General features: G+C 40.3%; 1 protein-coding gene and 1 long non-coding RNA gene across 2 annotated transcripts; both read right to left on the bottom strand.

Annotated features, from left to right (window-relative positions):
- Positions 1-12,250: 12,250 nt before the first annotated feature.
- On the bottom strand, positions 12,251-16,519 carry LOC307124001. Its single transcript, XR_013816232.1, has 4 exons — positions 15,208-16,519; positions 14,616-14,932; positions 14,363-14,393; positions 12,251-14,267 (listed from the first exon to the last, which is right to left on the bottom strand). It is a non-coding gene; the product is annotated as an uncharacterized lncRNA (long non-coding RNA).
- Positions 16,520-40,648: 24,129 nt separating this feature from the next.
- LOC307124067 (uncharacterized protein) lies at positions 40,649-52,219 on the bottom strand. Its single transcript, XM_079813059.1, has 3 exons — positions 52,140-52,219; positions 51,512-51,722; positions 40,649-42,170 (listed from the first exon to the last, which is right to left on the bottom strand). Exons 2-3 carry the CDS (start codon positions 51,669-51,671, stop codon positions 40,795-40,797), a joined length of 1,536 nt encoding a protein of 511 aa, XP_079669185.1. The 5' UTR covers positions 51,672-51,722; positions 52,140-52,219; the 3' UTR covers positions 40,649-40,794.
- Positions 52,220-72,089: the final 19,870 nt, after the last annotated feature.

Raw genomic sequence — 72,089 nt, 5'->3', positions numbered from 1 at the left:
CCAACATTAAATCTTGTTTGGATGTGACAGGGACTGATGAACACACACGCAGCCTTATCCAGTGGAGCGTGGCTAATGAAGCCCTCTTCACTGGAAAGAGAAATGCTGCAATAAAAGGCTTCGAGTAAGTATACCATAGAAAATAATTGAGTTTATTTCAGCACTTGAGTTATTGCAGCATTTTTTGATTCTTGATCTCTCATCACTTGTTGCAGAGCTTTTGTGGTGGAGCAGGGCCTGCAGGGCAAAGTAGTGGCCACATTTGTAAAAAAAAAGAAAAAAAAGAAGGGAAAACCTAAAACAGAAATATAAAGTATAATGTTTTTGTTACTACTAATGCAACATTTAATGACTATTGAAATTGTGTAATTAAAATGAGTGACTTTGTATTGTGTTTGAACATTTCTGCAGGATCTGAAATGTCCACAGACAGGGCTGAGCACTGAGGATGGGGAGCCCACAGCAGCTCCTGGAAGTGCTACAGTGCCATGGATGAGGCTATTGGGGGCAGACCCTCCATCACTCCTCCTGCCCTAATTGCCTCATCTGGCCCGGATGTTGCTGTGGCCTCTTCATCCTCGGTGAGCCCTGAGCCAGTGAGGGGGGGAAAGAGAAAAAGTTTTGAGGAGCTAATCCGGGAGATGGAGGAGAGGGAGTCTGCGCGAGAGCGAGAAGCAAGAGCGAGGGAGGAAAGACGATGGCGGGAAATGGAGGAGAAGGAGGATCGCAGAGAGCAAGAAAGACAAGAGCGAGAGGACCGACGGGAGCAAGAAGCCAGAGAAACTGAAGAAAGAAGGCATCGGGAAGCAGTTGAGAGAGAGGAAAGGAGAGAGAGAGAGAGACCAGGGAAAGGGATAAACAATATCTTGCCCTTCTTGATTTAATTGAAAAAAAATAAATGTTTTCTTTTTAATACATTTTTTTTATTTTATGTAAAGCATCCTCAAATCAATCACACACATATCTGTAGAAAACAAGCATTCATACTCCAAACAGCTTTTTTTAGTGTATAATGTATTTATACTTTTTTATAGTCAACATATCATTATAATAATTAAATATTTCAGAACAAACATTTTATTTGTATGTATTCACAGTAAATTCAAGACATTTGAAATATTTGCTGATATTTTCTTGAGGTTGATATACGTTAATATAATTCGTTATCTGATCATGACTGTTGTAAGACACCAAACACTTCAAACATAAGCAGAGCATTATTCTTTTCTATTATCTCACTACTAAATGTATATAGAATGCAAACACTGCTCAGGGATACCCAAGTCTGATCCTAAAATAACTTGATGACATGTTCAGGTGTGTTTGATTACTACAGGTGCAGGCAATCGTCTCTCCTCTCTCTCTGTTGCTTCTTGCCCTCTCTCCCTCTCCTCCATCTCCAGGATTAGGTCCTTCAGCTTTCTCAGATGCAATGCTGATGTTTTCCAGCTGCTGTTTGAGAGCTGCCGGTTTAACACTGTGATACACGACCTAGAACAACAGTTGCAAAACGCCTGCTCTCATCATGTGTTCATAACGGATTCCAAACCGTTTTCACACTTGAAAGTTACAAGGATAGATCACCCAAAAATGAAAATCATTTTTTATTTACCATAATTGACCCACCTTCAAGTCATCCTGAGTGTATATTACATTCTTCTTTCAACCAAACCCAATCAGAGTTATATGAAAAAAAAATCCAAGCTTTAGAATTGGAGTGAATGGTGAACCTGATTTTGAAGGCCAATAAAGTGCATCTATCCATCATAAAAGTCATCCAAATGGCTCCGGGGGGTTAATAAAGGCCCCTGGCTCAGAAACGATAATAAAAGAAAATGCATGCATATATAGAGGAAAGAATATTTATTGACACTTTCCACCTTATAAAAAAAAAAAACACAAAAGCTATAATAAAATAACACATTGCTTTGGATAAAAGTATTAACCTGTTAAATGTTTTACAGGTAGTCGTGCTCATGGAGAGCTAGAACACAAATGTTAGGAACAGATACAGCAGCAGCCAGATTGTCCCGCACATGTTCTCCTGATCTTGTTTCGGGGTTCTGGGCTTCTGAGGGGGCATCATCATTATTCTCCCCAACCTCTGGCTCAACGATGTCCCCATTCTGAAGAGCAATATTGTGGAGAACAGCGCAGCATGCAATGACCTCTGGCACGAAGGTAGGGCTCACTTCCATGGCCTTAAAGAAAACTGAGCGCCAGCGCGTTTTCATCATCCCGAAAGCTATCTCAACGATATTCCGGCCACGGGAGTGCTTGCTGTTAAAGCGAGTGTGTACAGGGTTCTGCACAGGCTCTCTGTACGGGGTGATGAGGCAGATGGGTGCACTCAGGCAAGGATAGCCACCATCCCCAAGGATGCACTTGCCTGCTGGGGATAAAGGATGCCAGTGTAGACTGGGCTGTTCCTCAGCACTCTGGCATCGTGCACAGACCCAGGATATCCCACAAAGATGTCGATAAATTTCCCCTGATGGTCAGTGATGGCCTGTAGCTGGATGGAGTAAAACAGCTTCCTGTTCAAATAACATTGTGCGGTAGTTGCTGTTGGTTTAACACGGATATGACAGCCGTCAATTGCGCCAACTGCTGAGCTGAAAGCTGGTGACCCAGCCAGCTGGGCAAAACCTTCTCCTACCGCCACCAGGTCATCTCCGGTTGGGAATGCAATCACCCTCCACAAAATTCCGACGATTGCTTTGCTCACTCTGTGCACAAAGTCATGCACAGAGGACTTGTGGATATCAAAGGTCCGAGACACCACCCTGAAGGATGCTGCATGACCAAGCCAGAAGAGGAACACCAGCACCTCAATGTCCCTTTCCCACCCATGGTCGGAATCCAGCCTAATTGCAGCCGTTAGGAGCATGATGGACTGGCGAGAAAGACGGAGGTCATCACGGAGGTCAACTGCCTTATCAAAATACAGCTGCAGGATTGGCACAGCGTGGTTCAGGTGGCAGTAAGACGATGTGGGGGTCGCCATCTGTTGATGTGTACATAGTTTGTTAGAACAGTACATTTGTGCAGTGCAAGTTGATTCATCTTATGTTTGTTTAATTAATACTTGTATATAAATGTATTTATTCATTGGAATGTTTTCTTTTATTATTATTTTCATTTTATTCATATTTTTTGTCAGCAAAACAAAAGTCATCTTTATTCATCTTTTCTTGAAAACATTTTTATTTAACTTATACATTTACTCACATTGCCTATAGTTGAATATTACAAATTCAATAAATTACCATGATGACATATCTGTCTGTGTAATGAATGTTTAAAACATACATATATACACCTATATATACATACATACATATATATTACAATTAAGTATATATTATTGTGCGCCCCCCCTTACACACACATATAATATATATACACACATACACAGTAGATAGATAGATAGATAGATAGATAGATAGATAGATAGATAGATAGATAGATAGATAGATAGATAGATAGATAGATAGATAGATAGATGATAGATAGATACTTTTTACTTACGTTTTCTGAATATAAAATCAACAAACGTCTCCAAAGGCGTGCTTTTCGAGCAGCAGCCCTAAGCCTCCTTTGTGCTGACATTTGGAATGATAGATGAAACATGATAGATGAAAACGCGGTGATCAATTCAGCAGGTAAGTCTCTCATGTAATTGATGCAGGTGTTTGTGCGAATCTAGCTTGGCCTCTTTAAATCTTTGCACTTGTGATAACGTCGTAGGTCACATAATAACGTCAACATGGCGCATAAAGTGCGGATCGCATTCATACTTAACGGGATCAGGCTATATAGTTAAGTAAGTACTTATTGAAATTGAGTACCTACTCAAGAGAGTGTGCGGTTTCGAACGCAGCCCAGGTGTAGTTGAGAGGCATGTATAAGAAGGCTGGTTAATGAGTGCAGCAGGTGGAAACGATGAGCTCCGTAATCAGTGACCACGCCTCCAACACAACCGCACAAACACAGAGAGAAGAAGACAGTGAATTGATGAACCGTGACATCGAGTTAGCTGTGAGAGCTGTGCCCCGCCACAATCTCTTGATTCTTTGGTTGTGTGTGCTCTGGTGAATCCCCAGAAGACATTCATAAATAGGCAGACTGCATTATTCTCCCCTCCATTATCACAGTGGACTCTTGAAGGTAAACCATATTGGCCAATAGCTTCTACAAAACTGTGGAAAACTGTGTCACTGCAATTGTTGGAAGAAGCCTTTAAGAACACAACAAGCCTGCTATACCCTTCAATCCCACCTTGTATGACAATCCTCCACCTAAAAAAAAAAAAAGGTGAGGTACACTGAAAACTGATCAAATTACGTAACATTTATTCTGGTAGTCATCTCTAAAGATCTAAAGCCAAGTATGCAGAAGGTGATGGAAATGAATGCTACTGAATTTACAGGTGAAACGCGAAAAATTAATCTGCAAAAGTTAATCTATTTCAGTTGTCAATAATAACAATAATATTGTGCCTGCTACATTTCAATGAAACCTGAGTGAAAGAATGCTAATGAACAAAAACACTTTTTTTATGTTTTAGCAGTATGCCACAGTCTATTTTTTACATAAAAGAAATATAATAGCTTATGATTACCATCCAAATGCCATAAGGAATTTGGCCTGGCAACCTGATGGACTCTTCTGTCCAGTCGGCGTGTGGTGACTCTCTGGGCTGCTCCCACTGGATTAGTCCTAATTAAACTTTGACGGACTCTGTGCCGCTGCACTACAATACCCTGACCAGCCAGACGTGCCCAGACTGATTCTGCTCCAAGTTCATCATTTCCTCCAACTACTTCTCTGACTCTGTTATCAAGGTCAGAGTCAGACAGATCAGTGTATCTGTCTCTAAGTGAAATACTGAATTCCCTGTTGATAGAAGAGAGCAAATGTGAGACTCCTGGATTCAAACCCAAGATAATTGTGTTGCCCTGTACTCAAATTCTCTTCACACTGACAAAGGGATAACATGCAGAGAGCCGGGACCTTATTGCTGTGAGGTGGCAGCACTACTCACAGAGCCATCGTGCCACCACTTGTTGTAATTTCTGTACAATCTAAATGCATAAGGAGACTGCATGAACAACTAAGAAAAATAACCTCACCTGACACACACAAAAATGCAAATAACACTCAATCACAATTACCTGCTGCCACAAGTGCATGTAAGCATAATAAATATAAATAGTGCTTTTGTCAGGTTTGTTTATACTTACCATAAAGTTAACACTTTTTTTTATTTTTTATTATTATTTGTATTGTTATTCTTACCTGTTTGGTACCATTAACCTTTTTGAGTTAATTAAATTGAATGATTAAAAAATAAAAATGTTACATGATCTCCTACTTTGTCTTTTCCTTATTGCATGGTCAGATTTGTCTAAGCATGTTTTGGCATTTTTGTATAGTCTAAAACAACACAGATGCTTTTTATTTTTTTATTACAACTTTAACTTGTGATAAAATGTAAAACTAATGAGGTTAAATTTGTTAAAACATTGGTTTATAGAGTTCAGCCTTTATGCAGCTATGCAGCCATTGGGTACTATTGCTATCTAGTGGCTATTGATATTTTATCTTTATTTAAATTTTATACCAACATAGGTCACCAAAGTCATCACATTTTTAGGTTTTGGCTGTCTGAACATACTGGAATATTTTTTTTTACTGAAGTTAAATTAATTTTAAAAATACATAAATTAAATATATAAAATAGATATATTTTACATAAAATATGGTACTTTTTAGTGGTAAATAAATTCAAAAATACAACAAAACAAAAAAAACTGCATAAATTGATAGTTGTTATATTATTGAAGATATTGATATAACATTTATTTGAAAAAAAAATTGAGGTCACACCTCAGACCCCCGTGCCCAAAAGTGTCCACGAAGGACCAAATAAGGGCTGTAACATGAAGGTCTTTTGAGGGTTAAACAAAACGCGTGACTTTTGACCGTGTCAACATGCACTATTTGTCTGCGTAAACGTGACAACACGCACAGCAGCCAATGAAATTGTTCTATTTGAGACTATATTTGCATATGCGACGCAATGGTACGTATGGCTCTGGTTGGTATATACGTATACAAACATCAGATGTCATGTTTATTCATGAAGGATGTCGTAATGGTATGCTGGTATGCACGTATGCAAACATCAGACGTTATAATTGTTCACGAGGGATAATGCATTGGTAAATTTTGTGTGATGTCAACCTTATGTCATGATTTGTCATGCCCTTTTAAGTTGTCCTACATTCTTTCTCCGATACAAAAGTCAACAGCTGAAACCACCATGGCTCTTTGACATTTTTTAGCAAACTGCCAAAGAACATTTTCCGACTGTGTGCAGCTGGTTTCGTCTAACCACACTGATGAAGATTTAAATCTTGTGATAGTACGGTATGTCCAAAAAGCATTACATTTATGAGAAAGATGGCTGACTTAAGATGGCTGACATTGACCATATAATGATTTCAAGTTTATGCAACTTGAAATCATTATATGGTATGGAAAGATGTCCTCTCTTATACCAGTGGATGTTTAATAGATAGGCCAGTTAGATGCCACCCTGGACACCCCTCTGGCTCCACCACTGCGTTTGACCAATGGCAGACCTAGGAAGGACCAGCTTCTCTATTATGTCAAAGCAGACAGTGAATGTATCACCCACGTCATTTAGTGTCTCATAAAACTGACGGGCTCTGCGACGGTGAAGTGTGTAAAGAAGAATCTTATTCCGCTTCTCTTCTGCGGTCAGGTCAGGACACACGAAGAGCACATATCTTTGGCAGGATGACCAAAAGCCAGGTTGAAGTCATACACAAAGATGCTCCAGTATAGTGAGTAGGAAACGTGTTGATGATTCTGCTCAATAAACATTTGATGCATTTTTGCCACACTCAAGTCAGTCGGCAGGAACTTTCTCCCAGGTGCACCTGGGACAAAGTAGCATAATGAAACTAATGAGAAGCAGAAGGAGCGGCTCATTTCTCGAAGTAGTGATGAGAGAACCGGAGCTTTTCGACACTCCGAGTCAATTAAACCGATTGATTCACAACAAATGATTCAGTGATTCGAAACGCTCTGTTCCTATTTCTATCTCAATCTTGATTTATACAAATCATTAAATAATGAATCTGACTAATATAACAAGGGTCTGTATAATTTGCATTAATTTATTAATTTGTAATGTTAGTTTTTGTATAATCAGGTAAGTTAGGTCCATTAACTATCACTCATTGAATTCATGACAATAAAATATTCTTTAATCGAAATATGACACTTAAATTTTAGACATCAGTAATACTCAAAAGTTGAACATCAGAATTAAACTGACCAACTTAAAAATGTATTTTTTTTCTTTGGTGAGAGGCAGCGTCGTCAACCTGAGATGCAGCGTTGTCAATCTGAGAGGCAGCGTAGTCAATCTGAGAGGCAGCAGCTTCAACCTGAGAGGCAGCGTCGTCAATCTGAGAGGCAGCAGCTTCAACCTGAGAGGCAGCGTAGTCAATCTGAGAGGCAGCAGCTTCAACCTGAGAGGCAGCGTCGTCAATCTGAGAGGCAGCGTAGTCAATCTGAGAGGTAGCAGCTTCAACCTGAGAGGCAGCGTCGTCAATCTGAGAGGCAGCAGCTTCAACCTGAGAGGCAGCGTAGTCAATCTGAGAGGCAGCAGCTTCAACCTGAGAGGCAGCGTCGTCAATCTGAGAGGCAGCGTAGTCAATCTGAGAGGTAGCAGCTTCAACCTGAGAGGCAGCGTCGTCAATCTGAGAGGCAGCGTCGTCAATCTGAGAGGCAGCAGCTTCAACCTGAGAGGCAGCGTCGTCAACCTGAGAGGCAGCAGCTTAAACCTGAGAGGCAGCGTCGTCAATCTGAGATGCGGCGTCAATCTGAGTGGCGGCAGTGACAACCAGAGAGGCAGCAGCGTCAACCAGAGAGACAGCAGTGTCAACCAGAGAGGTGGCTTTGTAAAATAGAGAGGCAGCGTCAACCAGAGAGCAGGCAGCTTCAACCAGAGACGGCAGCTTCATCCTGAGAGGCAGCCTCCATCTCAGAGTCAGTGTCCATCTCAGAGTCAGTGTCCATCTCAGAGTCAGTGTCGTCAATCTCAGAGGCAGTGTCCATCTCAGAGGCAGTGTCCATCTCAGAGTCAGTGTCCATCTCAGAGGCAGTGTCCATCTCAGAGTCAGTGTCCATCTCAGAGTCAGTGTCGTCAATCTCAGAGTCAGTGTCCATCTCAGAGTCAGTGTCCATCTCAGAGTCAGTGTCCATCTCAGAGTCAGTGTCCATCTCAGAGTCAGTGTCGTCAATCTCAGAGGCAGTGTCCATCTCAGAGTCAGTGTCCATCTCAGAGGCAGTGTCCATCTCAGAGGCAGTGTCGTCAACCATGGAGGCAGCGTTGTCAATCTCAGAGGCAGCGTCGTCAACCATGGAGGCAGCGTCGTCAACCTGAGAGGCAGCGTCATCATTCTGAGAGGCAGCGTCGTCAACCTGAGAGGCAGCGTCAACCAGAGAGCCGCAAGCGTCAACCAGAGAGCCGGCAGCGTTAACCAGAGAACCAGTAGCGTTAAATAGAGAGGCATCATCACCCTGAGCAGCAGCTTCAACCAGAGAGTGGGTAGCTTCAACCAGAGAGGCAGCAGCTTCAGCCAGAGAGTGGACAGCGTTAAATAGAGAGATAGCGTCACCATGAGCGGCAGCTTCAACCAGAGAGTGGGTAGCTTCATCCAGAGAGTGGACAGCGTTAAATAGAGAGCTAGCGTCACCCTGAGCGGCAGCTTCAACCAGAGAGTGGGTAGCTTCAGTCAGAGAGGTAGCAGCTTCAGCCAGAGAGGCAGAAGCTTCAGCCAGAGAGGGGGAGTCGTCAACCAGAGAGGCAGCGTCGTCAACCAGAGAGGCAGCGTCGTCAACCTGAGAGGCAGCGTCGTTAACCTGAGAGGCGGCGTCGTCAACCTGAGAGGCGGCGCCGTCAACCTGAGAGGCGGCGTCGTCAACCAGAGAGGCGGCGTCGTCAACCTGAGAGGCGGCGTCGTTAACCTGAGAGGCGGCGTCGTCAACCTGAGAGGCGGCGCCGTCAACCTGAGAGGCGGCGCCGTCAACCTGAGAGGCAGCGCCGTCAACCTGAGAGGCGGCGTCGTCAACCAGAGAGGCAGCTTCAATCTGAGAGGCAGCATCGTCAATCAGAGAGGCAGCATTGTCAACCAGAGAGGCGGCAGTGTTAAATAGAGAAGCAGCTTCATCCTGAGAGGCAGCATCAATCCCGGAGGCAGTGTCGTCAACCTGAGGGCCAGCGTCAATCCGAAAGTCAGTGGTAGGCTCAGACACTGTAGCAAAAGAAGAAAGCAGAAACTATTATACTTTTAAATTTACTTAATTTTTATCAGTACAGTATAATGGTTACTGATGATTAAAGATGTTCATATTTTTTGGATAGCACTTTTGGGAAAATGTAATTCAGCTATCTTTAAATCCTCTTTGGTGTAAATTTGCTGTAAAGGCTGCAACTCCAGTCCAGCAGGTGGTGCTGATACCAGCGCAACAGTCATTGACCGCAAGATGAGTGTGGAGGAAAAAATTCTAAAAACATTTTGCTAAAAACATCTGTCGCTGCGTCCCAATTCGCATACTATCTGTCCTAAATAGTATTTGAAAAAAGAATTAGTATGTCCCAAATCGTAGTATGCTGAAAAGAGTATTCCAAAGATTCCCGGATGGTCTACTATTTCCGGACAGAATCCGAAGTGCAGATCGATGCGCACTCTAACGGCTGATATTGCCCACAACCCATTGCAAGATGGATGAGGATTCGATTAGAACTACAAACGCGGATAAAAAGTGTTAAAAAACTACAAACATGACGGTTACGCGAGTCCGATGGTTAAGTAGAGAGGATAAGATAAAGGGGTTTGAGTGAGCAATTATCAGTATTTAACCTGATAAAAAGATATTTATTCAATGTTAGCAACATTATATTTCACCTGCAGCAGCATTGGGAACTTTTGTAATGATACGTTTGGCCATTAACTTTGCAAACACATGAGAGGAGTCTCTGCATTAAAGACCCACGAATGGCAGATCAACGTGCGACTACATTTCTCTCCAAAAGGGTAGGAAATTAAATTGAATGTGGAGGATTTTAACTGTGTGATGATTGACAGGGCAGTTTAAACGGTGACGGGACGCACCTGCAAGTCCGTTAAAGATGACGAAGTAGTATGTCCCAAAGCTTGCATACTCTTCTGCTACACACTCAAAAGTATGTACTTTTTCTTCACAAAAAGAGTAGGCGAATTAGGACGCAGCACGAGATTGTTATGTTTCAACAGAAAATTGTAAGGATCATATATGCTGCAAAAAAACATATACAAATTGTTCAATATTAACATATTTTCAATCATACATGTCCTACACTGTGAAAAAAAAAACGTTTTATCGCGCGTTCAAAACGCTCAATTAGCGTCATTCGCGCCGCCTCATTTGAGCGAATCGCGCCGCAGAATGCCATTTCGCGTCTCTGCATTGACTTAACATGTAAATCACTCGCGCGTATCGCGTCCGGTGTGAATGCACCATAAGTGGTAACGTTACACATAATAAAGCTGCGCATGTGCTAAATTTAAACAATTAAAATATAAATTATGTACAATATAAATATCAGAATATAATAATAAAAAGTACTGTATAAGAATTGATTGTTATACTGGAAAACATTATATTGAAAAGTGTTTCTAATATTCTGTCCGTATTCATGTATGTAAATGGAGTGGTCAAGATTTTAGAAACACCTCTTACTATAATATAATGCAGTCCTGAGTTCTGCACCACTGCACACTAGGGTAAACGTAGGCTACCTATTAAGCTCAAGTAATGTTACCCATTAAGCACACTATTATCTTTGAGTTCAGATTATAAAAATAAATAAATAATAATCATCCTACTTGATGTCTTAACCAATTGATCAGACCATTGCACACTGATATATGTGTATTCATGTGTTCACACTGCCTACAGATGAAGTGTATCACCTCTCAAAGCTGGGCTCGCCCTGAACAAAGCATCGTCCTCCTCATCGAGAATGGCTTCAAGACCTAGAGCAGCAAATACAACAAAACATTTAAAATGTGCACACATCAAAGCACATTTGATGGAGATAATTTACTGCATAAATAAGAATTTACTTGATTTACTTGAATACATGGACAGATGGAACAATGACAATGTGCTTACCTTGATGTTTTGCAGAATGCCACTCCAGTCGTCTCTTCGTCGTCTTCTTGGTCATTTGTTCTTGTTCCGACTGCATTATATTAGGTGGATGTTTGTTCACCTTGCTAAAGCAGTATCGCATCAGCACCAGACTAATAGTGAACAGCATGGCTTACTGATTAAGAGCCAGCTCAATCTTCTGGACAACAGTTGAAGTTTAGTTTTGTAGACAATCTTGCAAATTGAATATATCGACTGAAATCAACCGAGCAGAGTGAAACTTATTGGTGAATATTATTGTAACGCAGAACGAATCTTGAAATCAAGCAAACGGACTGTAGTATTGGGTAAAGCAGTAGCGAGTAATGCGGAGACGAGCAGAGCGAGTGTTATAGAGATACTGAACATTCTAATGTTCTGTGATGTCACAGTGATGGCATTCTGTGAAGCTGTGCTGCCGCCCACATTCTGTAACTCAGAGTTAAAGCAGAGACTTCTGGCCCATCTAGGCCTTTGTTTTCTCTAATTCTCTCCTTTAAAGGGATCCCTTGGTGTTAAGACTTGTATGGCTTAATAAAACATAAATGATGTCTCATACTGAAATATAGAAAACCCATGAAAGATCCACATTATTTAAAAAATCCATTACATATTTGGACAATGGGCGGCGCCATTTTGTTTGCGTTCTGTGTTGATGACGTAGAATGGTTGCACTCGGCAATCAACTGGTGCTACCCGTAGATATTTCTACCACAACACAACTCAAAAAATGTTTCAGAGTTAAACAAATCCAAATAACTGCTTTGTAATTGCATTTAAAACACACCCTCTCTCACACACACCAACAGATCAGCGCACGTGCTCACACACACACACACACACACACACACACACACACACACACACACACACACACACACACACACACACACACACACACACACACACACACACACACACACACACACACACACACACACACACACCTATACATGTATGTACAATTCTTTATGAGGTCACTGACAGCTTTTATTACCCTTTTTATTTCTCAAACGTTCACAATGCGACTGGTAGGACTTACAACAGTTCACATTATTTTAAATGATGTGATTACTCAACACCTTATGTATTGTAGTTTTACATATATTTAAAACATTTACTTGATTATATTGTCACGTTTGTCAATCATTATGTAAAAAAGCTTTGTATAAAGTTGTCTAACAGGTTGCTAATTAGAAATCAATTTGCTGTATGCCAAGGCACTACACAAGGCATGTGTAGGCAAAATATGTGATCAATTAATTAGTGTGGATGATTGATATGCTTTAATAGCCCAACACTAACAGAACAACATTATGTTTTGTTCATTATTAACATTATTCATAGATAAGACAGTATAAGACAGGTGTAAAGAGTACCTGAAAGCCATACTTGAGTAAAAGTACAGATACCTTACTGTAAAAATTACTCCACTACAAGTTTTCAAGTCACCAATTTAAATACGACTTGAGTAAAAGTCTTAAAGTATCCCATTTCAAAAGTACTTAAGTATTTGACTCGTACTGAATGTTGGCTCAAAGATGCACTAGTCCTCAACACAAAGATATATTGTAGGTCAGTGAAAAACAAGAAAGTTTATTTATGATGTTTTACTTCCTAATATAGAAAAGAAATTGAACACCTCAATATTTCGACATGGCGTAACAAAAACACAGATAAAACAAGTCTGTCCAAGTCAAACTCAAGTGCTCAAAAAAGCAACAGGTAAAACATTTTCAAAAAAGGTATTTTCAGTAAAATGGACAAACAAAAACAAAACAAAAAAGTCAAATCGGAGCTGACTTTGATATAATGTACCTCTCATGTGGCGTTCACACTGGACGCAATTCGCGCTAACCGCGCGAAAGTGGACGCTTGAACATTTTGAGTTTACTCGCTTCATTCGCGCGTGACAACTACACAACAGACGCGAATTTGCGTCATGGGAGGGGCTTCTATATGAGCCTAGATGAGCCACCTCGTCTCGGTCACTTTACGTCTTTTTTGTAAAAAATACTGCTATTAATGTGTGACAAAACGTAGTTTAAAGACTTTGTCAGGCGATAATATAGTTGTTTAACGTTCAAATCTGTGGTTAATTTATAAAAAGAGTGCCTATTTGAGCATTTTATCTGGCGTTTTTGGAGTTGTGAGATCCAGGGGATCAGCGGCGCTCAGCCCTCGTTTACCCGGCGAGACCCGCCTTTCCTCGGCTAGTCCTTCTCACATTTGCCGCTGGCTCTGGCTCTTTTTTCTGCTCCAGTCTCGTTGTGAAATGGCTGACATAGATTTTGTTGAGAGGGTGGCTGACTGTCCGACCTCCTCACTCACTTTCTTCCAAGCAAGATCCTTTTAATTCCTGTTCCTGTAGTGATAGGATGATGTATCATACAGCTCCGGGTATCCACATACGGCCACGATTATCTTGTCCTCCATTGTTGTTCGGATTTCTGCCTCCGCTTGTAAATGCGTCACTACTAGAGCAAGCTCGTGATTGGTTAACGCGGCGCGAAATATCCGCCAGAGTTCAGATTTTTCAACTTGAGCGATTCGCGCGAATCACAAATTCAAAACGCTCAATTCGCGTCATTCGCGCCGCCTCAATCGCGCAAATTTCGCTGCCTCATTCGCGCCGCAGAATGCCATTTCGCGTCTCTGCATTGACTTAACATGTAAATCACTCACGCGAATCGCGTCCGGTGTGAACGCACCTTCAGTCTCAGAGAGGGGCAATCTTTTTATTCAACTTTAACAAAAGTTGGTTCTTAAACTTTGGAATTTATTCTAGATCTTTTTGGACTGAAAATGAGGCCAGTTTTCAGGACACCCATGTCATCACCAGCACATGTCAGATAGCCATCAAGCACTGCTGGGCCTTGTTGTGCCTGGGATGACTTCAATGGCTTGAAGAAATCCTCTTCCTCTGAAGAAGTGGCATCACTTGTAAGCTGAGCGGGTCTCCTCCATATTTCCCTTTATGAAGTCAAGACCTACAATATAATACACATTTAGTAATGTTTCTGCAACAATTTAATTCAAAAGCATTTTTAGTGCTTTTAAAATTATAAAGCTTATATGTACTTACCCAGTTTAAAATATATCTCAGCATTCCACAGCTAAAAAAAACAACAACAACAACAACAACAACACTTTACTGATAAAAGTAAATAGAATATTCTCAAATGTCCCAAAAATGATATGCAATACTAGAACACCCATTATTCCATCTAAATATTTAAGTAAGTTCTAAAATCAGTTTGCGATCAATTAAAAAAACAAATCTGCACTAATTAGCATGTCACTGCTCTTCATTTAGTTTTATATGCCTGTCAACGAACCGAGTTTGAGGATGGCAGCATCAGTTGTCCAATAAGTTTTAAACTTTGGAAGCAGGATTGCAGCCGCAATCAGCTCAGGATCATTGAGCATGTCACCAAAGCGCTTGTTCACACCTGCAAGGATTGCATCTACTAGGCTCTTGCACAGTTTCATGGATATCTTGGCTCGTTTTAGTTTGGAAACCATGATGTTGAGTGTTGGTACAAGCCAGCCCATGTGCACATTGGTTTCTCCCTGCAAGATATTAATCACTTTGGCAACAGGGGCGATAATGGTGACATATTCCCCAAGAAAGGCATTTTCTGCAGGAGTAAACCTATAAAAGAAAAACCTTGTTTAGAGTAGCTGATTACTGCAAAATATAAATGCTACTCAATCATTATAGACATGCATCATCATAGGACAGTGGAACATTTTGCAATGGTTTGAAGTGATTTGCTGTATCCCATTTTTGAATTAACATTAAGAAAATATCCATTATTTCATTTGACAACTCAGGATGCCTTGATGGCATACAAATATTCACTTTTGCTGGTGGAAAAAGGCATAAAGTCTCTGAAAGAAAAGTCATTACATTATAACATTACTCACATGGGGATTTTGAATTCAGCACAGAGATTCCGGAAAGCACCATCTCCCTTTTCCTACATGATTTTTAGGATCCTCTCCACTGAAAGAAACAAAGAGTTCCATCGTGTGGCATTTGGATGAATTAACTGCAAACTACATTCCTCTTCCATCATCTCTGCAGCTTTGTTGGAACGGCCACTCTTGTTCCACAAGGCCCAACATTTGGAGAAGGATGATCTTGATAATCTTTTGTACGTTTCATCGGTTTGAGCAGCGTCAACATCCATGGTGGAAACCAGGTTCAGAAGATGGCAAGCACAACGCTGGTCTTTGAAATTGAAAAGAAATTCAAGAACATCCATAGCAAGAATTTCAGTAACCTCAATTCAATTCAATTCAATATTCAATCTGCTCACATTTCTCCTCATCTTGAGTGTCAGATTCATCCTCATCCTCTGATGTGGTTGCTGTTGCACTTTCTGCATTGTTGCCATGCATGTTCTCACCTCCATAGACACAAAATGCTTTCAAAAAATTTGATCCATTGTCTGTTGTTATACAGACAACTTTTTCATGGATCTCAAATTCAGAGTGTATGTCATGTATCGCAGCTTCAAGTACATCAAACGTGTGAGACCCCTGTAACTGTCCACAGGCAAGTGATGCAGAGCATCGATGTAGATGGTCTGGGTCAATCCAGTGCGCCGTCATACCTATAAAGCTGTGACGTCTTGAACTCCAGCAATCGGTGGTTGTACAGATGTATTCCACCTATGGCGGCATTTTAATGCCATTAATAACCGAGGGCACAACTGATGCTTGCTCGCGCAGTAAATCACCCCAGCGAGAGAATAACAGATCTACACGCGAGGAAACGGCAGCCCGCGAGCTCCTTTAAACCCACGTCAACCCACGTTAAACCCGCGCGTCATCATTCCCCACACTCGCGCTCGAGCTGCTATTTTGCTCGCGCAAAAACTTTTTGATTTTTGTCAGTCGTGGGGCGGGACTTTACTTATTTCATTGTAACCTGAAATGTCATTGGTCAATCACATTTTTCCGGAAGTCAGTTGTGAATGGACGCCTTTTGTAAAACAATGCAAAAGACATGGCTTCATAGACGAACCAGATGCAAGAGAGTAAAACTTTATTTACTGACTGATTGCATTATTAATATAATATGTCCTTAACAGATACTATATTATCTTTATTTATTATTTTTATGGAGCTGTAGCTACTGGGGAAAATGAGAATATATATTGCTGTAGTTCACCGCTACATTACCACTGTACTTCCACTAAATCTATGTCGTTTACCCAGCCACAATTATATCACTTCAGAAATGTGAAAAGTGTCCATTAAATAGTTGTAACTATGATTCTAAATTCAAAATTGCTTCATGTGTGGCTTTGGATGAAAGATAAATCACTTGTTCAAATCAGTAAGCAAGAGTTGGCGTGTGCTTTTGTTATCATTCTTTGTCAGTTTTGAGTGGTTAATATAGTTTCCATTAAATAAAGTATAAAAGGGTTTCAGCACTTTACCCCATTGAAAGGTTGCAGTTACAGTTACAGTACAAAGCATGAATGATCATACCCCTTTTTTATTTATAATAATAAGAAAAATTATTTAAAAAAATAAGAATCATATTTACAGCTATTTAATAACTTTCCACATTTCTGAAGTTCTCAGAACTAGTAAATAACGGACCCCGGTGCAGCCACAAATATCATAACTATCTATAATAGGCCTACTGTAATTAAGACATATATTCAACAAATATTGTATTAAAGAGGTTCTTCACCGGTTCTTTGACTAAGGTGCTATATAGCACCGCTACCATATACAGAACATGTTAAGATATGGTGCTATATAGCACCAAAAATGGTTCCTCTATGATTACGACGAAGAACCACTTTTGGTGCTTTATAGCACCATATCTTAACATGTTCTGTATATGGTAGCGGTGCTATATAGCACCTTAGTCAAAGAACCGGTGAAGAACCGCTGAAGAACCACTGAAGAACCACTGAAGCACCAAAATTGGTGCTATAAAGCACTTAAAAGGTTCCCCTATGATTACGAGCCAAGAACCATTTTTTTGGTGCCATATAGAACCTTTTTTTTTTTTTTTTGAGTGTAAGGCTGAAACTACAGCGTCTTTCTGTTTTTAATACATTTGTTGAATATATGTCTTAATTACAGTAGGCCTATTATAGTTATGATATTTGTGGCTGCACAAAACTGCTTCGCGTCCGGTGTGTGACCCCCTTTAAAGGAGCAGTACCTAATTCTACTCGTTACAAGCCCTTACTGGAACTTTGTACTCTCGTTGCTTGTTGTGTGTGTCGGTGAGTTGCACGGTGGACCAATCCAGTAGTGGTTTTACTACTTAAACAATTATTTTAATTCAGTGTATATAATTATATTATAGATATATTATAGAGTGTAGAGTAAAAACATGCTGATCACATTTAAGATTTTTCTTTTATTTATATTGTCAATGTCTTTTATTTATAAGGTTTGGCATGCTGACCAGAAAGATTTTTATTCTATTTTTGTTTATTGACAAACATTATCTTTAAAGCACTTGAACTTTTCATTTGCAGTCAGCAGAGCCAAATGTTATATCATTACAGTTCTAGATTTTACAATAGATATTTATTTTATATATTATATTTATATTAATAATATTCTACTCTACTGTTTGGGAAGTGTTTGTCATGTTTTGACAATAAAGGATAGTTAACCCACTATTAACTGTCTGTTTTCTACATCTTTCACTCAGGAGACTTTAAAGAAACTTTAAAGAAATAAAGATTTGACATTTATCGATATCGGCTGATATGGAAAAGTATATTGTGATAATTTTTTGGGGCCATATCGCCCAGCCCTACACTGAGGGCACACGTAAGGCTTCTCTCCAGTGTGAACTCTCATGTGCCTGTTAAGGATTCCTTTTCGGTTGAAACTCTTTCCACACTGAGGGCAGGTGGAGAGTTTCTCTCCAGTGTGAACTCTCATGTGACGATCAAGACTTCCTTTATGGTTGAAACTCATTCCACACTGTTGGCAGGTGAACGGTTTCTCTCCAGTGTGAATTCTTAAGTGGTCTTGAAATTTTCCATTATGTTTGAAACTCTTTTCACAATGAGGGCACGTGTAGGGTTTCTCTCCAGTGTGCGTTCTCATGTTGTCTGTAAGATTTCCTTGTTGATTGAAACTCTTTCTGCCCTGAAAGCGGGTAAAATAACTCAGTTTCTTTCTTTTCTGCTTTTTCTCTGCTCTTTTTTAAAGTCTTTTCAGTCTGTGAGCAACTAAAAAAATTTTCTTCAGTTATGAAATCATGATCATTCTCATATTGATCTTTTTCTTCCATTTCCTTTAGTACTTCACACTCCTCTTTCAACTGCATCAGGTCTAAGGAATAAAAAAATACAAAAATTAACCAATAGCACAACACAACAGCCATCAAAACCATTTACACATGTAAAGCATTAACCCCTAGAGGTCTGGCATGGCACTTTTTTCTTATCAGTGCAAAATAGACTCAAAATACTTTTTCATACAGGCAAGTATTATATACATCATTATAATCTGTTAAGTTTCTACTTCTATTTTTGTACTCTTCCGTGTGGTGTATAGGTTGTAGACCCTGGTTTAGGTTATTTAAGAAATGTACTTTCGCCAAGGGCTGTGACGGTATGGGAATTTTTCTTACCGCGGTGAAGACGCAACTAATCTAGCGGTTTGTCGGTTAACCGCACGTGAATTTTCATGTTTCGTGACAGGAAAACCAACATGTTCACTTTGTTTGGTTTCTGCAAGGATCTTAACGGAGTGAAAATGTTGCTTGCAGCACTGAATTTAATTCTAATTATTAACATAATAAACATATTAACAACAATAATATGAAATAAAATGTATTTATATAACTGTTGTTTTTTCTATATCTTTTGAGTTTAATAGGAAGTATGGAACAGCTTTTGTCATTGTTTGCAACCCATTTATTGTAGAATAAATTATTCAAAGTTTCAACTAGTTGCGTTTGGACGAGTGCGTTTATATACCTGGAAAACAATGTCTAAAGAAATAAGAATCGATGTTTAGAACTAAGCAATGTTAGGCAATGTTGAGCTCGGCTTGTTCTTTCTGCAGCTTTCTCTTCTTTAATAAGAGCGGCGCTCATTTGTAGTGATTTCTCCTCGAGAGGCGGCGCGAGCATCAACAGCGCAACCTTGTTACCGTCAGTTCATTATACAGTATATATTATTATCCACTATCGATCGCCAATTACACTAAATGAATGCAGGATTATTGTTGCATTTTGGTGATTCCCTAGTTATGTTTTGACGTTTTAATCAGCTTGTCCGGTCGGGCAAGTAAAATTCTCTTTCACTTGCACCTTCAAAAAAATCCACTTGTCCCGGACAAGCATTAATGTCGAGCCCTGCGAACGTTGTTTTAGCGACATATACCGGTAGCATGCAGTATACCGCCCAGCACTATTATGCAGCTCATTATATGGCTCTGTCTTCCCAGTTGTGAATCACAGCATTATTCATGATCGTTCACGCCTCTTCGCATATGGGCTTTGTAAACAAGAAGTTTCTTACAAAATTGAAATCAATATATTTTGTTATATCAATATATATATTATATCAATATAGTTTTATGAGAATGGGTAGGTACAATGGGCCTCATTCATGAAACTTTCGTAAATATATTGCCAAATTCTGAGTAATTTGGGCATAAAATGGACCGTTATGAAAACCCTCCTCAAGATTCACAAACGGATATATAATTCATATACCGTGGATTCAGTAGTTAAACGGGTGTATATTAATGAATTCCAAACATTCGTAAACAGGACACACGTGCACGCTTCTTCATAATTAGCATAATCCCCGGGCATGAGTTACAACTGAAAATGACATGGCAAGGAACACTGTGGAATCTTCTGGACTTCTTTCTCAGGTTTGGCTCCAGTATATTACATAAATGCTAAAGAGACTAATTGGCCATATGCCTAGCAATAAATATTAAATTATCGTGTGTCCACCAAAGCATTTTTAGCCAGCAAAAACCGCCTGGTGCTCTTCTGAAAAAGGCCGGCTGGCGTTTTTCACGCTGAAATACTTTGGTTGCTATGATACAGAATATCCATGGCAGTAATGTGTTACTAGTATCTCATTTTGAAGAATATTACGAAATATAAAAAAAATGCAGTAAAAAGCAGTATTAACTTCTCCATTATTGTCGTTCAGTCGGTGTACAAGTGGGATGATTGGTCGGTGTAGTTTTTGTCCTGCCCTTCCTCCACTGTGATTGGATGGCCGGGTAAAAAGTGACAGTTACTAGCGCTGCCTATTACCCAACATTGAACAGTAAAAAAAAAAAAGACGGGGCAAATGAACTCTTAAAATATTATTATGGTACATACAGTGGGGAGAACAAGTATTTGATACACTGCTGATGATACACTGCAATGTAGAGGTCTGTAATTTTTATCATAGGTACTCTTCAACTGTGAGAGACGGAATCCAAAACAAAAATCCAGAAAAACCACATTGTATGATTTTTAAATAATTAATTTGCATTTTATTGCACGACATAAGTATTTGATCACCTACCAACCAGTAAGAATTCCGGCTCTCACAAAGCTGTTCGTTTTTCTTTAAGAAGCCCTCCTGTTCTCCACTCATTACCTGTATTAACTGCACCTGTTTGAACTCTTTACCTGTATAAGACACCTGTCCACACACTCAATCAAACAAACAAACAGACTCCAACCTCTCCACAATGGCCAAGACCAGAGAGCTGTGTAAGGACATCAGGGATAAAATTGTATGGGATGGGCTACAGGACAATAGGCAAGCAGCTTGGTGAGAAGGCAACAACTGTTGGCGCAATTGTTAGAAAATGGAAGAAGTTCAAGATGACGGTTAGTCTCCCTCGGTCTCGGTCTCCATGCAAGATCTCACCTCGTGGGGCATCAATGATCATGAGGAAGGTGAGGGATCAGCCCAGAACTACAAAGCAGGACCAGGTCAATGACCCTTAAGAGAGCTGGGACCACAGTCTCATAGAAAACCATTAGTAACACACTACGCCACTACGTCATGGATTAAAATCCTGCAGCGCACGCAAGATCCCCCTGCTCAAGCCAGCGCATGTCCAGGCCCATCTGAAGTTTGCCAATGACCATCTGGATGATCCAGAGGAGAAATGGGAGAAGGTCATGTGGTCTGAGGAGACAAAAATAGAGCTTTTTGGTCTAAACTCCACTCGCCATGTTTGGAGGAAGAAGAAGGATGAGTACAACCCCAAGAACACCATCCCAACCGTGAAGCACGGAGGTAGTAATATCATTCTTTGGGGATGCTTTTCTGCAAAGGGGACAGGACGACAGATCTTGGCCAACAACCTCCTTCCCTCAGTTAGAGCATTGAAGATGGGTCGTGGCTGGGTCTTCCAGCATGACAACGACCCGAAACACACAGCCAGGGCAACTAAGGAGTGGCTCCGTAAGAAGCATCTCAAGGTCCTGGAGTGGCCTAGCCAGTCTCCAGACCTGAACCCAATAGAAACTCTTTGTAGGGAGCTGAAAGTCCATATTGCCCAGAGACAGCACCGAAACCTGAAAGATCTGGAGAAGGTCTGTATGGAGGAGTGGCTCAAAATCCCTGCTGCAGTGTCTGCAAACCTGTTCAAGAACTACAGGAAACAAATTATCTCTGTAATTGCAAACAACGGTTTCTGTACCAAATATTAAGTTCTGCTTTTCTAATGTATCAAATACTTGTTCTCCCCACTGTAATGCATCATAAAGCAATGTCATCAGTTTGCCTAAATTAGAACACAGAACGTTGTTTTACACACCATTTGCTCATGGTAGTGAGCAGGTGTAAATTTCTTTCGTACCAACTAATTTTGAAAATACGAACATTTTCGTGAAAAGGTAACTTTATGAACGATTTACACACAAATTTGTTCTGCTCGTGTTTCATGAATGAGACCCAATAATTTTAAAGCAAAACATCCATTAGTGAAAATTCTTGTGGACACATAGCCTATTTACTATGCACATATTGTATGGCCTTATTTCAGTGACTTAAATATGATGTTTTTTCAATAACCACGCATAAGCGCACATACATACATACATACATGCTGCTCTCATATTATGGTAGCCCAGTTTGTGTTGAATACAGCCTAATGACTAGGGATGCACCGAATCCAGGATTCGGCCGAATATTGGGTTTTTGGATGGGGTTCGGTTTCTGCCAAACTTAACAATTTTTTCCACTGAACCACACCCTAGGCTTGCAATATGTGCGCTCCGCTCCTCGACGTAATGACGCTGCTGTTGATTATGGGAACGTGTTTACTAGGTGGACTGTCGAATGCAGTAGCTGTGAGAAAGTGAAAATGGAACTTGTGAACAGAAAAGGTGTTGTTTGGCAGTACTTTCAATCAAAAGAAGGCGATTCAAGTCGAGCTACATGTTCAATTTGGAATGCCGATTTGTCTTGTGGTGGCAAGGACCCTAATCAATAGCCGCTGTTAAAACATTTGCATTTAAACATCCGAAAGAATACGAGTTGTGCATGAGGGAATCTACAGACAACAGCCAAATGCAGCAACTTCAGGTACAGCAAAGGATGGACAGTCATCCTGGCATAATGCTGCCTATTCTTTTCTTTTTTTTCCCAGTTAAAATAAAATAAATTGATAAATACACTGCTGTGGACGTTGTTAAATTCATTAATTCATTAATGCGTTTACTGTGATAATGGACTGAGGAGGGGAGTATGATTCGGTATTCAGTTTCGGATTCGGCAGAATCTTAACCAGTGGATTCGGTATTTGGCTAAAACCCAAAAATCTGGATTCGTGCATCTATAGTAATGACACTTTTGCCATTTAACATGTTTATAAGCAACTGAAAAAAAAAACATGTCAGAGCATGTCAAAACTTCTAAAGGGCCCCAAAACCCCCTCAGACCAATAGGGTTTAAAAACCAACATACAACTGGATCCTATACCCACTTAACTGAAAAATGTTCAATGTGTAGTGACTGGAACAGATCAGACACACAATTAATGACTATTTTAATAAATAACCCACAAAACCCCTCACCCAACAAGCAAACTATGAGTTAAGAGTTCTTCAACTCTGCAATCCCCAAACTGGTCCCCAAACCCCGAAATAAGTACTGCAAAAAACACATCAGCAAGATAAGACCTAAAGGAATTATAGAGAATTGAAACAAACTAATACACGTGAGAAATGTATAAACGTATCCCATCGCTAGATTTTCCTTTTGTATTTTGTTTTTGACTATGGATTAATTCACTCTCTTTTGTAATGTTTTAGAATTGCTTACCATAGCTAACAAAGATCCCATGTATAGCATGTTTAATATCTAGTATGAGCTTCAACTTAGAGCTGGGCGATATAGCCAAAAAGTGATCTCGATAAAAATTGTGGTTTTAAACTACTCTTTAATGTCAGAATATGACAAACACTTCACGTTTTTGAATTCCTTACACTTTTCCAGTCATTTTTCCTTAACAAAATAAATTTCTAAATAGAAAAAATGAATGTCTTAGTTTCTGCATGTTCTAATAGGTCATGAAACAGGTTTGTGTTGCCTGACTTTGGCATATATCTTCGGCACAGTTTCCAGTGCAGTATTAATAACATTACATGTTTTGTCTCTTAGAAATGCACATTTGACAGTGAGGTGACAGTAGTAGTAGCATGCAGATGTAAATTTATGTTCATCAACAAAAACACAGACAATCTGTAAAGATTGTAACAGCCTAATTTTTATATGGTAAAATATATCTTATATACATACATATATGTGTAGTTCTGAAGCACACAAGGTAGCAGGGTCGGCAGAACGGACCCGAGTGCAATGAGGGGAAGGGGGATATAATCAGTGTTGGGGAAGCTACTCTGAATCTGTAGTTTGACAAGCTACAAGCAACTTATAAATTAAAGTAGTTATACTACAGTCAAGCTACCCTTCTGAAAAAGTAGTTGAACACACTACAAGTTACTACCAAAATGTAGCTAGCTACATCGAAACTATTTAATTTATTTTTTAATTTACAATGAAATTGCATATTTACAAATAACTGAATAATCGTTAATGAAGAATATTTTCAGTGAAATGTTTGGGGCTTAAAACAACACAATGCAATACAATTATGATAAGAGTTAAGTTTTAATTAGTAAACTATCCAAATATACAATAATGTATATTTATAACTATATCTCAAACTGACTGTCAAAGTGCAAAATCGCTACAAATGTCATGTCACATCAATGCAAGAACCACATATAAGGCAACTTGGATACACAGGAGTAGACAAAAATGCAGGTAAACTCACAGCACGTGCAGTGATGCATCATACTGACTGTGTGTGTGTGTGTGTGTGTGTGTGTGTGTGTGTGTGTGTGTGTGTGTGTGTGTGTGTGTGTGTGTGTGTGTGTGTGTGAGAGAGAGAGAGAGAGAGAGAGAGATCAGAGCCACTCTGAGACGCGAATCATGCGCTGCTTGCGTGAACATTGTGGAATTCATTCTGAAACCCACACATATTTAATTAGATCAGAAGCTTTGCCGTGAGATAAGTGCACTAAACTATATCGCAATATTGTTTTCTATTCAATTGATAGATGATTTGCCAGTGCAATGACGCAAACACCACATCAGTGATCTTTCAGGTTCTTTATAAAACTGGTGGGACAGATTAAACTATGGCAGATAGATAGATATATATATATTAGCAGGATAATCGATTTAAAAAGGCTATTATTCACCTGTATGTGCTTGAAGTCTTCGACGCAGCGTTTTAATCTTTTGTTTGTATAAATCAAGTGTAACCTTTACTATCGATTCGTGTGAAGTTATCACCCCACTCCTGTATGTCCTTTAAATAATCATCAGACAATCTCTTCTCAGTGAACCGTAAAGCCGCAAGATGTGCGATGAAACAATAGATGGCGGTAACACTCGATTTTAGTATGTGATCAAATGAGAAGAAAACACTGCTGCTGCAATGCATTGCAGGCTCGTCAAAACACAAATGAAATGTCGCGCTATAACTGCTACTTGCTGGAAAAAGTAGTTTGCTACTGGAAAAGCTACATTGTTTTAAAAGCAACCGAGCTACTGAAAAATGTAGTTAAGTTAGTAGCGTCGCTACTTGTAGTTAGCTCCTCAACACTGCGTATAATGAGGTGTTAACTCTACCCTCAGACACCAGTGTGATCTCAACTTGTCTGCCCACATGAGGCGACCCACTCCATGTTAAATAATAGCATTTTAATTATGACACCCATATGACATTCTTCAAAAATATCACTCATTTCTATAGAGCTGGAGATTTTAATAATGATCAAATGAGTGAGTTCAGCTTTGAGAATGAAACCAACCTGTGTGTTCCTCAGTTTCTTCATGTTTCACTCTCAATGTTTCTTCAATCTTCAGGTCTTCTCTCTCCTCTTTCTCTGTTTGTTCCTCAGTTTCTTCATGTTTCACTCTCAATGTTTCTTCAATCTTCACGTCTTCTCTCTCCTCTTTCTCTGTTTGTTCCTCAGTTTCTTCATGTTTCAAACTGAATACACTTTCAATCTTCAGGTCTTCATTCTCCTCTTTAATAAACAGCATTTTTATAGTAGTGTCACGTGGATCTCAGTCACTTCTCCAGGGGTTTTTCCTGTGTTTGTCCTGTTTAAGATGAGAATAATTAACAGAAAGAGAAAGAGTGAGTCTCAATCAGCTCTAGTTCAGTATCAGCGCAGTCTCAGTAAACCTCAAAACTAGCACTACAAACTAATAATGAACATAAATTATACAGACACTATATACATACAGGGTTCTGGAGTGCAACCAAAATTTGTAAGGGTGCAACTAAATTTTTCCCAGGTCACATCTTTGCCCCTAATATCCTCTCATCCGCTGCCTCTCCACGAACGAAGCCGCAGCGCTTGTTCTCCTTTGTCAGAACTCTCACTTATGATTGGATCATATCGTGGTCTAAACCAATCAGAGACAGAGATGGCTTTACATTCATGTCCAGGGGCATTTTTACCATTATAAGAGCAATGTTTTCTAATCTTATTAAATGTATGCATCATCTTTTGTCAATTTCTTAAATTAAAATAGAAAAGTTGTTTTTGTTAATTGTTCATTTAAACAATAAATTCAGTTAGAGCGATAAGACACAACCAGACTTTTACCAATCTAATTAAATCAGCATCAAAAGATCAATCTTTGCACTGTAGAAGTGGCACAGCAGCTCTATCTGAAGTGGCACAGCGGCTCTATCTGAAGAGGCACAGCGGCTCTATCTGAAGTGGCACAGCGGCTCTATCTGAAGTGGCACAGCGGCTCTATCTGAAGTGGCACAGCGGCTCTATCTGAAGTGGCACAGCGGCTCTATCTGAAGTGGCACAGCGGCTCTATCTGAAGAGGCACAGCGGCTCTATCTGAAGTGGCACAGCGGCTCTATCTGAAGTGGCACAGCGGCTCTATCTGAAGAGGCACAGCGGCTCTATCTGAAGTGGCACAGCGGCTCTATCTGAAGTGGCACAGCGGCTCTATCTGAAGTGGCACAGCGGCTCTATCTGAAGTGTGTTTAGACACATTTACATTTACAGCTCATGGGTAAATGTTGTAAATATAAGTTTTTGAATTTAGAAATAGGCTATGTACAAGTTAAACTTAAACTTAGTTAAATTATTTATATTTTAAATAAAAAGTCCATGCAAAGTATAAATATGAAAATAAAACAGCCATTAGGGTCAAGCAAGTCTTTATGTGATTCTTTCGACCGAACCGCTTGGAGATGCGCAACAGTTCTGCTGTAGTTTTGATTTTCACCAAATAAACAGTATTGAGGCTAAAACGTTGTTACTTAATATTAACTTGTCTGTTGGACTTTTGTACAAGATCAGGATCACATTTGCAATCATGCCAATACTCGGAGCAATAGCTGTCCGTAACTTTAGGCGCTTAATAAACAGAACCACACGTCTGTGTTTTCATCTGTTACTTTACTCACACAACGTTTATAAGCGCTAGATAAAGCAATGCAATGTTACATTTAATAATAAGTAATTCAATCTGCGTTGCCTGTAAAACTTTGAAGATTGTTTCTATAGTTTTAAACACTTTAAACGCTTCAAACACAAACCTTTCTCCGGCAGAATCACAACATGCAGGAGCGCAGCGCAGCCTTATGACGTCACATCAATCACACCAAAATAAAAGTCCCGTTCACAGGCTACAGTCTCCAATCACAGAAGTGCACAAATACAAATAATACAAGAGATGACAGAAATTCAGAGTTGAATGTATTAGTGAAATACATACTTAAATACATGTTGTTCAAGGATGAGCTGAAAATATTAGGAAACTAAAGACTGAGAGACTTTGTCTAAAGGTTAAAACTGTATTGTTTAGGAGAATACCTTTTATATAATATCAAATATATATATATATATATATATATATATATATATATATATATATATATATATATATATATATATATATATATATATATATATATATATATATATATTTATTATTAGTGTGTATCAGCACTGAAATGCATAAAAATGTTATGAATTTTCCTGTTTTTTTCTCTCCTTATATTAAAAATATGTACATTTAAAGTTAATTTGAGTCTAAAAATACCTGAAAATAGGCGTACAATGTCAAACTAGAAAAAAGTTTGTAATAAACTTTGAAGTTAGCTTGATAAAGCTAGACCTGAAAGTTTGAAAAAGTTCATTTAAAACTTAAAGTTTGAAGTTTACAGTTTTTCACAATCGCTATGACAATTCTTTCAATACTTTTAACAAATTTCCTAAACTCTTAACGCGCCACAGAACATGCATGATTTCATTGCACAGCAAACCTCATAGTCATATAAATAAACATTGATCAACCGATTAATTAACACACCAATAAATACACACACAATTTCAATCAAAAGGTTACAAACAACAACCAAGGCAGACAGGTAGAAAGGGCCGCCACACAAGATGACCTCCAGAAAAAGAAGCTGTATGTGGCTTCTCTTTGATGAGGTTGGACCTCAGAAAGCAAAATGCAAGCTTTGTAACATTATTTTCTCAGGCCAAGGAGGATCGACATCAAATTTTAGAAGACACTTGCAAACAAAGCATCCAACTGCAAATGAGAGGGTATCTTGCCTTGCAGAGACCTCGATTCCAAGAACAGAAGACCCACTGGCTTGGTGGAAAGCAAGGCAAGCAGTATATGAAGGGTCGACTGCTGTTATGAAAAGGAGACTTTGCATAGTTGCTACATCTGTGCCTTCAGAGAGAGTGTTTTTGAAAATGGGTCAGATTATTTCAGAAAGACGAAACAGACTGAGTCCTAAGAAAGCCTACCGTCATAAGAGACGGTCAAGCTGCATATGGTAACTTTGCACTTTGTTTTCTTTATTATTATAATATATATATATATATATATATATATATATATATATATATATATATATATATATATATATATATATATATATATATATATATATATATATATTTTGTTGATAAAGCACAATAACTGTTTTCATTCACAAACAACAGGCAATACCTGTTAAATATAGTGTGTAAGACAGTGGTTCCCAAACTTGTTATACCAAGTCAAGTCAACTTTATTTATATAGCGCTTTTAACAATGTAGATTGTTTCAAAGCAGCTTTACAGTGTTAAACAGGAAAATAATGCAGCACAATTTTATTCAGCCGTATAGCCATTCTGGAGAAAACGGTTATGTCATCAGCTCATTTCAACTATCATACAGTGACAATGTGGGCTTTAGATCAGTAATTTAGTTTATATGGTTAATTTAGTTTAATAATTAGATTTATTTGGATAATTAGTTGAAAAATTTAGTGTCCCCAACTGAGCACGCCAAGCCAGAGGCAACAGTGGCAAGGAAACCAAAACCCCATCAGGTGACCTAATGGAGAAAAATAAACCTTGGGAGAAACCAGGCTCAGTCGGGGTGCCAGTTCTCCTCTGGCCAATTATCAAACAGCGTATGATTATTATTATTCTGGCAACTTTACAGGTCAGAGGTCATAATAGATCGGAATATTCGAAAGATCGGAGTCATCACGCCGGAGACGGGTTTATTGAGGATGCCGTGTCGATGAGGCAGTTTCAGGGGGAGTCTAATTGACACGGTCTCTGCAGACACTTCAGGGTCCTGCGTTGGTCTTCTCTGGGTGCAGGTCCATCATCTGATCTGGATACGACCCGATCTAGATATGGCCCGTACCAAGTACCACCTTAGAAAATATTTGGCTCTCCAAGTACCACCAAAATGACCAACATTAAAATACAGTAGCGTAGTAGGCCTAACTATTCAGCTACAGCTCTGCACAGTTAAAAAACGAGGCAGTTTATTCCTAATAGGAATATGTATTGTTGTCAGCCACTTTAACATTGTAAATACACAGCTTGTACATTAACACTAAAATATAAAATAATTAAATAATGATTAATTTCAAATGTGTTGTAAAGTTCAATTAAAACTGTGCTGTACTTAAATATAAAAAACTTTACTCAAATAAAGATGAAATTAAAATGTATTGTTTTAGCATTCCCTGTGAAGTTAAAATTAAATATTTGTTCTGAGTTTGTTACACCACAGAAAAATGTGTTATTAAATGTGTGCCAAATTTAAATTATAAAAAAAAACCCACGCTGAAACCACGCCCACAAGCGGGAAAGCTGTAGTAAGCACACAAAACAACTGGGCAGTGGCACATACCGCAACTATGGCACCAGATGTTGGCGGGACAGGCGGATGAAGTCCTGTGTCAGTTTGGCCCCATTCGGCAGTGGATTATCTGTGAATCCCAGTCAGTGGCGATTCTACATTGAATTGCACCCAGGGCAAGACCTCATTCGATCACACCCCCAAAAAAACCATAACACATACATTTCTGCAGTTATATTTTATTAAGTGAAATAGAAAATTATATTTCTCAATTGCACAAATCAGAACATTTTGCAATTACAACAGGAAACACGTTTTAAGATGCACAATCTCCACCTCCACGCTGGCCTGTGGACTCCTCTGCCTCCAAAAATCCCATAAAATGTTCCCTGATATGGGGCTTCTCCATCAGTGACAACACTCTAATGACCACTGACAACTGTTCTGTGTGGCTTATATCTGGGGTGCAGTCCAGAATTTCTGAAAAAAACTTTGCCTGCTTGATATCATCCACTACAGCAGATATGATTTTGCCACTCAACATATCAATTAGCTCATTCTGCACATGATGGCCTAGGTAGCTGTTGTGACTTCCTGTTCCTCTTTCGACACGGTTAAGGTGATCTTTCATAATAGAATCAAACCTGGCCATAAGTTCAACCTCTTTGAGAAAATTAAATTAAATAAAAATTCCCATTTGATGGTGTGAACAGTGCTTCTGTGTCCCCTTAGAGCCAAATTTCGAACTGCTAATGACTGCACGATAGCAGTGAGACGTGTCAGCACTGCTCTCCATCTCACTCTCTCAGCCTCCAGAAGTGCCATCTCCAGCTTATCGATCATTTTCCCACATTTTAACCTCACTGACAGTTCCTTCCATGCTTTCATGCATTGAGGTGTTCTAGACTGTTTTCATGTGATGTGAGGTAATTGCTCGCATGCTTCCAATTTACTATTCCTGTATGGAGCTAAAAGAGTCTCAATAAAGATAAATGCACACACTACATTCACATACGCACACACAGGATTCATAAATACACACACAGGATACACAAATGCACACACCAAAATAAAAAGCACAGAAGATTAACAAATGCATACAAAATTCTGAAATACACACAATTCAGAAATGCTAAGAAAATTTACAAATGCACTCAAGATTCAGAAATGTATTTCTGATGCACACACAAATATATCTTGATTTACAAACTGCTTGCGGTCTGTGGACTTCACTGCATTTAAACAGGGAATGATCAGCAACCAATCAGATATATCCCTTGTTTTAGCCAATCACAAGAATGCATCCCACGTGGGGGATTGTTTATTTATTCATGGGTTTCAGTCACATGACTTTTTTGTCGCGGCCGCCATCTTTAGGACCTTTGCGTAGCCTCTGCTTGATGAGCGGAAAGATGGCACACACCAAAATAGCGCACCTCACTACCGACGAAAAGCAACGATATGTAAATAGAATAGATACTTTAGGATTAGATCCGTATTTACTGCCAAGTGAACTGCTGACTCCACTGAAGTCTAGTAAAACCTTGCCAAATTTGGCGTTTGCTGATATTTATATCTACCTCGCCCACAATCCCTCCGTCAATCAATCCGTCACCCTTGGATAACAGTACAGGAAGATGGGACCGTTCTCATGGCTCATTGCACCTGTAAGGCAGGTTTGGGAGAGGTATGCTCTCATGCAGCAGCTCTAATGTATAGTGTTTTGGCAGCTGTTGATATCAAGGATGGGCAGGCTTGCACACAGAAGCCCTGTGCATGGGCCGAGCCAAGCAGAGGTGGACAGTAACTAAGTACATTTACTTGAGTACTGTACTTAAGTACACTTTTTGAGTATCTGTACTTTACTGAAGTATTATTTTTTAGGGAAACTTTTACTTTAACTTCACTACATTTGAAAGACAAATATCGTACTTTTTACTCCACTACATTTCTATCAACGTCCTCAAAGTCAAAAGTCATTTTTGTAGCAGCTTTGCAAGTCAGTGGATGATTTTTTCTCTTCTTTAAAAGTTTTTTTTTTTGTGTGCAAAATGTAAATGTCTTGGAGAAAGAGAAGCATAGACGTAGGCATGAATCTGAAAAAGCCTGATGAAAGAGCTCAGTTCAGTCTGTTTTTTTGTGCCTCTCAGATGCCAGAGCACGAGTACTGAATAGAGCTTTCTTTAGCCTTTTTTCGCACTTAAACAGACCAATACACAAAAAATGTCAATGTTCATTTTGGAAAGTATTCATGTAAACAAAGTTGATTATGTCTTAAGTGAACGTAAACAGTTGGGGGAATATCAGATGTGTATCAGTGTGTAGGATTTGTGCATTCTGCCTTAAAGTGACAGCAGCTTTGTAAAAAGCTTTGTAACTTTTAAGTATGTAAATTAGTTCAAGGTGGTCGTATGCTAGCATGTCGGATAGAGCATCACTGAAGGGCTTAACCCACCATGGCATAGCGTGCATTGATACAACAATAATAAAATAATGCATTGACATAAAAAAGGAAATTTACTTTTGATACTTAAGTACTTTTAAAAGCAAGTACTTCTGTACTTTTACTTAAGTAAAAATTGTTTTTAACAACTTTCACTTGTAACAGAGTAATATTTGACCAGTAGTTTTACTTTCACTCGAGTAATGGAGTTGTGTACTTTGTCCACCTCTGGAGCCAAGTATGGAGTCTGTCAGAGATGTCCAATATGCAGAGATTCGTAACATCAGTTTCTGTCATAAACAACCCGAGCCCCGTCACGTTCAAGGCCCTGGCTTTCCTGACATTACACCATCAGATGAAGAGTGCCGGACGTTTTTTGAGATGCTTCATCACAGTGAAATGCAAGAGTGTAATCCAAAGAAAAGCGCCATCCTTTCTGTCATTGAGGGCCACTCTCACAGGTACACAGTGGTGAAATGTGCATCCAATAACATAATGTATATGATACTTTATACTTTATGAGACTACATCTTCTCCACTGCAGGTACACACCAAAGCTGGACTTGCCCACTCCTCTGTCAACCTTGTATTCAAGCGCCTGGCTAGAGATGGACTTGCCCACGCTACTGGTTGAGAGTACCAAGGTCTTTGATAACCTACATCTGACACAGGAACAGGTAAGTGTTAAAACATTTACTAGTATTCCTACCTGTGGAGTTTAATTTCACAACAAATTAGCTGATGAACTAACAAACCTTTTCCCAGTGTTTGGTAGTTGAGGAGGAGACCAGGGAGCAAAGTAAAAGTAGGGTATGCTTTGATCAGAGGGCAGGGAGAGTCACAGGGTCAGTTTTCTACGAGGCAGCCAAAGCAAACAGACCGGTATCCTTGATCAAAAGAATTTGCTATCCACGCTCTTCTCAGTTTTCCACTGAGGCAACAAGGTAAATAGAATAAAGCACAATCAGAGACATTAGTGAAGTATTTTTACTTTCTACTCAAGTATTTTTCAAGTATATACTTTATCATTGTTTTTCTTAGGGAAACGTTTTAATGTAATGAAGTATTACATGCTATTCAATATGGAACGTAGTGCAGTAAAAATTACCACTTTATGCTTTGGAATATTGTGAAGTTAAAGTTCAGAAGAAAAACACACATAAAGTGTAGACACTTGAAAATGTACTTAAGCAGAGTAAAAAAATCCTCCACTACTGTCTGCCTTTGAGCGCAATTAAACATGGTGAAGATTTTGGTATGTGTCGTTACTTTGGCCATTCAATACAAGTAAATCAAGAGAAGCAGATTACAAGCAAATTATAAACCAGGGCATTTATGACAGTTGTGTGGTCAGAGTGCAGCACCTTAAGGTAAATGTTGATAGGCCGTGAATGTCATTCAGTCAAATACATTTTAATTAACAGTTTGTATTTTGATTGTCAGATGGGGTCAGGTGAATGAGGAAAGAGCAAGGGCAAACTATTTATCTATGATGCAAGATATCACCAAGAAGACTTCAAGGTTTTAATAATTAATTGATCAATGAATATATATATGATATACTGTATATACTTTCCAGGTTCATGCATCAGGGTTCATCATCAACTCAGACCTCCCCTGGATTGGAGCAACACCTGATGGAGTGGTAACATGCACTTGCCATGGTGACGGAGTACTGGAGATAAAATGCCCAAAGTGTCTGAATGTATCAAGACCGGAGTACTACCAGAGCTGCTGGAGAAATGGTATACAGCACCACGCCCTACTCTCACAGATACTGCAACCCCTGAACAGCCCCCTGAGATGGGATGCTACTGTGGTAAACCTTGCGACACAGATGACATCACCTGCACATCTGGACATTGTAGGAGGAAGTACTTTCACAAGTCTTGCCTTAAATTGAGCAGGGTACCGAGGACATGGAAATGTGTGGAGTGCAGAAGAAAAAGTGTCCTTTCAACATAACTTCCATGGAACACGGATACATTACAGAGTAAAATCATATTTTACTTTTACTTAAGTATAAAAAAAATCTCTTCTATGACTTAAATTTTAAAATGCCTATCTTTATTAAATGTTTGTTTACAATGTAGTTTAAAATGCCTTCTTGTTATTCAATTACTCTTGTTACATTCAGTTAAGTTACTATATGTGAGCAGGATAGCAGGGCACAGTGGAAAAGCACATGGGTTTAATTTACACAACCTAAATACTCATGTGGTTTATAATGTATATGGGTTTTTTTAATGGTCTATTATTAATTTAATAAATTAGCAGAATAAGAGCAATGCAGTTTACTGCCACTTTTTTTATTGCAAAAAGCTACAAATGATTTACATTTATGCATTTGTCAGATGCTTTTATCCATAGCGACTTACATTACATTCAAGGTTCACATTTTCATTCCTTAAAAAAAACCTACACTAACTATAAGAAAGGGCAATATGAACTTGTTACACTGGGAACACAATGTTACTTATAGTCTCTATTCTGAGGGCACAACAGATGGGCACAAAGCACAGCAGACTCTGACCATCTTGTCAAGAGATTACTCATCCGGGCTTTCCAATAGGTTGCACACACTTTTCGTAATCCGTTACGGAGATATTTCAATAACATATTTTATTTTGTAGCCCATGCTATGCATTGCACGACAAAAAGTTTCGGTCTGAGTGTTGTTCCCGTTTTCTTGTTCTTGATTTGTTGTTCTTCTGTGTTTTTAATAAATCATTCTTTCATTTGATTTGACATTATGGCCAAAGAAATTGTCTTTTAAATGTATTAACCAGAGAAAAGATAAGTTTGCTGAAGTCTGGGTTTATATTAATCTGCTGCTTCAGTGCAGGAAAGCCACAGAAGAGCTGTGTGATGATGAGCAAGATTTCCTGAGACACTACAATAGGCGACTAATAATTCATTAATAAGGGCTGTTTTTTGTACAAAATTATTTGTGCAAATTTTTGTAAAATTTACAGTGTAAGATATGTAAAAAAGACAAGATGCTAACAATGACAAGATCAATATTTGTGTAGCCTGAACCACCGTATTTTCACAGACTAACACACACGTCACGTCATAGACTACAGTATTTAACTACTTTCATTTATAAGTAGCGTGTAGCTTGTCAAACTACGGTTTCAGAGTAGCTTCCCCTGTTGATTATCTGTTTGTTGTTTCATTATTTCATAGTATGTTTGGGTTTGTTTAAGTTTATTTATTTTGATGTATGTTTGTTTCAAGGTTTAATCACTTTGGTGTTTTGTTTTCTTTTGTACAAAGCTCTTATGTTGATTCCCTGATGTTTCATGGTGGTACTTATGGTGATCGCATCTGTGACGGATATTCAATAAAGTGTGGGAATCATCAGTCGAAGAGTCAAACATTTCTTAAGCCAGGGAGCTACAAGGTGTGATTTTGGAGTCAGATCTGAGTTTCAGTTGTCGTGTCAAAGCAATAACTAAATCAGCTTACTATCATCTCAAAAATATATCAAGAATTAGATGTTTTGTTTCCAGGCAATACCACCAGCAGGGTGGACTATTGTAATGGTCTTCTCACTGGCCTTCCCAAAAAGACCATTAGACAGCTGCAGCTCATACAGAACTGCTGCCAGGATCCTGAGCAGAACCAGAAGATATGACCACATCACACCAGTCCTCAGGTCTTTACACTGGCTTCCTGTTACATTTAGGATTTTAAAGTATTATTACTGGTATACAAATCACTCAATGGCCTAGGACCTCAGTACATTCCAGATATGCTGATAGAATGCAAACTTTACAGATCATCAGGATCAAGCCAGTTAGAAATACCAAGGGTTCACTCAAAGCACTGAGTGTCTGTCCTAGGGATGTGTGATGCGTCGCAAAAGCATCAACAAATGCTATATGGACACGTGAACCTGATTAACTGACAATGTGTGGAAATTTACCATGACTGTTCATTTTCGCTGAGCCAATCAAAATCATCCACCTTACAGTAATGACGTGGCTAGACCTTGAAAGCAGTATAACTGTTGAGAAATTATAGGTAGGATAGACTGCTAGAGAGAGTGCGGCCTATGAACTCCTTCCTTGTGAGACTTGAAGCTGGCTTCTGCTGATGAAACTACAAACTATTCTTCAGTAAAATTTTCTTTAATTAATTGCACCCCTGACTCTTGGGGCCTCATTTATAAAACTTTGCGTAGGATTTGCGTCAGGAATGGCGTACGGATGAAACATAGGACGTGTGTACGCACAGAAATATTCGGATTTATAAAACCGTGCGCACGCACATCCTACGCAGTTTTCCCTTAATAAATCACAATCAATCCTAAATGTAGCGCAGCTTTTGCGGCTTCATGTCACGCCTATAGTTGCCCATAAATAATCTGTGAAACGCCCACAAATTAATATTCATTGATTGCGAAATCATGGCAAACACAGAGAGGAAATAAAAAAAAAACATAACTTCACTCAACCTTGGCAAGGTGGAACAGAGGAGAAAAATTTTGTTTTGGAGGGCACAGTGTGGGCATTACTAATGCCAAAAAGGCACTTGAGTGGCAAAAGGTTGCAGACGCCGTAAATGCTGTAGCCTCACAACCTCGGACCATGGCCGAAATAAAAAAGAAATGGTCGGACATCGAAGTCGAGGCAAAAAAAGCGTCTAGCGCTCCAACGCCAGAGTGTGTCCTGGTTTGCCAGCAAGTCTTCTTGCTGTGTGAAGATGCGTTCACTCCGAATCCTTCTTTAAGAGCGCAAGATCAGCCATCGTGCGTCATTACGCATTGTGATAGGGCATTTTATTTCCATTAATTTAATTGCATCTGACAAGCTACAGGTGTCGGTTATAATCTACGTGGAAATGGGAAATAGTTCAGTGCAAATGTAATGCCTTGCAGCTTTCTGAATGGTTGAGACATACGTAATTTTATCAAAAATAAAACTAAAGGCATATGCATGAATACAATGATTCCGTAGCTGATGAAGAAATTTTACTATGAAAACAACTTTTCTCAGTGGACAATTAATCCATCCATCCATCCATCCATCCATCCATCCATCCATCCATCTAATTGCATCTATCTAATTGCATCTATATCTGCTCTGCCAGACGGACACATTGATGAGAATATCAGTTTTGTACATTAGCTATTTCGTTCTGTTTACCATATTATTTATGAGGATGAATTGCATAATATGCCAATATTATTGCAGAACATATTTCACTTTTCTTTTTGCAAATATGTGTTAATCTGCATTTCTGTTGTACTTTTCATTTGATTGTGTTTGTTTTGCACTGCAGATCGATCAAACGGGTGTTCGTGTTGGCTGTTAATTGTAAGACTTGCTTTGTGAAGTCTTCATGTTATTTATGAGACACAGTATTGCAATTTCTTTTACACAACGGTCTACAGTTTCACACACTTTCACGTGTTTCTTCATCTGCCGACGGTGTCGCCATTTCTCATTTCACCCGTTTTTGTGTGTACGCCTGGGTCAGAGCTTGCGTGAAGGACCGCACATTTTCCCGTCAAGTTTGCTTTTTATAAATACCAATTATTGCGTAGAGAGCGGCGCACGCCTTCTTTCGTTCTTAAATGAGGCCCCAGGTCTTCAATTTTCATAACTGGTCTTGGGTCCGAAACTGTTATCCCCTGACACACTGTGTGTCCGACTGATTGCACTTCATCTTATCTATGTATCATCTTTTTATAACGTTTTTTTATTTTTATTTAAACTTGTTTTTATCTTTGGTTATTGTTATTTGCTTTTTTAAACATGGTATTTTTATTAAGTCGTGATTATCAATATTTTAATAACTTTTCTATGTAAAGCATTAGGGCTGAGCAGTATATCGAGTTTGTACAATATATATTGACACATTTTTTAGGGACAATATGGAATGAGGCAATACCGCTTATATCGATATACAGTAGATTGATACGAACGCATCTGAAAAATAGTGGAGTTCGCAGAATGAGCTGATGCAGGGAAAGTGCTTAATACAATTTGTCCTCAACAAGACACATGCTTTATATTAAGGGCTTCAAAATAACTGGATATAGTCAGATATAGTTGACTCGTATAGTTTAAAGCAGCTTGACAAATATGTCCATTTTATGTCAGGAGAGGAAGCGCCATCTGCAAGTGAATCTCTGCTAAAATTCTGTGAACGAGCATCACTGCGTGCGTGCGCGCCAAACAGACGGAGCGCAATAGAATAGGAATGCAATAATTCTGACTTAAGTATACATATTTCTACAATATTTGTTGTTGGACAATAAATGTGCCATATGTGGAATTTTAAACCTAAAAGTAAGTATATTTTTATGAAAGTGCCCATTAAAATGTGGTAATATATAAATATAGGCTAATATGCTTGTTTTTATTTTCATTTTTAGTTTAGTGAATTTAAAAACAAAATTATTAATTGTAAACCTCCAATTTGCACATAATATATCCTACATTACATGCACTGTATTGGTTTATAGCTTTCAATATCAACATTGTTTTTAGGACATCACTGGGCAGGATGTAAAAAAATATATATAAAAAAAAATGTTTTATACTGATTTTTTTGCATCCAAATAGGAAAACGTATAAAATACCAGGATGTATACCGTGTATCGCCATTCAAACAAAAAATACAGATATGATTTTTTGGTTATATCGCCCAGTCCTATAAAGCATTTTGATTTACCATTGTGTATGAAATGTGATATATAAATAAACATGCCTTGCATATTTAACTTTACCACCATAGCCTACTAAAGTGCTGACTTTGTACTTTTGACTGAATGGTTTGCTTCATTTCTTATTGGAGAGCTTGCTATACCTTTTACTTATCCTTTTATAATGGCCATTATTGATTATTAAAACTGACGTTTAACAAAAAAGAGAGTTGTGTTTGTCATATTTCATTTTATTACAGTGAAGATAATCAGAGTACATATTCACATATTGCCTGAACCACATATTTATAGGTTGAATGTTATATTTCATTTTGTTTTAAAGGTCCTGTTCTTCGTGTTTTTTTGAAGCTTTGATTGTGTTTACAGTGTGCAATATAACATGTGTTCATGTTTCGCGTGTAAAAAAACACAGTATTTTTAACACAATTGACTGATCTGTATACCGCTGTTTTCACTGTCCTAAAAACGGGCTGATGAGTTCCTTGTTCTATGAAGTCCCTCCTTCAGAAATACGTAACGAGTTCTGATTGTGCCAGCGGTTCCTGTGTTGTGATTCGACAGCAGCTTAGCGCACATTGTACGGAAAGGTCACGCCTCTTAACGGGAGAATGATCTCTATAGCGTCCCTGGGAAAGCCAAACAAAGGTGATTTGACTCCGGGATGAAAATAACAGCGTCTCGACGACATGGCGACAAACACACTCAAGCTACAGTTCCTTTTCTCCACGCGACCGTCTTCTTCTCCACGTGGGACAGCAACAAGACCACGCCCCCTTTTTCGCATATTCTTGTGGGTGGAGGTTAGTCTGTTCTACTGTTCTACTGACGTAATTACTGCAGGATGTACCAGGATGTAGTCCAAGCCGGCCGTTCGCTGTAGGCTTTGAAAGAGAACTTCTGTTAAATAAAATATCTCGCTTGGCATTGAACTTTGAGCTTTATAATTTTACAGGTATTATTTATGCTCTAACAGCAACATTACACACTAACTAAAGTTTGAACAGTGGGATCACGAAGAACGGGACCTTTAAATATGCATGCAGTGAAGATAATCAAAGTACGCTTTTCCTGGACCACATTTGTGTGGCTATTTATGTTTAAGATTCTTAAAATATATATATATATATATATATATATATATATATATATATATATATATATATATATATATATATATATATATATATATATATATATATATATATATTAATCGTTGCTTTATGATATTAATATTGAACCACTGTACTCACATGAACTGATTTAAATTGTGTAAAATTTAGTACATTAATGGATCTTGAGAGTGTAAATTTCTGTGCTCCCTATGGAGGCCTCACTGAGCCTTCAGATTTCAACAAAAATATCTTCATTTCTGTTCCTAAGATGAACGGAGGTCTTACGGGTGTGGAACGGCATGAGGGTGAGGAACAAATTACATTTCATTTTTGGGTGAACTAACCCTGGCCAGCCTTTTGCGGATATAGCAGCTTCAACTCTTCTGGGAAGGCTTTCCACAAGGTTTAGGAGTGTGTTTATGGGATTTTATTTTATTTTATCATTCTTCTAGAAGCACATTTGTGAGGTCAGGCACTGATGTTGGAAGAGAAGGCCTGGCTCTCAGTCTCTGCTCTAATTCATCCCAAAGGTGTTCTATCGGGTTGAGGTCAGGACTCTGTGCAGGCCAGTCAAGTTCCTCCACTTCCATGTCTTTATGGATCTTGCTTTGTGCACTGGAGCAGAGTCATGTTTTGAGAGGAAGGGCTCATTACCTCTTGGCAGGTGTAAGGCTTCTCTCCAGTGTGAATTCTCATGTGTTTCTCAAGGTTTGCTTTACGAGTGAAACTCTTTCCACACAGTTGGCAGGTGTAAGGCTTCTCTCCAGTGTGAATTCTCATGTGGCCTTTAAGAAGCCCTTTTCGAGTAAAGCTCTTTCCACACTGTTGGCAGGTGTAAGGCTTCTCTCCAGTGTGAATTCTCATGTGGACTTTAAGATGCCCTTTACGAGTGAAACTCTTTCCACACTGTTGGCAGGTGTGAGGCTTCTCTCCAGTGTGAATTCTCATGTGGACTTTAAGAGACTCTTTATGAGTGAAACTCTGTCCACACTGTTGGCAGGTGTAAGGCTTCTCTCCAGTGTGAATTGTCATGTGGCCTTTAAGATGACCTTTTCGAGTAAAGCTCTTTCCACACTGTTGGCAGGTGTGAGGCTTCTCTCCAGTGTGAATTCTCATGTGTTTCTCAAGGTTTCCTTTATGAGTGAAACTCTTTCCACACTGTTGGCAGGTGTAAGGCTTCTCTCCTGTGTGAATTCTCATGTGTTTCCCAAGGGTTCCTTTATCAGTGAAACTCTTTCCACACTGTTGGCAGGTGTAAGGCTTCTCTCCAGTGTGAATTCTCATGTGGTTCCCAAGGGTTCCTTTATCAGTGAAACTCTTTCCACACTGTTGGCAGGTGTAAGGCTTCTCTCCAGTGTGAAGTCTCATGTGGCCTTTAAGATGCCCTTTTCGAGTGAAACTCTTTCCACACTGTTGGCAGGTGTAAGGCTTCTCTCCTGTGTGAATTTTCATGTGTTTCCCAAGGGTTCCTTTATCAATGAAACTCTTTCCACACTGTTGGCAGGTGTAAGGCTTCTCTCCAGTGTGAAGTCTCATGTGGCCTTTAAGAGACCCTTTTCGAGTGAAACTCTTTCCACACTGTTGGCAGGTGTAAGGCTTCTCTCCTGTGTGAAGTCTCATGTGGCCTTTAAGATGCCCTTTTCGAGTGAAACTCTTTCCACACTGTTGGCAGGTGTGAGGCTTCTCTCCAGTGTGAATTTTAATGTGTTCCTCAAGGGTTCCTTTTTGAGTGAAGCTCTTTCCACACTGCTGGCAGGTGTAAGGCTTCTCTCCAGTGTTAATTTTCCTGTGGACTTTAAGGTGCTGTTTTTTAATTAAACTCTTTCCAGACTTTTTTTGTGAGGAAATCTTTTCAGTCTGTGAGCAACTAAAAGATTTTTCTCCAGCTATGAAATCATGATGTTGCCCATACGGATCTTTCTCTTCCATTTTATTTAGTTCTTGGCTCTCCACTTTTAGTGCCATCAGATCTAAAAGAGACAAAAAACAAGTTAACCCCAGTTCAATGGCACAAAACAACAGACAAAGACATTAAACCAGAAACATGTATGTTACATCCTATACCCAGTAAGCTACAGAAAGAGGGGTTACATTTCTTTAGGAAAATTTACAAACTCACTTTTCATCATGTTTGGATTCTATGTGTTCAGGACACTGCCACAGTTGTTATTGAAGTGGTTTGGAATATAGGGATTTGCGATTTGGGGAAAATATCTAATTGCGATTTTTCTGACAGATATTATGATTCGATTTGCTATTTAAAGGGGTGGTAAACAATGTGTAATGTTCCTGTTTGAGCATAAACAACATCTGCAAAGTTACAATGTTCAAAGTTTAAAGCAAAGGGAGATATTTGCTTTTAAAGAAATCAATTTCTAGGGACTACAGCAAACGGCCAGTAGGGACTACTAGACATTCCTCCAGGGTCTCTGACATCACCAGCCCCAATATTTACATAAACCCCTCCTCCGAGAATATTAAATAAGGGGGGGGCGAGGCCATTTTGTATCGCCGCGGGGAAGCGTTGTTGTGGTTAGTAGGCTGGAGTGTTGTTGCCGCAATGCCGACGAAACGCTGTTATTTTCATCCGGAGTGCAGGTCCACTTTGTTCAGCCTTCCTAGGGACGGGGGTGCGTTGCAGTGCGTTTAATATACAACATGTTATATGCGTGTGTATGAGACAGAGGGGAACGAAGACCGGAAAATGTGACATAATGGACAATATTCGTCTGTATTTGCAATACACGAGCCGCGGTTCAGCTGCACGAGACAAACACTGCCAGGGCTCCCGCTGCACAATTCACGGAGGAAAGCTTCCACAATCTTTGCGAGTTCAATGCAGGATTCGCACAGCGGCTTGTCCTGAAGGATGGATTCAAAAACAGAAGCTGTTTACGGGCCACAACCTGTAAGTATGATTTATTTTTCGTTGATGTGTTTTCCTGTAATAGTTTGTGTTGTTAATTGTACGTTGTGGCAAGGAAGTAAACAGATGACAACGCTGTTTGGCTCTGTAAACCAGTTTGTTAAATGCTCATTCATACTTAACGTTATCCGACAAACACCTAACGTTACAAACTTTTTTTAAAATCTCAACAGCGAACTTGGCATTAGTGTAAATTATTCTTTGATTAGAGCTTTTATGTATTGTTTATCTACAGGCATACTAAACATGGTTCTGTGTTTGATTTGGCTACTAGTAAAGCCAATGTTTAGTGTTCGTTTTGGGTTAATAGTTCTTGCGACAGATATTTGGCTATAATCGTTCTAAAAATACAAAAGTAACAGTGCCATTCAGTAGCGATCACTATAGATCCGCAGTCTTTACTCTTGAGGACTGAACAGGTTCTGCTCGATCATCTTCACTAAAATTGTCTGGGTCCAATTCGGGCTCAAATTGGTATGGTTTTATTGATGCCATTGTTTCTAATACTACCCAAAGCACAGTCTACCAGTAAAGGTAAGGGGCGTGACGTTTCCGACAAACGTGCACTAGACGGTTAGCGAATCACAACACACTGGGCCAGCTAACCAATCTGAGCCCATTGCGTATTTTTGAGGGACTGGCTTCATACAACCCGGAAACCATCAGACCGTTTTTACAAAGAGGGACAGAGTAGTGTAGAATAAAAGTAAAATATATGAAAAATAATGCAATTTTTTTTAAACGAAGCATGAACACGTTACAGTGCACCCCACAAACACAATCAAGCCTTCGAAAGAATGTGTTTTACCACCCCTTTAATTCTGTTAGGTCAAGCTTCAGCTGCACACCAGGGAACATGTCGAAAAGAGTCAGGTGAATGAAAAATGCCAGCGCTTGTTTTTGTTGTTTGCTGAACGCTACCGTTGTGTCTGTGAATGCGGCTCACCGTTAATGAACGTGTCACGGATTGATGACGTAAAACTCAGTCCGTACGAGTCTCTTGCTTGCGTCCGTTTTTCGCGTCTGACTGTCGCACAGTCTGACATAATGACAACAGAGATCCTACAGTGTGACATGTATTACATCGGGATTATGTTCATACAGTCTGACAAGCAACATTCGCAGAGGATTTAGAACAATCACACCGTGTGCAGGACCCTTAACTCCAATTATAAAATCGTTTTTTCTCCAATTCATTGTTAAAATATAATTTTATACACAGTTATTTAACATGCATGAAATAATCAAGACATCACTAACAGGTTAAGTAGAATATAATGAATATAACGGCTAATATAGAGCATAATTGTATTCACTAGAGAAATCAACTCTTTCACTAAATATATGTTGACACTGAATGACTGCCTGAGGTAAATGTGATGCTAACGTTACATGACATTGTTTAGTTTACAAGCAGTTATATTGACGTCTTTCCCCCGTTGAAACACTGATTTAGCGATTACACCACCTGACAGTAAGTTGTAATGTATCCTCAGCATCAGGGACGTCGTTAGGCCTATTTTAGGGGGGCTGAAGCTACCCCAAAATGTTCCTAAGCCCCCCTAAATGATAATAAGAACCACAATAACAATTCGATTTATCAATAACTGTATCCTCATTCATATTTAGACGCAAATTTTTTTTTATTTATATCCAGCTACAAAAAAATAGCCGAAAAGTCGGAAGTTGGACAGAAGTACAAAGAGTCGTTGTGCTATCAAGATGATACAGCGTTGCAGACCGGAGCGCTACTGCAAGTAACTGGAGGATTCATCTCGTCTCGTCGTTACCAAGGTTATAATCTTTAACGAAAGCGAACGAAAAAACGAAAACTAGGTGGGTTGTCGTTAACTGAAATAAAAATAAAAACGAGGCATTACAAAAAAATGGTAACTAACCAAAACTGTAATGTGTGTTTGGCAAAACTAACTAAAATAAAATTATAGATTAAATGTCCTTAGTTTTCGTCTTCATCAATGTCTTTCATAGAGCAAATAACCTTCAGCTGCATTTCCTTCCCCTGCGTCTCTCACTCACGCGTCTCTCTCACATACACACGCGCCACCAGGGGCGTAAATTTAATCTAAAAGTTGGGGGGGACAATAAACATGAAATTTCTCAAGAGCAATTTTTGAAGGGGACACATAATACAGCCAAAATCGTACTTGTAAGGATATGTGTACCACAAAAAAAAAAAAAAAACATTTTGTACTTATTTGGCGTTTTGGTGCACTGAAAAATTATCTAATGTCCGTTTTTCTTTTCTCTGTCATTTTATCTGACCAACAACACAACGTGATAGTAGTTTAAATACGATTAAGGTTCACCACGCAGTCATATTATAATTATTAAATTATCTTGCGTCCTCCACATAGTATTTTATACTATGATATTCAGATATTTAGATATTCAACTGCAGCAAGCCATCTGATCTGCCACTTATCATCATATTGAGCAAAACCCTACACAGATCTGACTGAACTTTCGGTTTAGAATTAGCCAATTTTTAGAATTTGGGGGCGGGTTGCTTGAATTTTGGGTTCATTAGCCTATTATTCGTAATGAAAAACAAAACAGTACAATGACACACTCCCTTAAATAGGCGCTTTTACACTTTGAAACCAAATCTTCGATAATCTTGTCTGTCAGCTGTTTGCTCGTTCGGCTCGTGCTGTATTGAGCAGACATGTTCAGTTTTTAATTGTTTAGTCAGTTCTCTAACTGAACTCAATGATTTTATTACTATTCAGCGGAGCGGGGCGGTGCGGCGGTGGGCAAGTGATGTTAACAGTGTTTTGCCTAATCTGTATTAAAGAGAAAAGAATCACTTCATCTGACGTTTAAAGTGAATAAAATAGCCTTGACCGCGACTTACTGGTGTTTCACAACTGCTGTCTGAAGAGCCTTGTTCTCTCCCCAAACTTTTGTGGTAGTTTTTCTACGTTCTACTACGTTAGTTGAGGTGCACGGTGGATCAAACCACTGTGAGGCAAGGGGGGACTCAAAATGTTTCTAAACTTAAAACGCATTTTTTTGTCCCGTTTGCGTTTGTATTGTTTTACTACTTACACATTTATTTTATATTGTTATATTATTTACAATACTCAGCATGGTTTATAGGGGGGGGACAGCCCTCAGATAGGGGGGGTCCTGTCCCCCCCGTCCCCTCCGCGATTTACGCCCCTGCGCGCCACACACACACACACACACACACAGCCCCTCCCCTCCGTGCACATCGCCGTCTCCATGAGAACGAGTGTTCGCCATTGAAAGCAAGTTCGCGAAAGGTTGGCATCTTGTGAACACCTTTACACAATCACACATTAAAAAGTGGTATAAAAATATTTTTAATTCAGAATATAATTTTGTCAGTGTGTTAATGTCGACCCGAGAAGCGATTGCTACTTTAGAAAGTTAACTAGTCGCAAGTTTGAGGTAAAATGCACTTGTGTTGTCAATGCTGTGATTCAAATATTAAATAATGTTATGTCATGTGTTTACACTTACACTGAATGTTTGATGAGTAGGCTATTGTATAGGGTACATTTAGTATAGGGTGTGAAAATTGTACAGCTGTGGTATTTGTATAGCTTTAGCTCAATTTAGGTTTAGCTGCTGTATAATTGTATTTTAGCTCAAAAGTGGGTTGAATACATGCTGTTCTGTGTAATTAAATAGCATTCTGTGGACAACTTATCTTATATAGAGAGGACATTTACATGAGCAGACAGAGAGCATTTAAGTCATTGCTTAAAGTAACTCATCATATATTGATATTGTGTGACCAAGATGGCGGCGCGAGTACATCGCGAGGCTCAGCGTCTCTCCAGATTCTGCAATTTTGCGGTATTTTTCTTGTTCATCTCGAGTCTGTTCGTACAGAACAGTTGTGCCTTTACATCGTACACCCGTTGTGAGCTTTTGGATATTGGTTTGCGAATTTCCGACAGTTTTATGGACAATCTTCGACTCCTTCCTGAGATCGCTAGGACACCCGAGGCTATGCACTCTACCCGGCCGGGCGCAAGTACTCGCAGAAGGCGCCGAGATCGTAAACAAAGGCGGGGAAAGGGAGGAGGACTACGAGCTAAACTAAAACTATCTCCACATCGGCTCTCTTTACCCAGCATTTTCCTTGCCAATGTACGATCACTAGTGAACAAAATGGAGAAGATTCGACTCAGCATCACACACAGTAAGAAACTTTTGAACTGTAATGTCCTAATCTTCACTGAAACCTGGTTAAACAGCGGAATACCAGACACCGCTATTGAGCTAGCGGGACGCCACAAACTCCGGGCGGATAGAACATTAGATGGCTCCGGTAAGACCAGAGGTGGTGGATTGTGCATTTACATTAACAAAGCTTGGTGCACAAACTCTGCTATTGTTGGGAGTCATTGTTCAGCTAACCTGGAGTTTCTCATGGTTAAATGTAGACCGTTTTATCTACCGCGGGAGTTCACTTCCACCATTATCACTGCAGCCTATATTCCCCCGGATGCTGATGCCAAGCTTGCTATGAAAGAACTTCACGCAGCCATCAGTAAACAACAGACTGATCACCCGGAAGCTGCATTTATTGTTGCAGGTGACTTTAATCACTCAAACTTAAAGTCAGTGCTACCCAAGTTTCACCAGCATGTTTCCTGCCACACCAGAGGAAACAAAACCTTAGATCATGTTTACACAAACATGGCTGGAGCTTACGTTGCAACACCCCTCACCCACCTGGGACAGTCAGATCACCTCTTTGTTTCTCACCCCGAAATATGCACCCCTCATCAACCGTGTGAAGCCATCAGTGAAGACCATCAAGGTGTGGCCTGCGGGGGCAGATTCCACACTCCAGGAAAGGTTTATAAACACAGACTGGAGTATGTTTGCTTCTCAAGCCACCAGTGTCGCTCACACGGACATTGACTCATACACCTCCTCTGTATTGGATCATATCAATACCACCATCGACAGTGTTACAACCCAGAAACAGATCACCACATACCCAAATCAGAAGCCTTAGATGAACAGGGAAGTGTGACTCCTGCTGAAGTCACGCAATACTGCCTTCAGATCAGGAGATGCACAAGCCTACAGCACATCCAGAGCAAACCTGAAGAGGGGCATCAAAAAGGCCAAGCACTGCTACAAGCTAAAGATAGAGGGACACTTTTCCAACTCTGACCCTCGACGCATGTGGCAGGGCAATTCAGGCCATCAGTGATTACAAACCCACCCACTCCACCCCCGCAGCCACTGATGTCAACTTCCTGAACGAGCGAAGTTACTTCTATGCTCGTTTTGAAAGAGACAACAGAGAAACTGCCACCAAGCTCAAACCCTCAGCTGACCACCCACCAATCACACTCTCCTCCACAGATGTCTGCAAGGCACTGAGCCGGATCAGCGCACACAAAGCTGCTGGACCAGACAACATCCCTGGACGTGTTCTCAGGGCATGTGCGGAGCAGCTCGCTGGGGTTTTTACAGACATTTTCAACCTGTCTCTTGCCCAAGCAGCTGTTCCAACATGCTTTAAACGCACTTCCATTGTGCCAGTGCCGAAACACTCTAGCCCGAGGTGCCCTAATGACTACCGCCCTGTAGCACTCACACCCATCGCTATGAAGTGCTTTGAGCGGCTGGTCCTGGAACACCTAAAATACTCTATTCCATCCACATTGGACTCACAGCAGTTTGCCTACCGCAGCAATAGGAGCACAGAGGATGCAGTTTCCATGGCACTGCACTCTGTGCTCACCCATCTGGACCATAAGAACACTTATGCACGCATGCTGTTTGTTGACTTCAGCTCAGCATTCAACACTGTCATACTAACCAAGTTAATAGCCAAACTTGGAGACCTGGGCATCAACACTTCAATGTGTAACTGGATTTTGGACTTCCTAACTGACAGACCCCAGAATGTTCGATCAGGATCCACCTGCTCCACATCCATCACTCTTAACACTGGTGTACCACAGGGCTGTGTGCTAAGTCCGTTTCTCTACTCCCTCTTCACCTCTGACTGCAAGCCTGTGTATGGATCTAATTCCATCGTCAAGTTTGCGGACGACACTACGGTGATTGGTCTCATCAGCAACAACGATGAGACTGCCTACAGGGAGGAGATCCAGCACCTGGCCACATGGTGCGCTGATAATAACCTGCTCCTCAACACAAGTTCCTGGGGATCCACATCTCGGCGTTCATGTCGTGGACGACCAACACCTCCAGCCTGGTCAAGAAGGCTCACCAGCACCTCTTCTTCCTGAGGACACTGAGGAAGAATCAGCTCTCCTCGGCTATCCTGGTGAACTTCTATCGCTGCGCAATAGAAAGCATCCTGACCAACTGTGTGGCAGTATGGTATGGGAGCTGCTCTGTTGCGGAGCGCAAGGCACTGCAGCGGGTGGTGAAAACTGCCCAGCGCATCACAGGAACTCCACTGCCTGCCATTGAGCACATCCAGAGGAAACGCTGTCTGCATCGAGCTCGCAGCATCCTCAAGGACTCCTCTCACCCAGCCCACAGACTGTTTTCTCTCCTGCCCTCCGGCAGGCGTTTCAGGATCCTCCGGACCAGGACCAGCAGACTTAAGAACAGTTTTTTTTCCCCAGAGCTGTCTCTTTACTGAACTCGAACCCCCGTTGATCCACTCCCTCATATACTGACAACTCTCCTACCTCACATCTGCCTTCACTTTGTTATTTGCACTACCGACTGTTTATTACAGTAACAACTGTTTACTTATGCATCTTGTACCACCATATCTTAACTGGATTATGCTCATTTGCACTAACGACTGTATTTATAGTACCACTGTTTGCATTTTGCACCGTACTTCTAACTGTAATATGCAACCACTTTCCACTGCACTTTTACACTTTCTTTCGGATAGCTCTGTCCATAATTTATTGTACTACCCTAATCCACTGCTATATTCCTCATATTAGCCTAACATATTATTGTATACCTCTAGCTGTAAAATTCTGTTTAAAGTAATAGCCATCTGTATATTAAATTCATAGTACATATCCACCTGTAAATTCTGTTTATAGTAATAGCCATCTGTATATTATATTCATAGTACATATTCACCTGTAAATTCAGTTCTGTTTATAGTAATAAACATCTCTCTATTTATACATATTTATATATATTCAGTACATTTCCATGTCCTGCACTTACGCAACCACTGTATATCCTGCACTTTCTGCTATTGCACTTCTGGTTAGACCTAAACTGCATTTCGTTGCCTTGTACTTGTGTAATGACAATAAAGTTGAATCTAATCTAATCTAATCAGGAGCAAAATCTGGCCTAAGGAAATTCCCCCTTTGATGTGTCTAAAAGCTAACATTACAGTAACTTTTCTTTAACGGAGTAGAAATGGATGAAGAGAATATGTCTGTCACGTTTTACTTGTTAAAGGGATAGTTCACCAAAAAATGAAACTTCTGTCATCATTTACTCACCCTCAAGTTGTTCCAAACCTGAATGAGTTTCTTTGTTCTGCTGAACACAAAAGATGATGTTTTGAATAATATTTGTAAACAAGCAGAGAGAGCAACCATTGACTACCATAGTAGGGGGAAAAAATACTATGGTAGTCAATGGTGGCTCTCTCTGCTTGGTTACAAACATTATTCAAAATATCTTCTTTTGTGTTCAGCAGAACAAAGAAACTCATTCAGGTTTGGAACAACTTGAGGGTGAGTAAATGATGACAGAAGTTTCTATCCCTTTAACATCTTGGTTTCTTGACTGGTTATTGGCATAAGTGTAGCTCTAGATGTGAGTGCAAAGATTTTGCAAACGCAAGTTACAAATACCCTGGGGGCGAGTGTGGGAACTCGGATTGAAGTGTGTTCCGTGCTTGAAACAAGACGACTGAACTGTTAAAGATTGCACTCGGTTACACGAATGCACCGAACTATCCATCATTGTGTTAAACGCGCCAATAGCGCGCCATGTGAATAAGCCGGTTTCTGATTGGTCCCCGCAATTTGTAACAGAAGCAGGGTAGAAATATGTACAAGTTTCCAGCCTGAGGTACAGGCCGAAATCAAATCGCCTGCAGTTTGGGCTGGGTTTACCTGGTCTAGGCCATTTCATTAAAAGCGCTCGTAATTCCTGAAACTTTGCGGTATATGTGGACGTTGGTCCTCTAAGAAACATGACGTGAATGTAGTTTAGACTACAGAAAGCAAGCAGTGCAGCTGTTATAGTGATTGACAGAAAATCCCTCTATAAACCAATGAATCTAACGGCACAAAAAATTATTTACATTGAGTTTAAGCTTTGCTTGTTATAATGAGAGGATCTGTGAGCGTGTAGACTTGAAAATATCAAATGAGTGAGTTCAGCTTTGAGAATGAAACCAACCTGAGTGTTCTTCAGTTTCTTCATGTTTCACTCTCAATGTTTCTTCAATCTTCACGTCTTTACTCTCCTCCTTCTCTGTTTGTTCCTCAGTTTCTTCATGTTTCAAACTGAATACATTTTCAATCCTCAGGTCTTCACTCTCCTCTTTAATCAACACCATCTTTATTAATGATCTCAGTCACTTCTCCAGGAGTTTTTCTGTGTGTTTGTCCTGTTTAAGACGAGAATAATTAACAGAAAGAAAAATAAATCCACATTAAATCTCTGAGTGTCTCAATCAGCTCTAGTTCAGTATCAACAGTATCAGTACCACTCAAAACTAGCACTACAAACTAATACAAGAAAACAAATTACACAAACACTATATATTTATTTCTTTAATTTCTCTCATCTCTACTCGTCAGAGACTGAACTCATGTTTATATGATGAACTGATAAAGAGAGAAATGAGAAGCTGCTTCTGTTACTCATGAGTTTATTCTGTTACTTTACTCACACAACGCTGATAAATGTTAGATAAAGCAATGCAATGTTACATTTAATAATAAATCATTCAATCTGCGTTGCTTGTAAAACTTTGAAGATGGTTTCTATAGTTTTAAACACTTTAAAAGCTTTAAACACAAACCTTTCTTCAGCCGAATCAACACATGCAGGAGCGCGGCGCGGCCTTATGACGTCACACCACCACACCAAAATAAAAGTCCCGTTCTCCGCTGAGTCTACAATCACAGAAGTGCACAAATACAAATAATACAAGAGATGACAGAAATTCAGAGTTGAATGTATTGGTGACATACATATTTAAATACATGTTGCTGAAAATATTAGGAAACTAGTAAAGACTGAGAGACTTTGTCTAAAAGTTAAAACGGTATTGTTTAGGGGAATAAATTATTTATGTAATATATAAATACATATAAAGTTCATTTGAGTCTAAAGATACCTTAAAATAACTGTACTAATGATAACTGATGATTTTTAGATGTAGACTATAAGATTCTACATCTAAATATATAGATCTACATCTAGATATTCTCACTGATAAATATATTATTAAATAATAAATCTGTAATATAAAATCTCAATCATTTTTGAGTGACAGGGAAGAGAAGACATTGTCGAATAAAGTCATTATTTTTGTTTATTTGTTTGCGCACGAAAAGTATTCTCATCGCTTCATAACATGAGGTTGAACCACTCGAGTCACATGGACTATTTTAATGACATTTCTATGAAGTGAAAGTGTTAATTAAATTGCGGTCTATGGAGAGGTCAGTGAGCTCTCGGATGTCATCAAAAATATCATCATTTATGTTCTGAAGCTGAACGAAGGTCTTACAGGTTTGGAACGACGTGAGGGAGAGGAATTATTGACAGAATTGACATTTGGGGTGAACTAACCCTTTGACGTCTGCATTGATCAAATGAGTAAATTTATAGTCTTAAATTCCTAATTATTTTCTGTATTCTTCCTTCTCTTTTCTGCATTTCGCCTCTGCTGTAGCTTCTTTCCTTTTAATAAACCTGGCGTTGTATACTTAATATTGTTGGCTCTGTGATGAATTGTGTATGTTGATGCTTCTATGCGGATGCCCTGTTGGAGCGGATCTCCTGTCGGACAACATCTCTTAAGCACTAGGAGTAAAACCTCAAACATACACTAACTTTCAAAAGTTTGGTGTTGGTACAATTGTTTATGTCTGAAAAAAGTTTCTAATGCTCACCAAGACTGAATTAGTTTGATTAAAAAATACAGTAAAAACAATAATATTGTGAAATAATTGTCACATGACCCTAATATGATGATTTGTTGAAAACAGTTGTGCTGCTTTATATTTTTTGGAAGACAATAACAAAAATGCATTCAGTTGATCAAAAGTGACAGTAAAGACTTTTATAATGTTATAAGATTTTTAAACTTTCAAAAAAAAAAATTTTTTTATTCATCAATAATCCTGAAAAATGCACCATGGCATCACAACACATGCAGGAGCGCGGCCTTATGACGTCACACCAAAATAAAAGTCCCGCTCACACTCAACAGTCTACAATCAGAGAAGTGCACAAATACAAATAATACAAGAGATGACAGAAATTCAGAGTTGAATGTATTGCTGACTGTTACAAGTACACAGGAGGCAGACACAGATGTTAACAGGTAAGGGTAGTTTATTAGACCACAGTAGAGCAGGTGTTGTGGAGCAGGTGAGTAAACCGGTTGTTGATAGATTAGAAGGTGATACGAGAGAGAGAGAGAGTTACTGTCTTTTGTTTTGTAGATGGAAGGACGCTGGAGCCTGGAGGTCGCTGGAGACTGGAGATCGTTGGAGACTGTAGATCGCTGGAGTACTGAGGGACGGACAGGAACACACCCACACAGCAGACAAGGAACACAGAAGGAAGGAGACACGCTGGAGACAGGTAAGTATCAGTAGTAGAGTCCTTGAGGTAAGCATAGCCTGAAGTATATGCGAACGAGACCGGACTTGGAGTGCTGTGTGGTTGTGAGTCTTGTAGTGCTGGTGATGAGTGTGGTGATGAGGTGCAGGTGATGGTGATCTGGGGAAGGAGTGCGCTGTGATTGTGGGAGGGTGGAACCTGACGTGTCTGTGACACTGACATACATATTTAAATACATGTTGTTCAATGATGTGTTGAAAATATTAGGAAACTAGTAAAGACTGAGAGACTTTGTCTAAAAGTTAAAACAGCATTGTTTAGGGGAATAAATGATTTATATAATATGTAAATACATATAAATACCGACAGTTAAAAGTATCAGCACGCTACATTAAAGCTACACTGTGTGATATTTTCCCCCATCTAGCGGTGAAAAGGTATATGACCATCCAGTAAATATTAGTTTCTGTTCCTTCCAATTCCGATTTCGTTTTAACTCCTACGGTGGCCGATTCAGTCCAAAATTAACATGGCTTCCAGTTCAATCCAGCAATCCCCCTCTTCACATTCGACACGGTGCCATCGAGTGTTAAAACGCGAAAGGCGAAGCTTGAATTTACGGGTATGTCCTTCTTTGGCTAATGTACTTTCAAGATGGAGGGGCAACATGGCGACCCCCATTCGAACCCCTTACCCGTATGTATTTTCAATGGCATATTATAAACTTACGAGAATACTTTATTACTTGAAAGAAGTAAATATACATTAATGAGCACATATATTTTTGAAAGAACTAAGTGTTTTTAGCTAAGAATAAACTAAAAAAGTTACACAGTGTAGCTTTAAATATATCAAATATTATACAGTACAAACACTGACTTTTTTTTTTAACTTTACATGCATCATAACAATTTCATCAATTACTGTTACACATTTCTCTTCAAATATTTTGTCCTAAACCTTTTTAGTATTTATAATTCCTTGCATGTTAACAACTTATTGTGTGAAATTATTTTATACAACTTATATAAAATTATTATTACTATTATTATGTTTCAAATGTAATAATTTATTTTATAACAAAATAGTACTACAACAATGTTTTATTGTTATCTTTCAGAAATAATGTCAATTATTTATAATAGGATAAATTGTATAACTTATAAACAACCCCCCAAAAATTCTTTATAACCGTTCTTTGTGTTATTTAAAAAAAATACACTTACAATTTTTTATTGTTTCTCTAAATTGTGCAGCCATCAAAACACACAACTCAATTTTAATTACAATAACTTGCATATACATGATGAACATGCCTTTTTAATGACAACATCAGCTCTTGTTCCCCAAATTCAGCAGATAATATCACAGATGCTTCCACAGTCGGTTCATCCGTCTGCAAATACTGCAGTCTCTTTCAGAGCAGACACCGATGGAACTGAGCCTTCCCATCATACACCTCCTGCCCAGCCTGGCATCTTCAACAGCGCCGGGACACTGCCACCTCAACAGAGGCGATCCTGCCTTCAATAATCTTGACTTCTCCCTCATCAATTGGGAAGTCAATATTTGCCTTCAACCCAGGCAAGGGGTCACCACTTCAATTTCAGCAAGACGACTCGTTGTCAAATATAATTTCCCAGCAAACATTCTTGTGCTTACGTTGGAAAGCTTGTATGTCTTCCCAAACAGAACCTTCCCAAATAACTTGTCCCATAGTTGCACTTTAATATTCCCAGTACAATCTTCCATGTGACACGATTGTGTCTCCATTGATGACCCTTGATATTCTACCGTTTCTGTAAGGCAGCTCATGTGTGTGTGACACGGCCAACAACAGCACAAACCCATTAAAAAAACAAAGAAAGAAAATGTAACAAAACCATTAATTTTTTTTTACAAATCTCTCTGAATCTAATGTAGACATATTTAATCCACTAAATGTTCAATACAAATAAATCTTAAATTTAATATTTTATTAAACTACCTAAAATATATCTTCTCATTGTCTTGACTCACAACAATAGGTTATAATAATTAATTTCAGCTCACATAGTTTACAGCTTTCACACATCTTGATGTCAACATCCACAAACAAAATAAATGTCCATAAAGTTGTAAATACAGTATATATATAAATCACTGCGCAAACTGTCACTGCAGTTTTTTTTTCTTCAGATAATTACTTTTATTCACTTATCACTATATGCATTTAGATTTGGCAAACTTCACTGTATAAACATTAATATTGATTAATATTAATACTGATTCAATTAAATAGACAATCATTTATTTGACTTATTGTTGTACATAATTATTTCAATTACAAATGCTGTTTGTATGCATACATTTCTGTAAAAGCAAATTAAAATAGGGGTGTACGATATTACAATTTTTAATCGTGGACAATTAAAATGTCTCCACAATCTGCTTATGAACAAATATCATAATATTGCGTTACAGTGCATCAAACAGCAGATATTTCAGCTGAATGAATGTTTTTGTTCTGAATACTATTGTCTTCCTCTCGACTGTGTTCTGTCTGTGCGCTTGTGTTCCCTCAAGAAACTCTGTGTTCGCTCACAAACCTTTTTAAGTTATTTATGAACGCAAAAGCATTGACATATATTTTCCTCCCATTTCATATTTTGTCCACCACCATTGCCTTGCCTTCGTACATTTAACTTTATATTAGTTAGGCTAGGAGTTTTCTTGTGGTATGACAATTGGAATCAAAACATTCTCGTGTCTTCATCAAGAAAAAGGTAAAACCTTATTTATTAAAATACAGGATATTATGGGTCAAACAACCAAAACAATAATAAAATCAACACAATACATTATGTTTAATTGATCGACAGCACTATAATGCTTCCACACATGTATATTCAGGGGAACAGCAGCATAATGTAAATGTAATATTACAACTGCAAAGAAAATGAAGAGAAACATGAGCTTGAGCAAAAACACGTGCTGGTGAGAATGAGCTGGGACTCACTCAATCTATATCAATAATTATCATTTACATCAGTATTGTGAATACACCGCATTATCACCATATTCAGAATTCAACCAGTCTCTAACAGGAGAAGAAGAAAAAAAATCACATACATTTTTGGAAAAGTAAATAATTGTTATTTGACTGGTCAGTCAGCTGATGTGTAAAGGGTCTTTCTCTGTCCATCTATTGGCTGTTTTGTTCTGTAGCAGCCGCTGACATCAGTAATGACAGGTCAGTGATGCTGTTCTAGATGTTTCCTCTTCTAAACTCTTGGACTGAACCTGTTCATAACCCGTAGAAATGGGCTGCAGGTCCATATGATGTCCAAACTGATCTCCAATCAGAATCAAATATTGCCTTTTGTCTTGATGCATAAATATATATTAAAACATAATCAGACATAAGAAATGAAACTCAGACAAATGATGGCTTGAATAAAACGTATATTTTATTATTTTCACACTTTTGCAACCACAGGTTTTGAGATTTGATTGTTTTTTTAGATTGATAAAAATTAAAATGAATCAAAGCCATGGAGAACAACTGTAACGTCCAGTAGTTTATACCAATCTACAGCAGATAATGCAAGCTACAGCAGAAAAGATGAATATCACGCAAGAATTCATGACAGGAGTGTGGTTTACAGTTGAAGAAGAGACTTCTACGACCCGAGTGCTGCCATCACCTTTGACTAAAATCAAACAACAATCACATTCATGCCAAGTCCACATAAACGTACAACTCACACACAGTCACACATATTGTGCAGATACTTTCAGTAGGAAACAGTTAACATTTATGCTATATTAGAGGCCGTGTGAGAGATGCATAATGAATGAATGCTGATGGGAAATGTGTAATCGCTACTGAATCTCTTGGTAAGCTTTTGAAAATGAAGCGTAAAAAAGCCCACATTCACTCAATCAGGGAAGTGTTTTCTAATGGCAGAAACCAAAGCCCTTATGAGACTCAGGAGAAGTACTTCAAGTTCAATCCTTCATGACTGAAACATTAAAGAATGCATAAAAACTGTACTGTTCATCATTTTAGCTGCTATCATCATTTAAATCATCATGTGAAATACATGCATCACATGGCTTTTGTGTTCACTCTCAACATGTTAATGAAAGTGTTCATTACTGTCATTATTTATTGTCATTATGCTAAGATGCTGTTTGATTATTCTTCAAGTGTGCTGTACTGTGAAAATCAGGTCCATATTTGAACATGAATTAGGTTTTCACCAATATTAACACACGATTTAACATTTGGAACGCACATGTTGTAATGATCTGTAAATCTTTAACAGAAATGCCCATTTCCTGTGTGGATACAGTCAGTATACTTTACATTCATCACTACATCAAGTGTCAATAATTATAATCAGAAGCAGAACATTATTAAAGCCAGTGAATTTAGTTTCAACTCAATCTACAGATGGATCTATGTGGCGCTTCACAAACATCAGTGTCTGGAATCAAACTGCAAATAAACATGTAGTGATTTTGTCTTTATTTTGCTCTCACGTCATAATCATAATCCGATAAACTTACAGTATGATCTCAGTATTATATCACTGTATTTCTGGCTTGTGGCGGAGGGGGCGTGGTTCTGTGAAGGCTGTAGCGGGAGCGAGGAACTACGGAGACGAGCGGTGAGTAAGTAGGTCAAGTGCAGATCACTAACACCTGTGTCTCATTCCAGTGATTGGCGTGGAGAGACTGTAAAAGCCGCTCCTTGGAGACAGAGAGGGAGAGAGAGACTGTGACTGTGACTGCGAACACCACACCTCACTGCCAGAGTTCAGAGAGAGAGAGTTAATGAGTTTGAGACCAACGTTGTATGATACATTGTTTTGAGTTGAACGCCCTCGCGTCTTGTAAAATTGAGGAACGGAAAGTAAATAAAGAGAGCAGTCCCAGCTACGCCGACCCCGTCTTCTTCCTTCCCGCACCTACACGAACACACTTATATTACACTGGTGCCGAAACCCGGGAAGGGAGAAGAGTGCCGCCGCTATGCAGACTCCGCCAAAGACGCCGCTTGCGGACCTGGTGGCATCGCTCGCTGGTCTTCACCAACAGACCCATCAAGATCTGCTGGCCGTGAGGGCCAAACAGGACAAACGTTTTGAGGCCCTCATTCGCGCCCAACACGAAGACTGTTCGAGCTGTTCCGGAGCTGGATGGCCCGGGAGATTCCGGCCACCCCCCCGTCTACCACCGACTCGGCCGCAACCATCCACCTCTCGAAGATGGGCTCCGAGGATGATCCGGAGGCATTCATCGACCTCTTCGAGAGGTCCGCCGAGTCCCGGGGGTGGCCCCGGACGGACTGGCCAATGCGGCTCCTGCCGCTGTTATCTGGAGAAGCGCAGGTAGCCGCACACCAACTGCCAGTCCAGAATCTCCTGGACTATGAAGACCTGAAGCGCGCCATCCTACAGCGGGTCGGCCGGAGCCCAGAGCAGCAGCGACAGCGGTTCCAGACCCTGACCCTCGGCGAGTCCGGCCGACCCTTCACCTTCGCGCACCAGCTACGGGACTCGTGCCGCAAGTGGCTGATGGCCGACGGTGACGACGTCAAGGGAATCATCGACCGTGTGGTGCTGGAGCAGTTCATCGCGCGGCTTCCCCAGAAGACCGCTCAGTGGGTCCAGTGCCACCGCCCGACGTCGTTAACCCAGGCCATCCAGTTGGCGGAGGACCACATGGTGGCGTGCCCCGGGGTCGGCGACCCCTTACCATCCGCTTCTCTCTCTCTCTCTTCTTTTGTTTCTTCCCCTTCTCTCCCCAAGCCTGTTCCCCTTCCCAGGTCGCGTGGGTTGTTGCCGCCCAGACCAGCCCCAAGGTGGAGGACGGGCGGTCCCAGCGATCCGGCAGCACTTCCCCGGCCGCTCCAGAGGGGAGGGGCGACCGTCTCGGATCCCTACGCCTCCCCCCCTGCCTCAGCGCTCTCTCCACGCCAATCACAGGACCTACTTCCAGCCACTAGGGCGGCGGGGAAGCCTGGGCCGGCTTGCTGGCGCTGCGGGGATCCGGGACATTTCATCGACCGCTGTCCCGTCATGGAGGTCGGGACACTGGTCCGGGTCCCTGACGCTCCGCAAGCCGCCCCCGATCAAGCTGGGCTGTACCTAATTCCTGTGAGTATCAAGGGGGGTACGTATCAGGCGTTGGTCGATTCGGGTTGTAACCAGACCTCTATCCACCAAAGCCTGGTTCGCCCTGAGGCATTGGGTACCGGCCGCACGGTTACGGTGAGGTGTGTGCACGGGGAAGTGGTGAGATATCCGTTGCTGCCCGTGGATATTCTATTTAGGGGTCAAAAACATAGTGTGGAGGTCGCAGTTAATCCGCACCTCCGGCATCCGCTAATTTTAGGGACCAACTGGACAGCGTTTAACGAATTGTTGGGTCATTTGTGTGCGGGTGCTTCTTGGCGTAAACATATAAACCGGAAAGAGTCGGTTGTTCAGGTGGGAGAGGTGGATTCGGGACCTCTGGGAGCTGTTCCGGGGGAACAGAGCGGTCTTGAGATGCCCGTTCTCACCGACCGCGATGATTTTCCACTTCGTAACAGTGCCCAAACTCACGCCCGTCTTGTACCAGACGGGATTTTTCCAAGGAGCCAGAGCCAGCACACAGCTGTGGTCTACCTTGATTTGCAATCGGCCCGAAAACCATGCGTGAGCTGGAACGCGGCGATTCAGCCAGTGCTGTAGGGGGCGCATGTGCAACAGACCCAGTCTGAGAACTGGCGCCGCCGAGGCCATGACACCCAACATCCTCTGAAAGTGTTTGAGAGGAATGTGTACCGGACCTGAGGGAAACCGCTCGGTTCTGAGCAGAGAGCGCGCGCTGTGACGTCAGCCGCGCGCTCATCTGCAGCGAGTCTAATACTGTTCCCAGAAACGAAACTTTCTGTGTGGGAAGCAAAAAACTCTTTGCCACGTTGATTCTGAGTCCCAAGCACTGTAAATGGTTGAGAAGCCAAGATCTGTGGGTTAATAGCTGTATCTCTGACTGAGCTATTATAAGCCAGTCGTCGAGATAGTTGAGAATTCTCATACCCCGAAGTCTCAGCGGGATTAGCGCCGCTTCCATGCACTTTGTAAACGTGCGAGGGGCTAGAGATAGACCAAAGGGTAGCACCTTGTATTGGTATGTTTTCCCCTCGAAGGCGAATCTCAAAAATGGCCTGTGATGGGGGGCTATTTGTATGTGAAAATAGGCGTCCTCTAGATCCACAGTGAAAAACCAATCTCCCGGGCGAATGTGCGCGAGGATTTGTTTCATTCTCAACATTCTGAACGGGCGCTTCATAAGGGCTTTGTTCAAATGTCTGAGATCTAGGATGGGTCTGAGACCATCGTCCTTTTTTGGTACAAGGAAGTAACGGCTGTAAAAGCCCGACTCGCCCTGTGAGGGGTGTACGGCTTCCACCGCTCCCTTTATTAACAGTTTTGATATCTCGGTTCGAAGCACGTGACTTTTGTCGCTTCTCACCGTTGTCTCTTCCACGGCGCGAAAGCGCGGTGGTCTGCGAGCGAACTGTAGCGAGTAACCTCGTTCTATTATGTTCAACACCCATTTTGAAATGCCGGGAATGGCCCGCCAGGCCTCGGCCTTCGAAGCCAGGGGCTGAATTAATCTGTGGGGCGAGTCGCTGAGTAACAGGGACTCGGTGGCCCGATAACCTTGCGCTAAGTTGGCGCTTATGAGGGAATTGTTTCCCGCCGCCTGAGTGCAGGGGGCCGGGGAAGATAGAATATTGGTGCTTGTGTACAGGCGGGCACGCTTGAGTGCGGGCTCGTTGGCTGTGAGAATAGTGTTTCCAGCCACCTGAGTGCAGGGGGCTGGGGAACATGGGGAAGTGCTTGGGTGTAGGGATACATGCTTTAATGCTGACACACTGCCTACAGAGAAAAAGCTCTTTTTTCGACCCATATGGGTCGCCGTAAAAACGGCGTTTGTGTACAGGCGAGCGCGCTTGCTTGCGGGCTCGTTGGCTGTGAATATGGTGTTCCCAGCCGCCTTGAAGGGAGCTGGGGGGCGTTTTGAAAGAGAGCGAGGCGGTGCACCGGCCGAAGCGGGCACTATCCGCCCTCTCTTCATACCTCTGGCTAGGACGGCTTCGGAGGCTCAGGTTTCGGCACATTACTGGGCCGTGGACCTCGACGTTCCGACGGTCTGCTGCGGCTCGTAGAGCGGGAACGCTGACCGGGCTTGGAAGCTGCGTGAGGCTGGCGAGCTGAAGGCGGCGCCTTGGTGGGCTGGGCCGGTCCAGCTTTAGCTTGACGGCTAGCGGAGGAGCTGGAACGCTTAGGCAGGAAATGCCGCATTGCCTGCGAAGCCTTCTGTGCTTCAGTGAAGCGCTCCGTGAACCCAACCACGGCGGGACCAAATAATCCTGAAGGCGAAATGGGCGCGTCCAGGAAAGCGGTCTTGTCCGAGTCCTTCATTTCAGTTAAGTTGAGCCACAAATGGCGCTCCAACACCGTCAGGCTGGCCATACATCTGCCGATCGCCTGAGCATTGGCCTTGGTGGCGCGCAGGGCCAAGTCAGTGGCGCCGCGCAGATCCTTCAGAGCCTCGCTATCAGGAACAGACTCGTCCAAGGAACGGAGGAGTTTGGCCTGGAAGACTTGAAGCACCGCCATGGAGTGCAGCGCTGACGCCGCCTGGCCGGCGGAGGCAAATGCTCGACCGGCGAGGCTGGACGTAGTGCGGCAGGCTTTGGAAGGGTGCACGGTCTTTGACTGCCATCCTCTGGCGGAGGGCGGGCAAAGGTGTGCAGCGACAGCTCCCTCGAGGGGAGGAAGGGCTTGATATCCCTTTTCCTGAGCGCCATCGACAACCGAGAGCGCTGGAGAAAAAGAGGATTTGGCGCGAGAAGAAAATGGCGCCTTCCACGATTTAGTCAACTCCTCGTGGACTTCTGGAAAGAAGGGAGCGGGTCTTTGAGCGGTCGGTTGACGGCGGTTCTCGAAATACCACTCATCCAGACGGCTTCTCGCGGGCTCCTCGGGCTGAGACCAGTCAATGCCGAGGTCGTCCACGGCCATAGTGAGCAAGCGCATAAGCTCAGCGTCAACTGAGGTTATGACGCCGCTAGCCGTCCGCGTCGAAGTGGCGTGCTCCGAGGCGGCGTCCGACCACCCGCTCCCGGATGCAGCAAGGGAAAGGCTGTCATCCTCTTCCTCCTCCGGTCCGCCGAACGAAACAGCAGCAGCCGAGGGGAGCTGTGTTGCTCCTTGGCGAACGACACGGGCGATGGCGAGGCACACGGGGACATGCCCGGCGTGTGCTCGTCAGAGCGCTCCGGTGGCCTCTGGTCGCGACGTTTTTTCTTCCGTGGCTCCAGAGGCTGGGAACACGGGACGGGATCCATGTCGAAGCTGGCGAGCCGAGCCCGAAGGGTCTGCAGCGCCAGCTCGTCACACTCAGGGCAGCCGCCCTGGTTGAGTGCAATCTGCGTGTGGTCTCGTCCGAGACATGACACGCAGATGATATGCCGATCCTCGTCCGCGATGAAGCCTCTGCACGAGGCGCAGGAACGAGACATTTGAAACAACGTCTCGGCTCTTTTAGAATGTGAAATTTCACAGAAAGGTAATAAAAGGATATGTGCCGGATGGCGCAGCTGGAAGGCAGGCTGAAGGCGGAGAATCCGACGTCCTCAGGCCGCGTGTTCCGCTGGGTGCGTGTCGACGGCAGGCTTCGATCCAGAGATCAGCGATGGCGAGTCGCTGAAGAAGAATTAATCTGACTAACCTTGCGAGAGCGGGTCTTATATACCCTAGGCTATGCAAATGCTGTTGCCCCTTGTGGCGGGAATTTGGAAGGACCTGATTGGTCCGTCCCGCCCCACGGTCTCGCTATAGGTTGCTGCAGTTGCAGCGGCACAGCCAATCAGCACGCAGCTGCTTCCTGCTGAGAGTTGTGCAGCTGCACTGCGTTTTAAAGGTATTTTTGGATAAAAATTTGCTTCAATATCTCGAGGAAAGGATTCCCCCATATGCGTTTTTGGCAAAACGCAATACGAGAGTACTCTCGTAAGGGAACTAACATTGTAGGCATTGTGGTACGAGAAAGCCGTATGAAAGTGGCGCATACATCGAGCATTGCACCTGCTGACGCCCGTTTCACACATACTCCGTTTGCAGTGCGTATGCGGTGCATATTTTTTCCGTACCCATGTTAACGGATACAGCTTTCACACTAAACCAGGCTTCGGTCTGTCAGTGCGTTCCAGGAGCGCGTGGCCATACAGCTGTGCTGCGATCGTTTCCGCACAGTCTATTGTTTGATGTGCTGGCGCTGAATTAAAGTGACAGCGCATCCACATTAAAACAAACATGTATTGATGCGAAAATCTAGTAATTCCACCACAGATGCATATAATGTAACGTCTACTCGGTTTTAAAGTCAACACATGGCTTTTTGCCTCGAGTAAAGCAAGGAAAACTGCCTTTAAGTAAACAAAGAGAAATAATGGAGAGCACCTGTCCTTTCTTGGAGGTGGAAAAACAAAGTTCTTTATGACCTGCAGGATTTCTTGTAAAAAGATTTAAAAACAAAAGAAAAGCATAAGTTTTAATTTAAAATGTTTGTTATTTTAACATAGTCTATTGTCTGTTTTGCAATTTGCATGAGCAACTTTATATATACTACATCTAAAGTAGGTATTAGGCCATATACAAAATAATGAATTCAATAAAACGTATAAGTTTGTTTAAGTATAGTGTGTTTAAACATTATATTTATAAAATAGTGTATAGGCCTACAAAGAAGACAAGTGTGAGAGGTCTACTCTCCCTGAGAATGTTGACATCCTAATCTTTAAAATAAAAAAATAAAAAGCTCAGGCCCATTTTCACGTCTCAGGTTGTTTTTAGTCAAATTTGATTTATTCAGATGGTTATTTATTTATTTTATTTTTGTTAACACCAAAAGTTCCTTGTTAACCTATAAACCATATAGGTTATGTTAACACCAAAAGTTTTCATGTAATAAATGGAACGCAAATAAAATTAGTCTCCTCCCCCTTTTATTCTGATCCGAAAAATGATCCGATCCGTGACTCATGATCCGTAGTGCGATCCGAACCGTGAGTTTTGTGATCCGTTGCACCACTACTATCTATCTATCTATCTATCTATCTATCTATCTATCTATCTATCTATCTATCTATCTATCTATCTATCTATCTAATTGCATCTATATCTGCTCCGTCAGATGGACACATTGACGAGAAAATCAGTTTTGTACATTAGCTATTTCGTTTTGTTTACCATATTATTTATGAGGATGAATTGCATAACATGTCAATATTATTGCAAACATATTTCACTTTTCTTTTTGCAAATATGTGTTAATTTGCATTGTGTTTGTTTTGCACTGCAGATCGATCAAACGGGTGTTCGTGTAGGCTGTTAATTGTAAGACTTGCTTTGTGAAGTCTTCATGTTATTTATGAGAGGCAGTATTGCCATTTCTTTTACACAACGGTCTACAGTTTCACACACTTTCACGTGTTTCTTCATCTGCCGACGGTGTCGCCATTTCTCATTTCACCCGTTTTTGTGCGTACGCCTGGGTCAGAGGTTGCGTGAAGGACCGCACATTTTCCCGTCAAGTTTGCTTTTTATAAATACCAATTATTGCGTAGAGAGCGGCGTACGCCTTCTTTTGTGTGTAGCTACGCAACGTTTATAAATGAGGCCCCAGGTCTTCAATTTTCATAACTGGTCTTGGGTCCGAAACTGTTATCCCCTGACACACTGTGTGTCCGACTGATTGCACTTTATCTCATCTATGTATCATCTTTTTATAACGTTTTTTTATTTTTATTTAAACTTGTTTTTATCTTTGGTTATTGATATTTGCTTTCTTAAACATGGTATTTTTATTAAGTCGTGATTATCAATATTTTAATAATTTTTCTATGCATTAGGGCTGAGCAGTATATCGAGTTTAAAAAATGTATCAATATATATTGTACAGAGACAATATGGAATGAGACAATACCGTTTATATCGATATACAGTAGATTGATATGAACGCATCTGAAAAATAGCGGAGTACGCAGAATGAGCTGATGCAGGGAAAGTGCATAATACAATTTGTCCTCAACAAGACACATGCTTTATATTAAGGGCTTCAAAATAACTGGATATAGTTAGATACAGTTGACCTGTATAGTTTAAAGCAGCTTGCCCAGTCAGACGCTCTTAGAGATACTTGTGCTGACAGACAGATAAATAGCCTATTTGTTCTGTTTAATGCGTTTGAAATGTGGTGCTTTCCTCAGTGCATAACTTACATTTCACAGGTATATTCTCCATCAGTAAATGTTAGAAAGTCATGCAAATATGTCCATTTTATGTCAGGAGAGGACGCGCCTTCTGCAAGTGAATCTCTGCTAAAATTCCGTGAACGAGCGCCACTGCGTGCATGCGCGCCAAACAGACGGAGCGCAATAGAATAGGAATGCAATAATTCTGACTTAAGTATACATATTTCTACAATATTTGTTGTTGGACAATAAATGTGCCATATGTGGAATTTTAAACCTAAAAGTAAGTATATTTTTATGAAAGTGACCATTAAAATGGGGTAATATATAAATATAGGCTACCCTCAGAGCTCCCGCGGACTGAAGTGAGAGCGCGCAGCCGCTGCAGCGGGAGCGCGCCGGTGACGTCACAACTGCGATGCGCATGCGATTTGAATATTTATTATTTTGAGAAATGCAGCGTTAGCTAACTGTGTGATTTGTATGTGTACATTTCTGAAACTGTGGACACATTCACCTCCGATAACAGATCACTCTAAACGGTAATGATTTTTAAAAGTTAGGGGGAAATTTCAATATAATAAAATATATCCTGACACAATCTGTTCTCAGAGGAGGGTTTCTGACAGGAAAATGTGTTTTCTGAAGTGATTTTGACCTCAAATCACGGTACATTCATGATTTTTAAAAAGTAAGGGACATTTCAACTGAATAAAATATATACTGGCACAATCTGTTCTCAGAGGAGGGTTTCTGACAGGAAAATGTGTTTTCTGAAGTGATTTTGACCTCAAATCACGGTACATTCATGATTTTTTAAAAAGTAAGGGGGACATTTCAATATTATAAAATATATCCTGACACAATCTGTTCTCAGAGAAGGGTTTCTGACAGGAAAATTTGTTTTCTGAAGTGATTTTAACCTCAAATCAAGGTACATTCATGATTTTTAAAAAGTAAGGAGGACATTTCAATATTATAAAATATATCCTGACACAATCTGTTCTCAGAGGAGGGTTTCTGACAGGAAAATGTGTTTTCTGAAGTGATTTTGACCTCAAATCAAGGTACATTCATGATTTTTAAAAAGTAAGGGGGACATTTCAATATTATAAAATATATCCTGACACAATCTGTTCTCAGAGGAGGGTTTCTGACAGGAAAATGTGTTTTCTGAAGTGATTTTGACCTCAAATCAAGGTACATTCATGATTTTTAAAAAGTAAGGGGGACATTTCAACTGAATAAAATATATCCTGACACAATCTGTTCTCAGAGGAGGGTTTCTGACAGGAAAATGTATTTTCTGAAGTGATTTTGACCTCAAATCACGGTACATTCATGATTTTAAAAAAGTAAGGGGGACATTTCAATATTATAAAATATATCCTGACACAATCTGTTCTCAGAGGAGGGTTTCTGACAGGAAAATGTGTTTTCTGAAGTGATTTTGACCTCAAATCAAGGTACATTCATGATTTTTAAAAAGTAAGGGGGACATTTCAACTGAATAAAATATATCCTGACACAATCTGTTCTCAGAGGAGGGTTTCTGACAGGAAAATGTGTTTTCTGAAGCGATTTTAACCTCAAATCACGGTACATTCATGATTTTAAAAAGTAAGGGGGACATTTCAACTGAATAAAATATATCCTGACACAATCTGTTCTCAGAGGAGGGTTTCTGACAGGAAAATGTATTTTCTGAAGCGATTTTGACCTCAAATCACGGTACATTCATGATTTTTAAAAGGTAAGGGGGACAGATATCTATCTATCTATCTATCTATCTATCTATCTATCTATCTATCTATCTATCTATCTATCTATCATCTGATTATTTCTATCTATCTATCTATCTATCTATCTATCTATCTATCTATCTATCTATCTATCTATCTATCTATCTATCTATCTATCTATCTATCTATCATCTGATTATTTCTATCTATCATCTGACTATTTCTATCTATCTATCTATCTATCTATCTATCTATCTATCTATCTATCTATCTATCTATCTATCTATCTGACTATTTCTATCTATCATCTGACTATATCTATCTATCTATCTATCTATCTATCTATCTATCTATCTATCTATCTATCTATCTATCTATCTATCTATCTATCTATCTATCTATCTATCTATCATCTGACTATTTCTATCTATCATCTGACTATTTCTATATATCATCTGACTATTTCTTTCTATCATTTATTTACAGATTATACAAGTATGCCTGGATCATTTTGCATGTGACGGACACACAATATTTTATTATAAAATTATCAAGAAAGACAAAATAAAGTAATTATTTTTCAAATATAATTTTATTAAGGTTAATGCCCATTTGGATTGCACTTAGTCTGGAACCTCAACCTTAAGTAAGTCAAACTGAAGTAAAAAGCTCACAGAGTGACTTACTTTTGGGATCACAGGAACACACAAGCCTTTCCACCACGTCAAGGTGACAATCCTTGGAAAGGACATTCACTCTCCATTCATTCTTTATCTAACACACACACACGCACGCACGCACGCACGCACACACACACACGCACGCGCACGCACGCACACACACACACACAAATGTATCTAACACATACACACACACATGCACACAATAATTTGTTTAGTAATATACATTGAATTTATTTTGCATTTGTATCCGCATTGTTATTCCTTAAAATCATGAGATCTTACCGTAGTGTTGAATTAGAGATGTATGCCGATTTTGATATATTTGATGTATTTATTCTAAAACGCAATACACAGGATCATGATAGCTGTAAAATGTCTGTAGAACGCCGGCTCTGAAGTTTGAGGTAGCGCCGCTTATGAACACAGGGTCCAGAAGAGTGTTTTTTTCTGTTGTCCCGATGCTGATTAGCTGTGTGTATCCTTTATCTTGAAACAAATTGAGAATAGGTTTGTTGCAATGACTCAACTGATCTTCATTGAAATCGCCACACACAATAAGAGGCTTGAAATCTATGATCTCCAGAGATGTCAAGAGGGCGTTCAGGTTTGCCAAAAACTCTGCCAAATTATAACTAGGTGGTCTGTAGATCACAGCAAGAAGTGCTTGTTTGGGGGTTTCTATCTTCAAAACCAAATATTCCAAGTCAGTGACATTCTGTATATACATCAGAGGACAAGCTTGAAAACTTTTCTTCACATACATGGCCACTCCACCACCATTCTTGTTTGCCAAATGTGCATAGTTTGTGTAGGATGCATGCCTGTTGCGTTTGTACATGGTGTATCCATCCAGATGTAGATATGCAGGAACAGCTGAGCCTGACAGGTGTGTTTCAGTGAGGCACAAAACATCAGCCAAGAGAAGCTCATGGTGGCATTTTAAATCATCCATATGACACTCCAGTCCCTCTGTGTTATGATGAATGATTTTAAGAGATGAATTCAGGTTTGAATCCTGTGCAATGCGTAGGATAGGCTGGATATTGTGAAAATCTGCTTTTGGCATGTTCTCCAAAGAGGCACTTATTTCTGGATCACAGAAGATTTTCTTTTCATCAAAGTCAGTGATGTGCAGTCCACTGAGTGATGTTGTTCTGCTGAGTGCAACATAGGACATGCCTGGTTCGAATATGTGTTTTAGAGATACAACAGCGCAATCAGTTGTCATTCCTTGCACTTTATGGATGGTGCATGCGAAAGCAAGCTTCATTGGAAACTGTCTTCGAACTGATCCTTTTCTTTTCAGTGGTTCCTCTGACCTCTCAATATAGACAATGTTGTCATCTCCATCAGGTGCTTTGTTGCGATGTTTTTGTCCAGCAGTCACATTATCTAAATGAAGACCAATTAATTGAACAATTGAAACACCATGTTGGGTCTGAGCTGTTATTTTTGCCACCGTGCCAAAAGTACCATTAACCAGTCCATCTTCTACATCAATATTTCTTGTTAGCATCACTCGTGCACCAATAGCAATCTGCAGTGTGTCAATAAGGTCACGTTTGTCTCCTTTAAATGGTGCCGCTTGCCTTTTCATTTCACCCGTTCGTGGATCTTTTTTGTAATCATGTGCATCAATGTTGATAATATTTGAAAAGCGAGAGGATATGGCTTCAGTGTTGTGATTGTCCACCTCCTTATTGGTTGCATAGATGTGTAATGCATCAGTTGGACACTCTTCAGGGGATGATCTTATGGCAGCTCCTAACATGCATTTGTCTGCATCATTTAGCTTCTCGTGCTTCTTTTTTACTCTCATCCTGTTAAGCACCTCAGCATATGCAAGATCATCTCTCTGTCTCATGATCTGTGTCAGAGTTATCATTTGAAAATGATCTTTCCAGAAGTCCAGCACATGGTCCTCATACACACAGAGTGGTTTTGCTCTTCCTACAGGTGGTAGCTGAAAAAAATCTCCTACAGCTAATAGTGATAATCCACCAAAAGGTTTCTTGTTTCCTTTGATCTGTTGCAGTCTCCAATTCACATAGGCAAACAACTGTTTTGATACCATTGATATTTCGTCAATAATTAAAATGTGTGCGTTAGAAAGGTCTGCCCTGATTTCATCCAAGCTGTTTGCCAGGCCTTGGTATGGAGGCTTCAAGCTTCTTGGGAGTTTCAGAAGACAGTGCAGTGTTTTACCAGAGATGTTAAAGGCCGCAGTACCTGTGAATGCTGATAAAAGAACGGTTGGCTTGGAAATGTCAGTATGCTCTCGTATGCATGGAAGCCTACGCAATATTTTGGATGCTTCAGCATAAATAGATTTAATAACATGCGATTTACCAACTCCGGCTCCTCCATTCAAAAAATACAGAAATTGTTGTGGGTTTTCACCAGAGACACATCTTTTGCACCAGTCTCGCACAGCATAAAATATGGAAGCTTGTGTTTGATTCAAGCTCTGATACATTTTGCGAATCTGTGCGTGATTTTGTTGGGTAACTTCCATCAGTGGCATAGCTGTGTTACTAACAGAGGTAGATGCTGTGTATTCAGGAATATTGTCTTGCTCATTCACATAATTAGGATCAGTGGGTTCACGTTCTGATATGCTCTCCAATCGGATCAGTTCATTAGCTGGAGCCAATGTAGTCCATGCATCTTCAACTGGACCATTCCGTTCAAAATCCTCAATTGCCTCTTCTATTGCCTCGTTATGTTTTTCATATTTCTCACGGTTTTCGCTTACAATCTTGCACACACGCTGCACTTCATCCGTTCCTGGTAGTTTTACTGAAGCTAATGCATAAAATGATTCATATGTTGGAAATCTTGTGGACTTCAGCTGCTCATCTGAGCGATATGGCAAGTAAAGCTTTAGAAGAGTTCCATAGAATTTTTCTGGGTTTTTCTGCTGTGAAAAACGGGCAAATCTTATGACAGCAGGTTTCCCCCTTGTTCTTTTCTGTATGTGTCCCAAATTGTTTTGAAGTGGCAAAACATTTTTACCTTTTGTCTGTCCTGCATAAACAATGCGATATTCACTTGCAAATTCAGCCATGCACATGTTCTTAAATTCAGGTCGGTTTGGTCTGGCCTTGTACTTGTCTGCCAATCCTGTCATCCACACATTCTCTATGTCATCGTCCATGGTCTGTAAGCACCTCATTGGTAAACTCATCTTTACAGCATTGTCATCAGTAGGTATGAATATGACAGCACGCGATGATGATTTCAATTTCAAACTGCATGTCCGAGCGACTGCCTCCTGAGCACTGACTTCTCTATTCTTTGAATAGGCATTCATGACCTGCTTCATGTTCTCACGGTCAGACAGATTATCATGGCTTGAGTCTTTTATCACTTTTTTAAGGTAATCCCTCATCTCATGTTCAGCTTTTGAGATGTACGAGAGAATGTACATGATACAGCTGTAGGGGTTC

Source organism: Gobio gobio (genome assembly GCF_949357685.1).
Source record: "Gobio gobio genome assembly, chromosome: 1".
Classification (NCBI taxonomy): Eukaryota; Metazoa; Chordata; class Actinopteri; order Cypriniformes; family Gobionidae; genus Gobio; species Gobio gobio.
This window is presented reverse-complemented; position numbering and strand designations above follow the sequence as displayed.

Bases quoted from the DNA above. Each gene is read 5' to 3' on its own strand.
- LOC307124067 (XM_079813059.1), bottom strand. From the start codon at position 51,671: ATGGTGTTGATTAAAGAGGAGAGTGAAGACCTGAGGATTGAAAATGTA. The intron at 42,171-51,511 runs GTTGGTTTCATT...TGTCTCTTTTAG, and splicing joins AGAAACTGAAGAACACTCAG to ATCTGATGGCACTAAAAGTG.